We start from the raw sequence: 71,730 nt of genomic DNA on the forward strand, positions 1-71,730 counted from the left end.
CCGTCGATGTTATTATTGTGATATTATAACTTGATCAAGTTCGTGTAGTTTCCATAAACTGCGTTTATTTCTTTTTTCTTAAATTTTTTTTTTCCAGGCGCGCAGGCCATCGTATCTTTACGGACATTTCGTTTCAGCGTTTGCTTGATTGACTAATTATGACAAAATGACCAAGAATAGGGCAAGGTTTATATGTAATCAATAATATACAACTTTTCATTGAAAACCAAAACTTTTGAAGAGTTTAGTCAGAAGTGTGCATACAGCACACAGCGCTCTGTTAATAACCTACCGTGTGTTCGTTTGTAAAAAAATATATAAATAATAGGTCTACCGACCATGAGGTCCAAGAGTTTTAAATTACTGCTCTGTTATGAGTTATCTCGTTTCTTCTTCCGAGAAAGAGATTTAGCTACACTAGTCTATATATCATCTGTACATCTCTGCATGAATTTAAGACTTTAAGACAATTTGTCACACTAGTGAAAGTAAATCTCACAACATATCTAAAACAAGTCTGTTTCTTTTTTCTTCCATTGGATTTTCTTTCCCACCATATAATGAGCTTGTACCTAAGAATTTATATTATTAGTAAGGAATAAGCCTATAATAGCACATAAAACACACACACACACACACACACACACACACACACACACACACACACACACACACACACACACACACACACACACACACACACACATGTATATATATATATATATATATATATATATATATATATATATATATATATATATATATATATATATATCGCCATGACATTTTCTACATTAACGAAAGCAACACATTTTCGTTAGCAAACGTATTTATGTTGAGTTTGAGGCCAAACGTGTGTGAAGGGCTGGTGAAAAAAGCACTGGATTTGCTATTGGCTTTTCCCCCCTTTTTTTCCTTTTTTAAGCACTTAAAATAATGTCTACAAAGTAGACATTATCAGGCCTTTAATAGGACACTGTAACATTGTATTTATTTTATTCAAAACCAAGTTATAGAAATAATATATAATAATAATGGTCCTACTTATAGGTGTTTTTTTTGTCACGCATATCGTAGCAGCCGTCCAGAATCCTCTTATCTCCATATTTTAACTTTTTGGTTTTTTTTTTTTTCGTAAATTAAAATTACAGCGTCACACAAAAGCATCAAAAGTAGCAGATCTACAAGCTCGAAATGTGAGGCGTTTCGAGCTTGTAGATCTGATACTTTAAATGCTTTTGAATATGAATCCTGAAAAGTGGGACATATGAGGTTTCCACCCGACAGAGACGATATAATAGCTGCCATTATTATCATTATTATTATCATTATTATTATTATTATTATTATTATTATTATTATTATTATTAATAATAATGCGTAGGCCTATGCATTTTTTCCACGACCCACATTAGTGCATTAATAATAACGTAGCGTTATGACTGCCCCTATAATAGATCAATAGGCCCACTCATTGATGTCATTACATATTTATTAACGTTGCCACTTTTACGTTCGATTTTTCTCTTTATATATTAATAATGTTCCTGTTTCTGCACTGAGGTCAGAGGTCAGCCAATAATATCAAGGCCCTGTGCAAATCAAACTTGACCTTTTGATCGATTTTTGTTGTGTGCTGTTTTTCCCTTCTCTAGAGCAGCGTGTGTGGAGCACATGTCTAAAGTTACAATTTAATTACTTTTAAGATATTTTTAATACCAAATATTACGTAAGAAATAGGCACACATTGTGAAAGTATAGCCTCGCAGCGCGAGGCGTTGTGAGCTTGAATTGATTGGGCCTACAAAGGACCCCAACGGAAACAAGCCATAGTTCTTTCTTGGGTTTAAAATCCTCTTGAGGCGATTCTTACAAATGTTTTCTAAATCCTAAAAGTTTTTTTTTTTAAAAATCTTTTTAAAAAATCTAGATTTTTCAAAAATAGCAGATCTACAAGCTCATAGCGCCACTCGGTGCCGCGCTATGAGCTTGTATATCTGCTATTTTTGAATAGCTAAATAAATCTAAAGTGACACAGATGCGTTCCAGGTCTTAACAGACCTTGTATTGAACTGTAGCCTATATACTTCCCTGTGCTTGTCTTTGCAAACTGTTTATAAAGTCAATCAATCAAAATCAATCAATTGTACATCGGCTATTTTCACAATATTTATCTGTGGTGTGGAACCGAGTCAAACTAAATGTAATGCCTCAACTACAATTCCAAGGGCTTTTCAGGGTTGGGGGGTCGCCAGTTCAAAATATGATATGATTATTTTTGGGGGGTATAGGCTTGAAAAGTTTGGAACTCTTCCGCTAAAGTCGTAATAGATTTAATTAAATTGTTGATTCTGACTTGGTTTCATGTAGGTACTACTAGCCTTATCAATACTGTACGTTTCGGCCACTAATAGAATAGAAGAAGTAGCTATGGGGCTAAATAAGTCTCTATACACATTTGTGGAATAGACCTATCATCTATCCCAGGTTATTAAAAGACAACTATTGATTTGACCTCCAAAAAACTTTTCCCCAAATCTTTCCAACAATCTTCCAGCTCATTGGAGTGTGGCGTCCTCTACACAGAAAAACGCAGAGTTGTCCTGTACGAACCATTCGGTTCGCATTTTGTACACCCAGAGTTCAAATGATCACTGAGGATTTCACAAGTGCACACAGCCAGTGGTGGAAAGTAACTAAGTACTCCTACTTATACCATTTTGAGGTATTTTTTTACTTTACTGGAGTATTTCCAATTTTCAGTACTTTTCACATCTCAGAGGAAAATATTATACTTTTACTCCACAACAATTATTAGAAAACGTACTAGTTACTTTGTATTTAGATTATTACAAAACCTACATTAACCACTTCAGTCCTATAGCCTAACTTCAGCTATTTGAAAATAGCCAATCTACAAGCTTGTAGATCTAATATTGTCGACAGATTTGTATGCATCTTAGACATAATTATGATAACTTGTGAAACGGGACATTCTGCTTAATGAGTACTTTTACTTTTGGTACTTTATAAATATATTTTGATGCCAATACTTTTGTAGGCTACTTTTACTCAAAGTAAATTTTGACTATACCGGACTTTTACTTGTAACAGAGCGTTTCTACATTGCAGTATCGATACTTTTACTCAAGTAAAAAAAGTGAGTATTTTTTTTCCACCACTGCACACAGACAGAGCCCAAAGCGCGTCTAATCTCAACCACGGAGGCTCCCACGGTCGACCCCTCCCACTCTCTCCTCTCATAGGTCCGCTCCTATAAACAAAGAGCCCCCTTATTTATCCGTCGCGGCGGGCCATTGGCTGCCGCTCCCTGTCAGTCATGCGCCGCGCGCGCACGCCCCGCCTCCTCCGTATAAGAATCGGTGCTGAGCGGCGTTTTGGAGAAGCAGCGAGGAGACGCTTCTGTCTGGGAGCCGTTATAAATGTCTCTGTGCTGTTATAACCATGGTGCAAATCCCCGTCCAATGACTTCTTCTTCTCATCCGTGGATTTATTACCAAACGACCTAATTCTTCAACAAGAGGTTTTATTATTAATCTTTTTTTAAATAATAATAATAATTTAATTTTTTTTGTTTTGTGTTTTATTTTATTTATTTTGACATTTTTGAGCGGTGCGTAATGTGCGCAATTTGGAGCGTTGTTCCGTCGAGGTGTCATCGAAGAATTTAGGCTAAGAAGGGAGAACAACTATTTTTTTGTGGGGTGGGGGGGCATTAAATATTTGTATTATATTTTTGGTGGGGTAGGCATTAGCCTATAAATATGCGTCGCTGGGACCTGGTGCAGCGCGACCACCTCGAGACCCAGAAGAAGGCTTATGGAATATAGCCTGGTTTGTCACAACCTGCACGCCTCCTCCTCCTCCTCCTCCTCCTGCTGCGGCTCCTCCGGCGGCGGCGGCGGCGGCGGCTCCGCCAAGAGGAGAGTCCTGGTGCTCGGCACCATGCTGCTGCTGTGGGTCCTCATGCTCTACTCCTGCGTGGGACCCTGCTCCACGGTGCCCAGGAGCTTAGTGGCCGGGGCGGGAGGGGGCTCCCACCGGGGCAAGGAGAGCCTGGTGGCCGGGGGTATGGGGACCGTAGACCGGGGCCAGGAGGAGACGGCCGCTGAGGACATCAGGCAGGTGGGCAAGAGGACCGAGCACAGCCGCGGGGGTTTGGACCTCATGTCCAGGCTGCTGCCGCCGGCCAGCAAGCCTCAGACCTGGGTGGATATAGAGGGAGACTACGACGAGGCTCCGGTCCCGGTGCGGACCGCGGCCGGGTCCAGAGACTTGCTGGACAACGACGCGCTGGACACGGCGGACCGAGGGGGGGTCGTCACCGACGACGGTGTCTCGTGGGGGGACGAGGTTAGGGGTGTGAGGGGTCCCGCGGTGGAGCCCGGCGGCGCCATGTCGAGCTTCTCCAACGGCTCCGGGTCCAAGAAGCTGCCCCAGGCCATCATCATCGGGGTGAAGAAAGGAGGAACCCGGGCTCTGCTGGAGTTCCTGCGGGTTCACCCCGACATCAGGGCCGTGGGAGCGGAGCCGCACTTCTTCGATAGGAACCTGGACCTGGGACTGGAGTGGTATAGGTAAGAATATATACATATATATTATATATTAAAATAATGACATGACTGGAGTGGTATAGGCTACAGTGGTACATATTAAAATAATAACACATTAGTTGTTCTTTTAACTCTGAGAGTAGGCTATACAAAGTAACTCTGAGAGTGTAATAACACTGTTATTACATGTAATAACAGTGTTATAACTCTGTTTGAGTTATTTTAATTAAAAAATAACTCTGAGAGTGTACAAAATGTAACCAAATGGACCCGTGCGGTTACATTTTGTACACTCTCAGAGTTGCATTATATTTGGCTGTATTAATGTTTCACTTGCAATTGTGAAATTTCAGTGTCAAAAACCTTAAATTGTTTGGTGGGGGGAAAAGGCTGTTTTGTGGATCAAATGGATTCGTTCGCATTGATATCCTACTCCGTTAAGTGTTTACAATTATTCTTTATTTATTTATTTTTCCCCATTCGGTTTAATTCAGTAATTCATAATTTGGCTTTAAATGAACCGTATCACTCGGCACTTTCAAGGAAAACCACAAATCAATGAACGAATTAACTTTTTTTTGGCTATAATAGCCTATACTGTGGTCACAATGCATTATTGTGAAGTAAACCCCCTTTCAATTATTTGCACATGGACTTCATTAAAAAGCTGGACCCGAATGTCGACGTTTCTTCTGTTTAGTGTGTAAAGTTGACAAATTATCAGCAATAAAAAAAACAGCCACGTTAAATACAATCCTTTGATGTATTTAGTTTAACAGGGCCATGCTTATTAGAGCCAATATTTAATTATTTCTCTCCTGGAGTCCCAATTATAACGGCTTTTAATTCACTGCGATGTTTCAACTTCTTTTTAGAGTTGAGTGTTGACTGTTGCCTGCTGGAAATCACACTCTCACTACTTACGGGCTAATGCTTTAATCTTTAGGCCTATAACTATGTTATTATTATCTGTGTGTATGTTTGTGTTATGGCTTTATTTGCACTGGGTTTTGCCTTTCAAGTTTGTCCATGGCGTGTGTGTTGTGCCTGGGGCTAAATCATTCACAGGTCCTGTAGACAGACATAGGCTGATAGACAGATAGACAGACAGGCAGGCAGATAGACAGGCTTGCTTTCACTTTTTAAATATACTTTATTTGAAATTATTCAGGGTTTACAATACATTGGCATTTACATGACATAAGCAATTACATACAAAAATATAGCAAAAAGCATTTCAATACAAAAATATATATACAGTATTTTTTTTTTTTTTTTTACAGTGTCAATGAGTGCCATGGCTTCAGCTTTTTTTGTCTGGAGTGTTCTTTGTCTATTTAATTCAGTTTAAAAGTTGTTTAAAGTAAAGACCATGCACCTCTCCAGAGAGAGTGTATGAGGGCTTGCTTTCAGCGACGTGTACTGATCTCTATTGGACACAGAGCAACACTGCACGTTAACGGCTTGCCTTCAGGAATCAACGACGTTATTTCTTGTTTTTGTAAACTAACCCTATTAAAACAATGACATTAAATTATATCAGATGCTATTTTGTTTCATTTACACTAATTTCCCTAGATGATTATCATTATCTAATCGTAGGACCATGATATTCCAAATAGGCTTTTTCTTCAATCAAAGCACACGATCTAATGTTATAGGCTACACGCCATTCCACTATTAAACCAGCTTTCACTTGCGTGGACTCGTGCTGAAGCTGCAATTTGGAATCAGTGGTGGAAAAAGTACTCAAAAATTTTACTTAAGTAAAAGTATCAGTACTGTACTGTAGAAATAGCTTCTCAGTTACAAGTAAAAGTACCGGAATACAAAAGTATTGGCATCAAAATTCCCATTTCACAAGTTTTCAAATGTATAAAAAATATTTTGAAAATTGCAGATCTACAAGCTCAATGCATTGTGAGCTTGTATAGATCTGCTATTTTCAAATGGTCGAAATATATAGGGCTAAAGTGGTTAATGTATGTTTTGTGATAATAATTTAAATGTGCAAGTAATTAGTATCTAAAGCTGTCAAACAATTGCAGTGGAGTAAAAAGTACAATATTTGCCTGTGAGATGTAGTGGAGTAGAAGTGTATTGAAAATCGGAAATCCTCCAGTAAAGTAAAGTCAATGTTGTATTTAAGTACAGTTCTTGAGTAAATGTACTTAGTTACTTTACACCACTGGTCCTACTGGAAGGAGACCAGAGTTTATGAATAAAAGCTAACGTTTTAACATCATTTGTTTAGGGCTAAACTGTTTAAAGTTTAGACCGACCTGTTAAGATTAAGAACCAGCTGCTTAGACTGCTCTAAAATGTTTGTCCTAATTATGTGGAAACCGCTGACAATAATAGTAATGGTTCCAACAACAATAAACAACCTATAGGGTTTTTCTTTTTATGCCACAAAGGAAACTGTTGGAGGATTTGCCTTCTGTTTGTCACACTGGTCTATAAAAAGAGCTTAAGACCCACTCGAAGAATCAACAATGGTTAGAAGAACAAAAACTCTTAGCAAAACCATTTAACATCTTAAGAGGGCAGGTCAATTACCATCACCCTGGTCATTTACATCATCAAAAGAATGCTAATGTGATGAGTTGAAAGGCTAATGGTCTATAATGGCTACTGTATCCTCCTTTACAATCCACACACAACTCCTCCAGTTGCAAGGGAATAATCAGTGTATGGAAGGACTCAGATATTTTACTTAAAAAAGTAACAATACCGCAATGTAAAAATACTCTGTTTAACAAACACCTGTGTTAAAAATTTTACTTGAGTAAGAGTACAAAAGTATTGACATCAAAATATACTTTAAGTACCAAAGGAAAAATTACTAAAATGTTTGAAAATAGCAGATCTACAAGCTCACAACTTGTGATTTTGCAGATCGGCTATTTTCAAATAGCCTATATGTATAAAATAGGGCTAAAGTGGTTAATGTATGTTTTATAACATGAAAATTGGAAATACTTTAGTGAAGTAAAAGTACCTCAAAATTGTACTTAAGTACAGTACTTGAGTAAATGTACTTTGCAACACTGGGAATAATGTCTTCACAATGTCAAAGCACTGAACAGTTGTACAAACGTATTGCCTATAAGTTAAACCCTTGTTCTGGTTGTGTGCCATTTATTACAGATACACAGCACATGGTTAATGCATGTTAACTGGATGCCTATTTTTTTTTTTTAATTAGGGCTACTAGCTCCATGGGGATTGTATGTATTGTACAAAACTTGCACCCAAAGCGATCAAAGGAGTAGTTCACCCAAAACATTACTTATTTTCTATCAATTACACACCCCATGACGCCTTGAATTCATGGAGATTTTTTTGTTTTTGTTGCATTCATATAAGACAATAATTTGATGACCGACAGAGTCTCCGGTACTGACCGACGACGCGGTCGTCAAATGAATGGCTTAGGTATGCGTAAAAAAAAATCTCTCCATGAATTCAAGGCTTCATGGGGTGTGCAATTGATAGAAAATAAGTACTTTTTGGGTGAACTACTCCTTTAATTGATAGCCTATAGTCGTCGTCTTGTCGAATTTAACATTGGGGTTGATAAAGTTCCCTCTAGAAACGGTGCTGCAGACCTAATAGCTCATCTCATTCTGACAAGTTGATTTAAACAACTCCTTAGGACTCCGTGTCGGCCTGAATGAAGGGGATTTGCTGCAGTGTCTCTGAAGAGCCCTATAGGACCGTTAAATATGCAAGGCTCATGGAAGGGAAGGGAAGGGGGGCCCAGGCAGGAAAAAGTAGAGCAAAATGAAAGGAAAGCCGAATGGGAAAGAAAGAAGGCTGGAAGCTGGCAGCATTGAAAATAAAGACACTGTGGCGCTTATTCAGAGGTTTCAAGCCATGAGAGTCCATGAGCTTCTTTACTTTGATTACCAGCACGGATTTACTTGAGGTTCTTTTCTAGTCGGGAGTTTAAAGGACTGACTATAGTGTTTATCTGAAAAACCTGCGTGGTCAACTAATTCCATTCCAGTCTTATTGGAAACGATTGGGGGGAAAGTAGAGAGGGATTTAGGTCTATCTTCCACTTTGGCTGCATGTGGCAGTCGGTCACCATTTGTGAGCCATGGAGAGAAACTCATGACTCACCGAATTACATTTATCTGGAGCAATGCGATTCGGTTTGACTTTTTTATGGCGTGCACCTCTGTTCATTCTGAAAAGCAAGGCTCCAACATTTGCAATAGGAGTGTGCATTTTTTAGTGTAGTCACACGCACACACATACTGTACATGCATGCATACACACACACGTACGCGCACGCACACGCGCGCGCGCACGCACACACACACACACACACACGCACACACCTACACACGCACACACACACACACACACGCACATACCGAGGAGCCAGAATAATGCCACACAGCAAAATCCTGATTGTTAATTTAACTTCAAATCTGACCCCGAAATGATCCAGTTTTAACCTCAGACTCTAAATGAACACTCAGTATTTCACCAGTATGCATTTTAGTTACTATTCAGCCTAAGCTTAAGGATAATAGGCCCATTTTCTTTTCTTATTGTTGAGCAATTTTCCAAATGATTTTTGTCAGATGTGTTCTGCTCTGCAACACTATATCTAAACATGGGTGTTTATGCTGCATGCCAACAACAAAAAAAAAGAAAATCTTGTGTTTGTTTGTTTGGAATGAGTTTGAGGAATGAAAGTCTGTCACAGAATATACGTTCAGACAGTCGGTGGAAAACACAACGCTGAGAGAGGAATGTGTGCGTTTCAGTGGAACAGCTGGTGGAAGCACTCCCCACAGTGGAAGAAAGGACCTTCACAAAAAAGTGTTGTTGAAGCGGCACTCTGTAACCTTTTTCTAATGAATAAAATGTAATTTTGTCCAATCTGTATGGTAGAGTATGTTAATACAATATAACTTATATAATTGGGGCGGTTGTATTTTGTCTCCCTGCTCTTCTGTTGAGACATTTTAGATCGTGTCAAAGGTCATGTCTCACCTATAGACACAGGAGGATCTGACACGAATTTTGACCTGATGGTCAAGATTCACTTTATCCCCATCAGCAAGCAGGCAGGCTCTATTAGCACTTGCTTAGGAAACCGGGTTCGAATCCGGGGAAGGAGAAAGTTACATAGTGCGGCTTTCAAATTTATTTCGAAAACAGCCGATCTACAAGCTTGTAGATTGTCTGTTTTCGTCTATTTTTTGTTAGCTAGCTAGGCACCATCGTATGACTAAGGCCGGATAGAGAAAGATAGACAGAAACAGAGAGAGAGAGAGAGCAAGTTAAGCCTGGTACATAGTACCATCCATGCCAGGGAACAGTGTCCCTTGCCAAAAATATCTGATCTACAAAGTTCACAAAGCGTCACATCGTTGTGAACTTTGTAGATCAGCTATTTTTGGGGCTTTTACTGAGGAGTCTCAGCAGTTGGTTTTCGTCTATTTCCTTTGCTAAGACACCATGGTACGACTTGCTATAGTCCTCGGGTTGGTTAAGTGATTCTTCTCTTCGCTCCAGAGCTGGGAGGAGGAGGAGGATGGACGGTCAGGGTAGAGAGAGATTGCTAATCGTTGCTTCATTCATTCGGGGGTTGTTTATCTATCCAAAACTTTCCCAGTGGAGGGCTCTCTCTCTCTCTCTCTCTCTCTCTCTCTCTCTCTCTCTCTCTCTCTCTCTCTCTCTCTCTCTCTCTCCCCTCTAAAGATACTGGAGCCGGCTTGGGAGAGCCCGCTGGAATGTACCCGCTCCATCCAGACAGACTGTGTTACATGGCAGGAGGAGAGAGATTACACTGTGCCGGCTATCCAGGGACCTGTGTTTAAAAGGCATTGACATTATATTTGGTGGTGAGGGGTGGGAGAAGAATAAGAGCTTATTATGGTCGAGGGGGTCATTTATGGAGGTATTTGTTGGAGCGCTGGAGTGTGTGTGTGTGTGTGTGTGTGTGTGTGTGTGTGTGTGTGTGTGTGTGTGTGTGTGTGTGTGTGTGTGTGTGTGTGTGTGTGTGTGTGTGTGTGTGTGTGTGTGTGTGTGTTTGCAACAACCCACCTCTCCCATGTTTCTTCATTTCCATAAAGCCCTCCTCCTCCTCCTCCCCTCCCTATAATATGCCCACCCATCCACCCACCCACCCCTGCTCTGGCTAGCTTGCACCATCTTAACTGGCCTGGGTTGGCCTGGGTTGGCCTGGGTTGGGGATCCGGAAACCGGAGGAATCGGGAGAAACCAGATCCAACATTTGGAACCGTTTCAGGAACCCGTTTTTTTTTATCACACTGTCAGAGCTGGCATTGTTGTGCCATTTGTACACTCTCAGAGTTACAGACCTGTCAGGGTCCATTTGGAACCCCTTATAGAAATCGTTAAAGGGAACCGTTAAAAGGAATAGTTCACCCAAAACATGACACAGCAATTACACAGCCCATGAAGCCTTGAATTCATGGAGATTCTTTTGCGTTTGATGCATTCCTAAGCCAATCATTTGATGACCGGGTGTATTTCCGGTAGGAGACTCAAAGACACTCCTTCGAGTCTCTTACCGGATACGTTAGCATTTTTCTGCCGGTCATCAAATTATTGTCTTAGGAATGCGACAAAAACAAAAAAAAAATCCATGAATCCAAGTCTCCATGGAGTGAGTAATCGATAGAAAATAAGTTATGTTTTGGGTGAACTATCCCTTTTAAGGAATGGGACCGTTAAGAGGGAATCGCTAAGGAACCGGAATCGTTAAAATCCTATAGGATCCCATCCCTAGCCCCCCCTCCCCCCCTCATATCTATGGACACATAGCATTTAGCCTTGGAATCCCACCACCATGTTAAATGCATCCATAAAATCCGGGGGTATAAAGAATAAAAGGGGGAGATGGATAAACGAGATGGGAGATGGTGCAAGACTTATTGTCCTTCCTACTCTGTTACACTTTTTGACTGGTTTTTCTTTTTATTTGCTGCCAAAGACGAACATGATTCATAGCAGCAGGGCTTCCACCACGAAGAGGGTCTTTTGTATAATCTGGACTAGAGGAGGTATAGACATTGGTGAGGTCATGCATGCAACCGGGGAGAGAGTGTGTAGAGAAAGATAGACAGAAACGGAGGGAGAGAGAGCAAGTTATGCCTAACTCAGGGGTCTTCAACAGGGGGTCCGGGACACCACCCCCCCGTGTTACTACAAGGGGTCCGCCAAATCTTTGTGTGATAGGATCTTTTATTTGTATTACATTAACCGCTTCAACCCTAATAGCATCCCTTTTCTGAGGGGGAACATTAGCCGAAAATAGCAGATCTACAAGCTCACAACGCCTCGCGCTGTGCGGCGTTGTGAGCTTGTAGATCGTCTGTTATCAGCAAAGAGGTTTTTTTGGTGTAGAAGAGGGAGAAAAAATAGCGGACCAAATACGAGTTTTGAGGGTTTTAAGTGGTTAACTGTCTGAAAATACACATTAATATGAATCCAACACAACAGTCTATGAAGCTATCTATGAAATCTATGAAAAAGACCAAGAGGGTCTTTTGTATATCTGGACTAGAGGAGATAGACATTTCAGTGGTGAGGTCATGCATGAACCGCGGAGAGAGAGAGAGAGCGCGAGAGAGAGCGAGCTATGTTATGCCGAACGTATATGGCATCGTACAGCAGTGTCCCCTAGCCAAAAATATCCGATCAACAGAGCTCACAAGGCGTCAAACCTGTGACACCTTGTGAGCTTGTAGATTGGCTATTTTTGGGGTCCCTAACTGAGGGGTCTGCAGCAGTTGGTTACACAAGTGGTTCTCAACCTTTTCAGACCCCCCAGAATAATCATATTTGAACTGGGGTCCCCCCAAAATAATCATACTTGAGTTGAGGCATTACATTTAGTTTGACTCTGTTCCACTGATAAACATTGTGAAAATAGCCGATCCGCAAGCTCACAACGCCTGGCGTTGCGAGGCGTTGTGAGCTTGTTGATCAGCTATTCTCAAAAATGTAGCCTCTTTCTTATGTTATTTGACAATTTGACCAATGTTTGACCAGAAGACCCCTGCTGTGTGACTGTCTGATATGAAACAGAAATGGCGAGGTTCATTGCTCCTGGACTTTATATTGGCACCTGTTTTACCGGTGCAGAGGCAGTGCGGCAGGCCAGGCCAGGCAGGCATATCTGGCAGCATCCAGTGACTGGTTTTAATTATCCACTCAGCACACTTTACTTTCCAAGACACTACACATCCATTTTTGAGAATAAAAGAAAAGACCAGCATTCCTGTTGCTGTCGGGCAGAAAAACCTCTTATCTAACCTTTTTATGTTTGTTCTGAAATGTATGCCCTTCTTCGAGTGTGCTACAGTGTCACAAAAAAGTAGCAAAAATAGCAGATTTACAAGCTCAAAACTTATTGCGATGTGACGCACGTTTTGAGCTTGTAGATCGGCTATTTTTGAATCCTGAAAAGCAACAGTTTTGGACATATGAGGTTTTCAACCGACAGCAACGATTTCCAACTTCGTTGGCTGGTTGCTTGAGCTTCTCACTGCTCTATTCAAATAGATCTTTATCTTTGTGTTGAGCGAGCGCAAAATCGACAATGTTTCTTTCTTTTTGTAATAGTTTGCGGTGCCACAGTCTGTAAAGACGGCCAATATAATATCTCATTTCGGGAATTGAATTATTCATTTCGCGTCAACTCTTTTTTACTGTGAGTCTGAGACTCACTTAGTGGTCTCTGAGTAAACTTCAAACACGAGATGTAATTCTGTCGGAAAGGGGAAGGGGAGCATTTTTATTTACTAGCAACAACTCCTTATTGGCTGCAGTTTCCGTGTCATTCTGTCATTTTGTGGTTGTGTGCCGTCACTCCGTTCAGGTCCCACATGACCCTATTGACTATGAAGGGTCTTTGATATGTAATTACTGTGCTGTGGTTTCGCTGTCGTGTCGCGGGCTCTCTGCTCTTTAAGTGTGCTGTCAAGAGGCTAGGCAGTGGGACGCTGTCATAGCACTCCTCCCCTCCCTCCCAGAGAGTGGCTTTTTTACACCAGGCAAATTCCGAGTGTCCGTTTAACCTCCCGGAGACGGCGTTGCCATGTCTGCTTATTATGAGCGACTTTGATGGGGGCTTGTTTTGCTGTCAAGTTGCTTGTAAATATCGGTTTGATTGATTGATTGAATACTTTATTATATTAACATTTTTGCAAATAGTACAGTGGTACGATTATACAAATGATGCTAAAAGGATAACACAAAAAGCCCCTAAGGGCTTGTTTCCATTGTGGTCCTGTGCATTCAATTCATCAAGACATTTAAAGACCTACAATAGCATACAATAAATCATCAACACTGTAGCGATACACGTACATGTACGTTTATTGGTCGATGCGGGCTGTGTTTTTTTGGGCTTGTTTGTAAAGTGCTAGTTGCTTTTTTGGAATTGTTTGTTGTTTAAACAAACTTTTGAATTTTAATATGTATTTATCCACCACGGACTTCCATCTGAAAATATTTTGTGCCAGGGACCTCTGTACCAGATTTGAAAATAGTCGATGTAGGTTTAAAGTTCTCATGTGGCCTATTAGTCGCTTCTTTTGGGCTTGTTTTCATAGACCCGGTTGCTTATTTCTCTGTGCAAAATCTGGCATCACTGCTTTGAGAGTGTACAACTGGAACCAATTGGACCCGCAACTCACAGACTGTATACACTCTCTGAGATAAATTAACACTGAGGACAGGTTGGGATACATTTAACACTCAGCATTTTAAAAGTGTGGGTTAACAAGTTAACTTGGAACACATCGGGGAGACCCAACCGAACGCCAAACAGTAAAAAATCTGGAGTGTTCGTTTTAAATTAACACTCTGGCCCTGACTGAGCACAGATTATGACACTTTATTGGCAAGCAGAAACATCTTCATTATGCGGCGCTGCTGCTACAGAATGTCCTTCAAACATTAGACACTTTCAAATTGACATCTTACTAGCAGCATTATCGTCTCTGTCGGGTGGAAACCTCATATGTCCAAAACTGTTCACTTTTCACGATTCAAATTCAAAAGCATCAAAAGTAGCAGATCCGCAAGCTTGAAACGCGTCGCTTCGCGCCGCGTTTCGAGCCGCGTTTCGAGCTTGTAGATCTGCTACTTTTGATGCTTTTGTGTGACGTTGTAGTATGATCAAGTAGGGCGTTAATTTACGAAAAAACACAAGAAGTTAGAATATGGAGATAAGAGGTTTCTGCCCGACAGCAACGATATACTGTACACGAACATAGAGGACTTGCGTGTCGGGGAGTGTATGGTCTTATGTTTGTGGACTATTAGATGCTTTGTCTCTCGTGCATCACTTATTGCTTGATTGATTTACGATCGCACATATTTCAGAGATCATTCTATCAGCGTGTCTTTTCTCAAGAGTACGTCACTGACCAAAGTTCGTCGCACAAGCGTCCTCTCCTTTGTTTATCTGTTGATTAAACGTGAACGATTGCACATGGGATATCAGTGCCTTTTACGACCAAACTATTTGCCACTGTGGATTTAAGTTAATTATTATGTCAACAATTATGTAACGTAATGGGTTTATTGGCTTTGCATTAGGCAGACTTTGTTTCTCAGCCAGGCAGGCTTTCTATCGAGGCTTTTTCTGGTCCCTGTTTTTTTGCGAGTGGTTTGATGATCAAAGGTGAGGCTTCAGCTTCAACGCTAGGAGTATACCGTCTGTCTGTGCGACTCAAACGGCGCCATCCACCCTGAGCTGGGAGGGCTCTGCTGCCAACCTTTGTATCTAGCTTGTGATAAAGCGCCGTGGAGGTAAACAAACTTGAAAAGCGACATCAGCGAGAGAGAGAGAGAGAGAGAGAGAGAGAGGGGGCTGCGTATTAGCCCGAGCCCCCCACATCACACAACAAAAGGACAAGCAGGTCATTGTTGGGGAAAAGGGGGCGGGAGGGCGGGGAGGGGTTGTTCTCTCCTCCTGGGAAAATCCCGTTCCGCTATCAGGCAAGAGTCGAGATGCTTCCGGAAGTGTGCTTGAAAAGTGGTTATCTATTGGCAGGGTCTGCTCCCACCCCGGTAACTCCCCCCCCCCCTCTTCCTCCTCGGTGCCAGGCCTTCAGCCATAGAGTCAGACCTGTGGCCTTGACAGAGACAGTTCTGGATGGACGCTCGTCCCTTTATCTCCTCGCCACAGGAATGCTCCCCATTTCCACTATAGGTGACCCGTCCTCTCTCTGTCGCCACTGACCTCGTCCCTCCTTCCTTCCTTCCTGCCCCCCCCCCCCCCCCCCCAAAGGGAGAAAAGAAAACACCTCTCTACACATTGCAAGAACCCAACTAGCATCGTCCACATAGTATTGTTGGTACTGTTGACATTACATGGGCCTGATTTATAGCATGTTTTGCGCTCTGGTGTCGTGTGCCTTGTGTATCTTCAAGCCTGACGTTCCCCTTTGTGAGCTTGTAGATCCGCTGTTTCCGTTCAATGGGATTATATGCAGAAACGTAGAGTCTGTCAGGTAGAACAGTGGTTCTCGGTCCTTGAGGGGGTCCCCAGCTACATTTTTGATAGTTGACCAAATGGCACCTTAAAAGGTTTGTAACTCTCAGACTTATGGGGGCCAATGCATGCCCAAATGCATACCAAATGGGGCTGGGGTCCTTGAAATTAAAAGCTTTGAGAACCAACTGATGTTGAAATTGGGGAAGTAAAGAGAACGCTTGATCCATATAGATGTTTTTGGGGAAGCGCACGGCGCGGTGCTGCGCGGTGCGCAGGGCTGTGACAGGCTCAGCTGCACGAGCACCAAATCACTTTCATCTCCAATCATCACGCCATGGATGAGATGGATCACATCAGACAGACAGCATACATACACAAACCAACGTCACCGGGGCCTTGCCTGGGCCCCCTCGGGGGACGGGCCGGCCCCGGGTATTGATCGGTCAGGGCGGGGGAGGCCGGATTCAAAGGTAATGCGTAGAAAGAGATGGGTTGAGAGGGGCCGGCTGGGGTCAGCCCTCGTGTCTGCTAACTGACAGGGAAGTGTGTGCTGACCATCTGCGAAGCGAGAGGAGAGAAAGCTGCTTTCCAACCGACACGGGATCCCACGGGATTCATTCATAGGCCTTTTCCGCACAGGAAAAGGATCTCATGATGTTACAGCTTCATATACCCCGCCGTTACTGACTTAACCCATTAAGACCTGGAACGCATCTGTGTCACTTTAGATTTCTTTGGCTATTCAAAAATAGCAGATATACAAGCTCATAGCGCGGCACCGAGTGCCGCGCTACGAGCTTGTAGATCTGCTATTTTTGAAAGATCGTGAACATTTTTTTAAAAATATTTTTTCCCAAAAACTGTTAGGATTTAGAAAACATTTTTTGAATCGGCCTCAGGTCTTAAAGGGTTAAATATATATATATATATATATACCTGTGAGAGATGGCTTCCTTTTTTCAGGCTGTGGAATTTCGCCTTAGATATAACTCTAGGATATTATTTCTAAGCAAAACACTGCAACACGTGGTAGCTTTTTTTCCCTCGTATTTATGCTACGGTTCCAGAGAGAGATGAATTATTCTGGGACTCGTTCGATCACATACATAACTTTGGGGCCGGCTGTGTCTGTTTCCTGAGTCGCTCTTTGGCCTGGAACCTCCGCCTCTCCTCGGGGGACGGAGGAGCGCCCGACCGGCCAAGCGTACAGCTGACAGCAGGTTGACATCCTCTCCTCAAAGGCTCCTCGGCCGCAGTGGTCCACGCCAGTATGACCACAAAAAGAGGAGAAAACCGTTCCCCCCCCCATGTTGGCTAAACTTCCACCCAGCTCCCAAATGAGCAGTGGTGGAAAGTAACTAAGTACATTTACTTAAGTACTGTACTTAAGTACAATTTTGAGGTATTGGTACTTTACTTGAGTATTTCCAATTTCCAATACTTTTACTTCTACTCCACTACATCTCAGAGGCAAATATTGTACTTTTACTCCACTACATATACTTGAAAACTTTAGTTACTAGTTACTTTTCAGATATAAATTATGATATAATGAAACACACATTAACCACTTTAGCCCTATTTCATACCTAGGCTATTTGAAAATAGCAGATCTACAAGCTCACAACGCGTCGCATCGCGACGCGTTGTGAGCTTGTAGATCGGCTATTTTCAAATATTTAGTACTTTTACTTTTGGTACTTTAAGTACATTTTGATGCCAATACTTTTGTAGTTTTACTCAAGTACATTTTTAAATCTGGACTTTTAGTTGTAACAGAGTATTTTTATATTGCAGTATTGATACTTTTACTTAAGTAAAACATTTGAGTACTTTTTCCACCACTGCAAATGAGCAGATTATTTTCTTTGTGGTTGGGGTCTTACTATACCCCATTGGCAACCCCCCCCCCCCCCCATTACTCCCCCAAACCTCCGACCCCTTCCCCAAAATACCTCCTTTCATGAACCTCCTCTGTTTTCCATTCTCCAGCTGTGTTGCGCTTTCGCTCTGTTTTGGTCGTCGTCGTAAGAATAGTGTCACACATGCCGTGCTCGGCTCTCCCCCGGTCCCTATAGGCGGGGCCCCCGCTGCAGGCCTCAGTGACCACGAGTGGCCCCTCTTCTCAGAGGAGCCTTTGGTCAGCGGCACGAAAGGAAAGGAAGGAGAGAGAGAGAGGGGGCCCACGCTGCCTAAGCTGCATGGCATGGCCCCGGCCAAGAATAGGTGCAGAGGCCGGGGGTGGAGAGAGAGAGAGAGCTTTTATCCCCCAAATTACCACCGGCTAATTGTGAAAGAGGTGACCTGGGGAGAGGGGCGTGGCCGATAGAGGTCCGCTGAGCGCTGGCCACAGTGAGGAGAATGAGGCAGGAACCCCCTGCTGGGTGTGATGGATGGAGGGCCACGGGGCCATGACCAGTTCACACTGTCCTGCAGAAAAAAAGGCTATTCGGGCCAGACAGACACAGACACAGGCACACAAACACACACACACAAGTGCACATGCATGCGTGCGCACAATTGCCGATTAAGCCAGTGGTTCTCAACCTTTTCAGGCCACGACCCCCCCCCCCCCCCCCCCCAAAATAGTCATATTTGAACTGGGGACCCTTCACCTTGACAAGCTTGGAATTGTAGGAGTTGAGGCATTACATTTTAATTTTTTTAGGTATTAAAAAGGTATTCAATTATCACTTTACTGTCATCTGGGGACCCCCCGAAATCATGTGGGGATCCTCCTGGGGGTCCCGACCCACAGGTTGAGAACCACTGAATGAAACCACTGAAGACCTGATTTACAAGTGAAAGTAGCCAATCTACACGCTCTGCAGATGCCGCTGTGACGTGTTGTGAGCTTATTAAGCTATTTTCAAAAAAGTTCACACAAACACCCAAGCACGCACACATGAACACATAAACACACACACACACACACACACACACACACACGCATGCATGCACGCACGCACGCACGCACACAAAGTTTAGAAAACCCCAGACTTTATTGTTTGTGTTCATCTGCAGTCTGACGGGGTGAATCTCTATGTGTCTGCAACGCTGCTGTATTTCTTCATCTCCTCTTTTGAGAAATGGTTTATGTTTACCCACCAACCTCCCTGTCCCCCCTACCCTCCCCACCCCCCCCCCCTCACCCCCGCCCCCAAGGATGAAGTCAGCACAGCGCAAAGCAAGGCAGACAACAAAGAAAATGGCTCACAAAGGAGTCTTATAGGAACAACTTTCAAGGGAGGAAAGGAAGGAAAGAGGCTGTGACTGCAGATAGCGAGTGTATCTCATCTCTCCTCACTATATGAAGCCCCCCCTGTGTACATACCCTCCCCTCTGCGCTGCTTTTAAGACAATTAAAAGCAATATTCTGGACATTTGGAATGTGCATCAGAACAGAATAAGGCGTATATACTCCCCTCCAGAATTAATGGTCATCCTTTGGCTGATTATATAAACACCTCTTTAGCACATTTTAAAACACAAAGAAAACAGCCCCTGAAGATGATTAAGCGAAGCAAACGCTCCTATAATGGTTCATCATTAGTTGTGAATCTCGGGTCGTTCGGTTCCGTGGGGTTTCCCCGGCCACATTTCAAGGACCGAAGGGAGAGGCTGACTAATGGCTCGGTGCGGTGCATGGCGGAGAGCCTGAGCCGGGCATGGAAGGAAAGGCAGGAAAGGTGAAGGAGAAAGTGATGACAGTAAACCTGTAAAGCTTGACTTGTCCTTTAGGTATTAAGTCCCAGAGGTGGCCATTAGGGTGTCTGCCTCTGGGAGAGAGGGAGTGAAGGGTAAGGGAAAGAGACAGAGAGAAGAAGTGGAAAAATTGTGAGAAGATGGAGGGAAGAGAGAAGAGAGAGAGAGAGAGAGAGAGAGAGAAATAGGAGGGTCTCGGGAGGTTTCCATTAGTCCTGGCAGTAAAAAGAGCAAGAGCTCATTAGAAGCTGTGAGTGTGTCTGTGTGCAGCGTGGCTGTGAGACACTAGTCACTCACTCCACTAGAATCACTCCCACTGAGGAAGACTTCTCTCACAGGAACACAGAGAGAGAGAGAGACTTCAGCTAGCTCCTACACAACCCTGGCGAAACCTGCCCACGAAAATCCCAATTATTGTCCACTGTCTGGGGCTGGATGTGATGTCTTTCTGCTGTTATATTTATACTGTATATCTATAGCAAAGGCACAGCTGGAGAAGTGACACGGAGGCATCATTTCGAACAGCCAAGGCGACTCGTCTTAACCTGTCATGTTTAGGAAAACACCAGGCTTATAGTTCAATAAGTGTGTGTATAACCCAGGGCCCTTATTTCCCCATTGTGAATTCAGTGGAATTGTTTGAAGCCAACATGATGGGAGAGAGAGAGAGAGAGAGAGAGAGAGAGACACACAAAGAGAGAGACACAGAGAGAGAGAGAAAGAGAGAGAGAGAGAGGAGATGGCCGTCGGTAGTGTTGGAAGAGAAGGCATGTGGAAAAAAGGTAGAGAAAGTCATGGAAAATTCCAGGTGGAAGCATATGCTGCTACTTTTGCCCCTGAAGCACCTCAATCACGGCACCTCAATCGTGTGTAAAGATCATGTCCAAATAGTCTACGGCAGTGACGCTTTGTTTATATTAGCTTGAGAACTAGCCTGCCCTGTTCTACAATGATAAACTTGTTCTCCCGCAGCACTGGACACGGACAGAGAGAGAAAACACTTCCAGTCAGGACATCTGCTGCTATGGGGACAAGCCAGGGAGAGAGAGAAAAACCTGACTTTTTACGTTGTTGAATAGTTGTACGAAAAACAAACAGTCCCTGAAGTGTTCTGGCCCAGGGCTGACATAGTTAGTTGGCAGGGCCCATTTCTCAATCTCTTTTTCAAAAAGAGAGAAAAAAGAAAATCTGCTCCTTTCTCCTTTTCAATCATTTTTGTACTTTTGTACTTTTTCTTTTTGCCTTGTTCCCCATCACAAAATGACTTGTGTTCTTGGCAACAAAAGCTACCGCGGATCCTGTTCTCTCTCCGAAACCGCGGAGCCCGCTGATAGAGAGAGAGACAGTGGAGGGTGAAAAGAGAAAACATTTGTCATCACGCTCTCCCCTGGCTGTTCCATATAAAACCCCCCACTCACTCAACCCCCCCCCCCCCCGACTCAAATGAAATAAAGAAACCCTAGAACCGAGCTGCCTCTTCACGCCGTCTATTACGCATCGAGCGATAACTCACAGCAGGGATGGTTAACGGGCAATAACGGCAGGGGGCTCGTTGTGCTTAGCGGTAATTATCTTGTCTTCGTGTGCGCTCGCCCCGATACCATCACAGACACTATCCAGGGCCAGCGTCTGTACGAAAGCACGCCGTACAGTATCGCTCAGGGAATCGCCGCGACCGCATTACCCCCCCGTCCCCCCCTCGTCCCGCACTGAAACGAGCGGTTTGATCGTCACTGCCGGCGCAATTTAGCTAATTATACGTTAAGCCGGCGAGACAGGGCTGTCTTCTGGAATTTGTAAACCATTAACCTGCACTGCTAGAGCAAGCTATAGGGGGATGATGGATAACGGGGGAAAAGTCGCACAGGAAGATGGATTCCTGCTCGTATATATAGGGCTGCATGGCACGGCGAGGAAATCCCCCCCCCCCCCTCCCTTCATTCTCGCAGACACACTTTGTAGCTCACCTGCCTTCAAAAAAAGGTGCACAGGCAGTTACGGATGACAGCCAATTCAAACAGGATGCAAAGCAGCTCGCCGGCTGCCTTTGTGTGAGTGTGAGCGTGTTTGTATGTGTGTGTGTGCGTGCGCACGTACGCACGCACGTCTGGGGAGAGTGGGGGTGGTGACATGTATGTTCTTTCTCTAGTCTGTTTCATCTTTTATTCATCTCCGCTGTAGCTAGATCAAGGAGGCCAGGCGCCTCATGGCGCATGTCAAGTGTCAGTAAATCCGTCAGAATGGGCTGAGTCTGAGCCTGGGCGTGCGCCCGCACACACACACACACACACACGTGCACGCATGCACACACAATGCACACACAGACACAAAGTTGAGTGAAATCCCACAGCGCGAAGCGCACGCGCACCGTTTTCATCATGTATGCGCCGCATTGTTTACAGTAGGCTGTTTTTGTTGTTGGTTCCTATTGCGGTTGGTTGCTCTGCTGCGTTGCAGCTGTCAGCCCGCGGGCCTCACAGGGGGCTGCAATGCGTGTGAGGAGCCAGCATGCACCACCGCAGCTCCATGCAGCGCTGTGATGAGTGCAGGAATGCCTGGCCGCGAGGTCAGTCACCAAGCCCTATGGGCTAACACCTTCAACAAACAAACCCACAGCAAACACGGCCATTACTGGAGGATTACTAGCGCTAAACAAACGTTTGCAACGATATCGCCAGTGGGCAGATTTAAGCTAGGACTTCCTTTGTGTGTGCCGGGGTGGGTGCACGCGTTGCGTGTTGTGCGCACACACGCGCAAACGCATGCGTGTCTTTATGTGTGTTGGTGCCGTGTGGCATCGTGCGGCTGTCAGTGTTGCCAGGTTTTGCGAGAGAAATAAGCAACCATGTCTATGAAAACAAGCCCAAGTGGTTTAAACCTATACACGAATCCACGGAGCGCTGCCCTGGGCGCAGCCATTGCTGCGGTGTCAACGCTCCACGGACGCGACACCGCAGCAATGGCCGCCTATAAGGCAGCTACAGGCAGCGCGTCTGTGGATTCGTCTGTATGCAGTGGCTATTCGAGCTCACACTAATTTACAAGCTACGTTACAGAACAAACAAGCCCAAAGTCATGGCATGACCTGGCAACACTGGTCTTTATGTTTGTGGTGTGGCGTGGTGTAGCTTGCGAGCATGGCGAGTAGCTGGATCGCAAAACGGCGGGTGTCAGGTGACGCGGCCATTGTGTCGCGTGTCAGACAAAGCGTTGAGTCGTTGTGTTAAGTGTTACCAGACAGCAGAGATAGAGAAAGAAAACCTCTCTTAACCGAAAACCCCTGAAAGCCAGGGAGCCACAGAGGCACATAGGGAGGGAACAATGGAACAGGTACATTTCACCTACCCTGCTCTTTTATTTATAACTCTGTGGCATTGCTCCAGAGTTATCTGGCAACCAGTGATTCTCAACCCTTATATTTTCAAAGCCCCCCCAGTTTGATTTGTGTTAATCCACGGACCCCCATTTGATACAAATTACATTTCTGGGACCCCAGTCTACACTGTAAAATCCTCATGTAATATGGACCCAAAGCGTCCACCCTGGTTCCATGTATGCACTTGATGAGTACGGACCCATAAGGGTCTATTTGGTTCTATCAATCATTTAGCTGGGGACCCACTCAAAGGACCCCTGGGGGGGTTGTTCCCGGGACCCCCACTCTGAGTACCAGGGATCTAGTGATCCAGTCCAGTCCTTGGGCTGCACTCGACTCTCCCATCCCCCAGACCTCGGTGAAGTTGGCCGGAGGGGGGGGGGGGGGGGGGTAGGGGTGTATCTGGGGGTCTGTGGTCCTGCATGCTGCAGTAGCCTAAATAACGGCGTCGGTGTGTTTGTTGCCGTTGTCTCGTGACACTCAGCAGGCGAGGCCGTGCGTGACATTGTGCGGAGGCGGTCGGGTTTCTGAGTTGTTTGTTCTTGTGTTACTTTCGTTGTATCTGATGTTTCCCCTTGAAAACCACGCTGTGGGGCCCCGCGGGGCCCCTGAACCCAAAGGATGGAACCGTGACCACAACACCAAACCCCACTCTCTCTCTCTCTCTCTCTCTCTCTCTCTCTCTCCCTCTCCCTCCCTCCATCCCTCCCTCCTCTCTCTCTCTCTCTCTCTCTCTCTCTCTCTCTCTCTCTCTCTCTCTCTCTCTCTCTCTCTCTCTCTTTCTCTCTCTCTCTCTCTCTCTCTCTCCATTCTCTCTTTCCACTCGCTTTCACTCTCCATGTCCGTGTTCCTCTCTTTCTCTCTCCGCTCTCTTTTCTTTCTGACTCTTTTTCGATAACCCCTCTCCTCTCACTCACTCCCTCGCTCTCTCTCTTAACACACACACACACACACACACAACACACACACACACACACACACACGCACACGCACACGCACACACACACACAGAGAGAGAGAGTGAATTGTTGGATAAAAATGCACTCTGCGGGCTGGTTCCGGAGCTCCCAGTGTGTTTCCAGAGGGGTATGATGGATGGATGCCTCCTGTCGGACGGCTCCCACAGTAATTGTATGTTTTATGGAGGGGTCACTTCTTTCCCAGACTGCCCTCCAGACTCTGCCGCTGATGCTCGCCGATTAAATCTAGGGTCCATGAAGTGACATTTATCAAACAAATCCACCGGTTCTATAACTCAAAAACCCTGTTTTTTTTATGTCCACTCCCTCCCTATAACGACTTGCCTCCCTTCGACTTTCTTATCATAATTGCGGTGGAAGTAAAGCTTGGGGCATTTTATGTATTTATGTATTTCCTAGTAAGACGGAAATCATGGGTTTGCGTTAAAATATTTGGAGTTGCAGTCCAGTAACTATGCGGTTACGTTTTTTTTCCTGTTTGTGTTTCAAATGCTACTTTTATCCAGAGCAACGGCTGAAAACAAAAGACGTTGTATAAATCTCTTTCCCCGTACTTTGTATTAGTAACTGTGGGATTTGTAGCAGCAATATAAAACACCTTGTTTTGAAGTGAGACGTCATGATGATATTTGGCATAGATCTTGAGGTATGTCCATATGGCGCAGTCCCAGAATTCACCAGTATAGTAAAAAAATAGGGTAATCGTCATTCAAAATTGACCAATTGCAATTTACTTTTCGGGCAAGTGCCTCTGATTTGTGACCTTGGTGTCAACTCCTGCCCCGATATGGTCTTGAGTAGCCAGACAATCGGAGATCACTGGAGAGCTCAGATTGTCTCTGGCTATGCAAGACTATCCCCAATAATGTGTCAGGGAAAGGAACGATCTGTCCTTACTGAGAGCATCGGATGATACATGATGATATAGTGTGCTGTCTGTCTCAAGCAGGACAGCATTGGGGTCAAAGTCTGTGATACTAGGCCAGACCTACATTATTAATCCATGCAGCAGACAGACAGACAGACAGATAGACTCTTTGAAAAGAGGGGCTTCCACCCTCAGAGTTTCCAGTGACACCATTATTCAGGCGGAGGCTGTTAATGTGAAACCTCAGGCCTAAAGAAGAACCCAGGGCGGACGGACAGGTGACTCCGACGGTGGCTAATGGAGCCGTAGTATCATATAGGGTTCATCGCACTGCCAACATGAGTTATTTACTCACATGGAAGGCGCAAATGGTCGCAGGCGGACGCAACAAGGCACGTAGGGTATAGGGAGACTTAACCACTTAAACCCTATATGGTCCGGGGTCCCCCAGGGGTTTTACTTGACCCCCTTCCTTTCTTACCTCCACGCCACATCTTTTTTTGCCTGGAAAATAGCCGATCTACATGCTCGCAAAGCGCCACATTGCGACGCGTTGCATGTTCGCTTATTATGGCGTGTCCAGAAACTGGACACTATAGGGGTCTTATTGGCATGTAGGCTGATGTATTCAGGACTGCATTTACCATTGGGCCCCCGACTGGGGGTGTAGTGTAGTTTATAATTTTGTGGTAGGGGGGTCTCATCAATGACTCAAGCCCAGAGGCCTTCACAACCCTAAATCCGGCCCTGGATGTATTGACACGCGTAGCGGAACCCTCTATTGTTATTCTTTTGCACAACTACTGTATGTAGGCACATACATACTAGGTACAGTATATGTGTGTGCTAGCACACCAACGCGCACACACACATATATGTGCACACATGAACGTGCACTGACTGCACACTCACACACAAACACACACATACCCTTCGACTTCTGCAAGATCTCACTTTTAAGCAGAGATCCCTGGATCTTCTCAGTGTCAGGAAGCTCTAAGTGGTTCACATACCAGCACCTAGCATCCACTCCAGAGATACTTGGGAGCTGAGCGGAGAGAGCGGATGAGAGGCCTCTAGACTGGAGTTAAATGACTGACTGACTGTGTGGCAGAGAGCCTGTCCTCCCTCCTCTCTCCATATCAGCGGGGCTGAAGTGGCTTGTGTCATAAAGCATCCTTCTTTATTCTTTTTTTTTAATTTATAGCCCCGGCCATCGCTCTCTCTGTGCTTATACAGAACGTCACAGGCTCCAGGCTCGCTCCATGGGGTGTATTTCAAAACGTCTGGCTTCTGTTCTGTGTGTATGTCTCATCGCCGCTTAGAAATTACAACGTTGTAGAGTGTGTGTGTGTGTGTGTGTGTGTGTGTGTGTGTGTGTGTGCCTGTCTGCCTGCGTGCGTGTGTGTATGTGTTTGTGTTCCATACCGTTGCTATGCAGTCTTCTCTCCCCTACTGTGAGTGGAGCAGCTTTAGAGCGCTGTACTACGGAAGCCTTGAGGATTTTTTATTCATCAAGAGATTTATTTCCCGCTGTTGAGAATTCTAAATGTGTTTCCCTTAAAAAACAATCACGCAGAGCATCCTCCCTTCTGGAACATGTTTTGCATCATCCCTCTGGCCATAATGTGGTGCCTAGTATACGTGAAAAGAAAACTAAACTAAAACATACCCTCCATCTGCTAGAGATAAAGAATTCAAAACGCATGCATTTTTTGGGGGGGTATTGCCTCGACTAGAACGCCTTGATAACTTTAAACTCTTAAAACCTTAGGTAGGGGTCTGTACTTGGTCCCGTAATAACTAACTTGCTTTACACACTAACAGGCAAGGGATCAAATCTCTTATCCAGAGAGAGATTAATGGGTTTTTCCTTTTTGTTCTTTATAACTTTGACAAAAGATAACCGGGCAGTGACATTTTGTGTGTTGGATTAGCAAGCAAGCAAGTTTCGGGTTTCTTCAAGGTGATTTACATATTGGACTGAAATGAAGGGAATCCAATGCAGTTTCCATAAAATCACACAAACTACGGTATGCTTTAGAAAATGGTCTGCATTTGTCCATGGGCTATACATGCCACATATGGTCATTTAAGCCACAATCACTTTTAACAATTACGCTTGCTTGGAAATGGTTCACAACCAGTTCAACGCTTAACGCCTTCGAGGGTAACAAGCGGCTTTTAAGAGCCTTATCGGGCCAATAAGGAATAAAGATGTCCCTTTGTGTTTCACTCAAATGGCTTGTTGCAATCGACCACTTTGGTTCATGTGAACGAAGGGCTCGGGGTAAAAGAGACGCCTTTGAAAAAAAAAGAAAGGGAGTCTTTCACAGTGTGGCCCTTCTCGTTTCCTCCTCGTCGTCTCACTTGTGAAGTGTCACTTGGCAATAAGACCTCAAGGCCTTTCTGATTGCCTCGGGGTCGAGGACCGAATTTTTTAAAGATCAATAGCTACTTTAGGAACGGAAGAGATGACAGAGAGCGAGAGAGCATTTAGAGGCGGAAGTTTTTCACTTTGAGAAAGTGTCCCTAATAGAGCACAGGCAAACTCAGCACTTTTCGCGAGTGGAAGTGAATCCCTGTTTGGCGCTCGCTCTCTCTCCTCATAGATTCTGAGGTCCGGAAGCAATTGCCCAGGCGGTCGGTTGGCTTGTGGTTGGCTTTTATACTCAGACAGCTCAACGCGCTGCTGCTCGGTCTAAGAGCTGTTTATGTTTATGTTGAGACGGTGTCGCCTCCCCTGGGGGGTCCCCGACGTCACTACAGTGTCTTCAAGTCATAGAAACCAAACAACCTGCCAAGCCACGCCCTGTCCTATACTCTCCAATGGATACAAACTAACCCCACTCCATTTGCCTTGCACTCAAATGAGGCAACTTGAGGCACAACGTGTGCTTTGACATGCAAATGCTTTACACTAACAGGCAGGGATCAAATCGCATTGAGTCTCTTATCCAGAGAGAGAGACATGCACTAAATGGCTTTTTCCTTTTTGTTCTTGGAAAAACCGACCAGTGTTTTTTTTTGTGTTAGGAGCACAGAAACACAGAGGCAGCCTGTTATCATCACATCAAACGTGACAGGAGGGAGGTAGATGTGGCAGACAGAAATAACCCCCTTTCCTTCGGCTTGTGCCTTTATCTCCGATGGGGATGAGGGCCGTTTAAAAAAACGCCAGCCAAAGGGTCTCCCTCTCTGTTTGATGCCGAACATGTGACGGAGGAGGAGAGAGGGTTCTGCTTCGTGTCTTATCGCCGTTTTTGGCATGCCTTTCAACTTGGCAAATATCGTCTACTGTACATGAGCAAGCAGGGGGACGGGGAGGAGTGCAAGGGGAGGAGAAAAGAGAAAACAACAGCAAAGGTTTTATGTCTTGTAAAAGCAGATCTAATAACCAAACAGGCCAGGCTTTTATGCTCCGCAAGGAGAGTCAAAGACAACAACATGCTAATTAGGCCCCACGGCTGTCGGTAGGCTTGCAGCGTGCGTCAGCTGCACTCACCCATCTCTGATTTGTTTTGGGTGGTATAGGGCTATGGTATAGGGCTATGGCGCGAGCGAGGCTAGTAGCAGTGGTGTAAAGTAACTACGAATATTTACTCAAGTACTGTAGTTAAGTACAATTTTGAGGTATGCATTTACATTTACATTTCAGCCATTTGAAAACAGCCGATCTCCGAGCTCAATGCGATCTCCAAGCACAATGCGTCGCGATGCGACACATTGTGAGCTTGTAGATCTGCTATTTTCAAGAAATGTGAGTACTTTTTCCACCTCTGGCTAGCAGTTTGCATGGCGTCTCTCCCCTCGCCGCACGGCGAACAGACCCAGAACAGAGGAGGGCCTCGCAAAGTCCCGCCGGCCAAAATTCCCCGGCACACGTTCCACTTCAGAGCCCCTTCCCCCCCCACACCAAAAGGGCTCCTCAACTCTGAGGATGTTAGAAGTGTTTCCACTCAGACCCCCTCGATAACAACAGGCCCCCCCATGCACCCCCCACCCTCACCACTGTTGGCTCTCCACCCTGCCCCCCCCCACCCTTTTCCTTGTGCCCCTGACCGCATGCCCTGTTCAACCCCTCAGCGCCTAAAAGGACAATGGCTCACTTTGAAAAGAATGGCAGTGGCCAAAAAAGAGGAGCTCCACGGTGTCACACGGATTGGCCTGTTTGCTGACGGAACCTTTAAAAGCAGCACCTCATAAATCAAAAAAAGAGCATAATAGGCATTGTTCCTCCGAGAGCTACTTGTCCCGCTGAAGGAGCTGAAAAAAAAAACTCACTCCTCCCCTCCCTTCCCTTCCCTATTCTGTTTTCCCCTCTCATCCACCCTCTCTCTGCCTCTATGGGACTCTTCACTGAGTGAAGGGGGTGAAAGTCAAGAGGTTGAGGGTTCCTTTTTTTATGAGGGTTTGTTCCACTTCCTCTTGTGAATTTGGCGCGTTTTTTAGGGGTCCATCTCTCTCTCTCTCTCTCTCTCTCTCTCTCCTCTCTCCACTCAACCATATGTTTTACGCTCCTCCAACCCCTACCCAACATTTTTTGATTTCCAAGAAGGATTCCCTGAGCTGGGATCAGCATAATCTATCTCCGTGCACATTGTAAACTCGGGCCTCCTCCTCCTCATGCATTGTGATGTTGAAATCGGATTAGATGGGACGCCATTCGCCTTGTTCTGTTTGTTGGCTCTGGACGTTTTTTTTGTGTGTCAGAGCGAGGAATAACGGCTTGTGGGCAGCGACACAAGAATGGCTAATAGTGAGTAGTTTTAAGGCCAGCAGCGCCTCTGGTTTATAAATATTCCCTGAAGACAGTCGAGAGCGCCTTATAAACTGGTTAACCACTTCAATCAGGCGTCCCCAATTTGGGGCCCATGTCATTATAGGCGAACATTTTCAAAAATGGCTATTGAAAAATTACCAAATCGGCAATTTCTTTTTGTTGCTATTTTTGAAATAGGGCTTAAGGGCATAGAGACTGGATATAGAAGACATTTTGTTTGAAGATAACGTATTTTGCCGTCATATCTTCAGAAATGGTTTCGCCGGCTTTTGCGTAAAGATATGTCATGTGCACCGAGCCTGCAAGAACCTATCTCTTTTGATTTTCAATAGGCCGTTAATGAGCTCTCGGAAACCGCAGCCGCAGAAACCAACCCCCTCCCCTCCCTCTCTCCCTCCGTCCCGTTTGCCTCATTCAACCCTTGCTGACGTGTCAGCAATCAAGTAGATATTATCATAATTAGATCACTGGCGCTACATTAGGAGCTACACACAAATCTGCCAACAACATTTCCATAATCCATCTCCAGCTATTACCTGAAATCACCCTCCATATTGTAAAACCCCCTTCCCTCCTTCCCTCCCCCCCTCCCTCCTTCCTTCTCCATCCTCCACTCCGAAAATATACGTGTGCGCTGATGGAGAAGCCGCTGTGCTCCATGAATTAGCCATGAGTTGAGGGTGGACATGAACTAGATTTCAAACCCCAGCTTTTAGAGTTATTACTGGAGGAATGGCATGATGTGCCGGTGGACAGAATAGACAACGTGTTCTTTGCGCTCTTTAGCGGAAGCCGAAAGCAACTGCCACGTGTGTCTGTTCTGTCCATGTGGTCAAATGTCTCTTAAAGAGGGTTTTACTTATTTTCTATCATTTACTGTACACACCCCATGAAGCCTTGAATTCATGGATTTTTTTTTGTTTTTGTCGTTTTCCTAAGCCAATAATTTGATGACTGGGTGTAATTCCGGTAGGAGACACAAAGAGTCTCCTGTGTGTCTCCTACCGGATACATTAGCATCTTTTCGCCGGTAGTCAAATTATTGGCTTAGGAATGCGACAAAAAAAACAAAAAAATAATAATTTAAGGCTTCATGGGGTGTGCAATTGATAGAAAATAAGTAATGTTTTGGGTGAACTACTCCTTTAACATTGTAGGATCGGTGTCATTTTATTCTATTGTTTTGTTTTGACCATTGTCAGCATGTAAACGCTCTTCAGTGGGATTGCAGATGATGGGGGAGCAGTGCTTCCTCACAATGCTGCAGTAGCTTTGCTCCAGTATGAACAGAGGGGGGTACTCCAAGCAACAATGGGCTAACAGGGGTCTTATCTCTGCCAATGTGTTGTGCCCGATACACCGCTCTGCATGGGTTATCTCTACCCTGCCATTGTCCCACTGCCTGCCTGCCTGCCTGCCACGCATTAGCCGGCATAGTCGTGTACGTTTTGACATGTATTGGCGAACGCCATTTGCGGGCGGGGGGTTACTGCAACCGCACAAATCCCTGTAATCCCCCCCACCAGGTCAGAGTCGGAGCCGCTCACCTTTTCCCCCCCGGCCCGGCCTTGACGAGTAACACGCGTGATCCCGTTGCGTGGCTGCCGTTGCATCAGAGCGCTCGTTCCCCTTCAAACCTCGAAGCCTGGAGCCCGTCCAGACTCGTAGCAGGAGGAGGGAAAGGGGATCACGGTGTCACAGTGTCGCTCAAAAAACCCGCTTATCTCCCGCGCCCGTAATCCACTCTCCTATGATTGTCCGCCGCCATATACTCATGAAAGCCAAAACCCTGCTTTGGCAGCGGCGGAGCGCCGTTCGTTCTCTCTTCATTCAGAACGGGTTCCTCTCAAATGCCTCTTGATTATAGGGCTGCGTGTAAACGTATCTGTGTGACCCCACCGGCTGTACATCCCTGTCACTCCCCCACCCCCTCCCTCCCCCAACCTACTCCTGTCAGAAACAGATTGCATTTCCAAAAAGGAAAAAAAAGAAGAAAAGAAAAGTTCTTGGTCCCTGTCAAAGCTCTGCAGCTTGAACTTCTCCTTCCACTGGCAGCAGAACGATAGCTGACTCAGTGAAACTCAGATTAGGCCGTCCGTCGCTCTTGCTCCTAGCTTGCCTGGCCCCCTAAGTGGTTACGAGGCAGAGCGAGAGCACAAACGGGTAGATTTCGGAGGGGCTGAAGCCGCCCTGGCTACCCTGAGCCATTAGGGACCCAGACGAGTGCATCAGCGAAGTGAGGCCAGGCTCAGTGAGGTGGAAACCAGGGCATCAAGCCTGCGTTTTAGCTCATGGCCCCCTTATATTCACAGGCAATGACGGAACAGAACTGCTGTTAGGTATTCTTAACCCTTGAGACCTGAGGCCGATTCTATAACAAATGTCTTCTGAATCAGCGATTCTCAAACTTTTTTCGTAATTCTAAATTGTTCAACACTTTAAAGATTTTTCAAAAATGTTCAAAAATAGCAGATGTACAAGCTCGCAGCGCGGCACGAAGTGACGCGCTGTGAGCTTGTATATCTGCTATTTTATAACAGATTCATATATATATATAAAATGACCCAGCTTTAATGGGTTAATTCTGACTTTTACTCTTATAAGCTTCGGAAATAGCCGATCTACAAGCTCACACAACGTGTCACAGATGCGACGCGTTGTGAGCTTGTACATCTGCTATTTTCGGTACATAAACTAAGTATAAACTAGGCATTGATCGTCTCTATGAATCGCATTGAAGAATAAAACAAAAAGAATTACAGTGCAACACGGCGGACACTTAGAGAGAACCATCATGGCCTGAATAAGACGTGGTAGAAATGGAACCCTTTTAATTTCTAATACGGCTAACATTCACCATAGATCATGTATAGAAATCCCCCAGTAAAGTGTCTTCCGCTCTGTGCAGATTATGGAATGAATAATGAAGATATCTATACGGGCCGAGCGGGCCGGGAAGGGAGTGCTTTCTGCCTGGAGTGTATGTTTTTGCTTGAGTTGAGCGTGTGTGTTTACGTTGGAGAACTGCCTGCACTAATAGGTTTTTGAGCCCTGTAATAAGGCCAAGTAGTCAGCCTCTCGATGAGTCATTGATTACGCTCCCCCGTCCGATTGATTACATTATGCAAGGCGTACGCCAATGACACCACTTTTTTTTACCTAAGTAAAAGTATCGATACTGAAAGGTAGAAATACTCTGATACAAGTAAAAGTCCGGAATTCAACATTTGCTTGAGTAAAAGTATTGTTATCAAAATGTACTTAAAGTACCAAAAGTAGAAAGTACTCATCGTGCTTTTCAAATGTATACAAATCATTTGAAAATAGCCGATCAACTTAGATCTGCTACTTTCAAATGGCCAAAATATATATAGGGCTAATGCATGTTTTGTAATAATACTCAAAATCAAAAGTAACTTGTAACTAAAGTTTTAAAATAATTGTAGTTGAGTAAAAGTATAATATTTGTCTCTGAGATGTAGTGGAGAAGAAGTAAAAGTACTGAAACTTGGAAATACTCCAGTAAAGTAAAAATGCCTCAAAATTGTGCTTAAGTACAGTACTTGAGTAAATGTACTTAGTTACTTTCCACCACTGTGTGTATGTGTGTGTGTGTACATTTTATTGACCAGATTCCCCCTCTTCTCCTTCTCTTTGTCTCTTCAGGGAGCTGATGCCCAAGACCCTGGAGGGCCAGATCACCATGGAAAAGACCCCCAGCTACTTCGTGACCCGTGAGGCTCCGGCCCGCATCTCGGCCATGTCCCGGGACACCAAGGTGATCGTGGTGGTGCGGGACCCGGTGACGCGGGCCATCTCCGACTACACGCAGACGCTGTCCAAGAAGCCCGACATCCCCTCCTTCGAGAGCCTGACCTTCAAGAACAGGACCACGGGCCTCATCGACACGTCGTGGAGCGCCATCCAGATCGGCATCTACGCCAAGCACCTGGACAACTGGCTGCAGTACTTCCCCATGGAGCAGATCCTGTTCGTGAGCGGCGAGCGGCTGATCAGCGACCCCGCCGGAGAGCTGGGCCGCGTGCAGGACTTCCTGGGGCTCAAGAGGATCATCACGGACAAACACTTCTACTTCAACCAGACCAAGGGCTTCCCCTGCCTCAAGAAGGCCGAGGGCAGCAGCAAGCCCCACTGCCTGGGCAAGACCAAAGGGCGGACCCACCCCAACATTGACCCCGAGGTGGTGCAGCGCCTACGGGACTTCTACAGGCCCTTCAACATGAAGTTCTACCAGATGACGGGGCATAACTTTGGTTGGGACGATTGATTGACGCGGGGGGCGGGACGAGCCCCGATTAACGGACAAGTTTCATTCGTTTATGTCAAGGTTTTTTTTTTTGTCTTTCTGCAATTCAACGGCAAGATGTTGAGACATTGCTATATATATATATATATGTAAAATGTACAGAAATCTATTTTATAATAATTTATTTTTATTTCTAAGCAATTAATTCACTAAGCTGCCTAACCATATTTGTACATAACATCCGGCCCACATTTCCTTTGTTCTTTTTTTTTTTTTTTTTTACATTCCTCATTTTTTATTTTGCATCGTCTCTCGCTCTCTCTCTCTCCTCTCCTCTCCGTCCTGTAAAAAGAAACTCCAGTGGAGTTTGTTGTTGGTGCTCCATAATGCAGATAATCTGTGACGACTGAAGCAAAAGGAGAAGAAGGGTGAATAATGTAAAAGCAGCCGTTATTATTACGGGTACAGAGCGTTCTCAGAGCCTCAGAGGACACGTACACACACCCCACAGCCAGGAGTACATACAGTACTTGCCGTTGGATTCCCTACATTCATAATCACTGTGTTTCATCCTCCTTCACGTCCGCCCCGCTCTGAGCTCCACGTCTCCTCCTCCGCGTAGGTTTTTTTTAAAAAGCTCAACGCAGTCTATTCTTCCTCCTTGCCCTGGAGTTGGCCCCCTAAGCAGCTGATCTCATGTCCCTTTCCACTCAATAACAGGTAGATCAATAAGACCTAATTGATCCTCATTGTGTCACTCATGCTTAAAGTATACGGTGCCGCGGCCCCTTTCATTCGGCTGAGCTCCTGCTGCCCGCTCTAATGAATAGCCCATCCATCAAAGGTTAAATCCTATTCTAGGACTACCATAAGGTCCCATGTTAAAGCATTATGCTAATGGAGTTAAGGTAACCGGAGCCATCGATCGGGGCGTATACGCTCTCTTTACTGCCCATTAGAGGGGACCGTCGGCTCTCCAGCCAGATCCTGGTTCCGTGCGTGCGTGAGCACGTGGATCAGGGGGGGGTCACCCAAAGTCGCAATCAAATTTCCGGGAGATGGCACTTGATTTGTTTGAGGAGGCACAGAGATTGCATGCTTAATGTATACCGAAAACAGCCGATCTGCACGCTCACAACGGCGACGCGTCGCAACGCGTTGTGAGCTTGCAGATCGACTGTTTTCACTAAGTAGGCTATACTGCCCTCTAAAATCAAAGTGCAGTAACTACTGACTTACTTGTGTATCCCAAAGGTCAAATTAGCCTTCGTGATTTTGGGGGATAAACAATTACCTCAAGAACAGATATACAATTAGTGTAACATCACTTATAATAACCCATTTGGCTGACACTTTTAAACCCTTTTATCAGTTAAATGATGATTGGCGTAGTTACTGCACTTTGGGCTTTGTGGGCCAGTAATAGACCATGGGCTTCAGCGTGTGGCATGGGAGCAGAGAGGCCTATCTATCTGCAGAGCGTAAAAAAAAAGAGAGATAAGATGGGCAGTAAAGACAAGACAACCACGGCCCCGCTTCACTGAAACAACACACCATCAAACAGGAGTCCGCTGTAGGCCCCCCCTAGGTCTCAGATCGCAGACAGCAGATGAGATCAAAGCGTGCAGGAGAGGGTTCTTTTGTGCGGAGCTCTCGGCTTCACGGCAGGAAGGGCCTCGGGGCCTCAGGAGTTCTGAGGAGAACATGCACCGGTGTGTCATATCATCTCAGACGACCTCCATTATCAGAGGTTTGAAATGAGAAATCCATCCATGTTTTATCCATGGTCTATATAGTTTGCCTTATTCACCCCCGCTTTGGTCCCAACCAACGTATCTCATCCTCTCCATCAACTGTATACAGTATACTTGTTGCCAAAAAAACAACAATTTTTGGGGGTCACTGATATCATCATGTTTCATATAGCTTGAGTCAGCTTTTTTTTTGTTTTCTTTTCCTCGTTGCTTTTGTTGTTTTGTTTTGTTTGTCTTTGTACTTGAATTCTTGATATGCAAGAGGGAGAAAGAGAAGAGTGTAGTTATCATTCTTTGATGTACATCCCCCCCCAATCTCTTTGCAGCTGGCGGCACACGCCACATCAAAGGCAAAAGGCAGGTGGCCACGCTATGCTACGATACGCTATCTTATGCTACGCTACGCTATAAAGCTATGCAGTGCACGCTCATCGTGGTATAGCCACTGTGCAGATGCAGGGATTTCCTGGAAGGAGTTTTTATTATGGGCTTCCAGTAGCAAGGGCTCACTGTGTTGTGTACAGGCAGGGCCCAAAAACGTGAATGTACACATCTTTATCCTTGCACGAGAAAAATAAAATAAAAATCCCTCAAATCAATTTTCAGAGGAAAAAGTATCGTTGGCTTTCAGTTATAGAGAGAGAGGTTACTTTGATGGTACTTTGCTTTTTGAATTGACAGAAATAGGTTGTGCCTCTTTTCACTATCCACTTCCATCGTTCAGTCACTTACGTCTGGTCTGACTGCCTGGTTTTGCCTCAGACCAGTAAAGGCCAATACATACTCCTTTCCGACGTCTGAAAATCTTCCAGGTTCGGAAAGGCTTTCCGAGCTATAGTTCGGAGAGTCAGGACAGCCTGGAGGTGCACGGGTTTCTGAGGAAAAGTTCTAAGACTGCCTTTCCGAAGCTCGGAATGACGTCAATGTGTAATTATATCACCTCACCTTTCCGAAGAAAAGTTTGGCGGTTCGGAAGGAGTGTGAATTGCGCTTTTACATCGCAGCAGGGGAGATGGAGGCTTGTTGTCGTACTGTACTTCTTCTCTTGACTTGTCACCTTACACAATAGCTATTATTCTGCTCGGGAGGGATGGGGACAGTCCAGAATTTACATGGGAACTAAAGCCTTGAATGTCCCCTTCTCTCCTTATAGTGCAATGTTTGATAAAAAAGAAAAAAGCATTTATGATGGTCCCGAACCTCACTTACACAAGCTGTCACATTCTGTGGAAGGACAGTGGTTACAGTACATCTCTTGTGGTGTTCCCCCTGTAACTGCTAGAGTAATGCTTAATTTATGTTCCATCGCATGATGGTGTCACCCTACCGAAAATGTCCGACCTACAAGCTGACTACGCGTCGCATCTGCGTAGTCATAGTGAGCTTGTGGGTCGGCCATTTTTGACGCCCGACACCGTCATACGACGAGGTATGAATCAGGCTTATAATGCAATGGAATTCTGGTCAAGTTCATGTAAGTGAGGGGAAATACAACACTTGCACTCCATGGTTCCCATCCATCCATGCTGCTGCATCGGTTATGGTTGAGTTTTATTCAACCCCATTGTTTTGAGATCCACAAAACGTTAAGTGATGTTTGTCTTTACTTCCGCATATAATATGGTATTTAGACTTAGCAGATCTGTATGTATAAAGATGAAAACAAAAAATTCACACGTGTAAATCAAGTATTTTGTGGTATGATGTACATCAAAGGAATTAATTTTACACAATGCAAAAAACGGCAAAATGGAAACATGTTTCTAGAGGATTAAATACTGAATTCATTCATAATATTTCTTTGTATGAGGAAATAAATAAAAAAGTATATATTTTACCAAAAAAATTGTCATGCCCCGTTGACTTTTATTTCTCCTGAGGTTGGCTGTGGTTTCTCATTCAGGTCACTCTTTAACGTCACTCCATTTCCCAGGGTTTTACTAAAATGTGCTTCAAAGAATGAAAGCAGTTAAAGTTATTCAGCACTGTAGACAGCCATAGCTCCGCTGTGGCGTTCTGACGTCTTATGATTTGAATCAATGTTTCTTTTCTTGAGGTGCATTTTTTAAGTATGAGAACCGTTCTGGGAAGTTAACTCATAAAAGTGAGGGTCCGAGCCCCCACTCGTCCTCTGTGCAGTGGCCCCCGTAAAGGGGGAGGGGCAGTGCTTGGAAAAAGTACAACATTTTTTAAATGTAAAAGTACCAATACTGCAATGTAGAAACACTCTGTTACAAGGGAAAGTCTGGTAATCAAAATTAACTTGAGTAAAAGTACAAAAGTATTGTCATCAAAATATACTTTTAAAGTAAAATTTACCGTTTCACGTGGTATCATACAATATGTATAAAATGTATTCAAATCGTTTGAATTTAGCAGATCTACCAGTTCAGATCAACGTGTTGCATCGCGACTCGTTGTGAGCTTGTAGATCTGCTATTTTCAAATAGTTTAAATAGGGCTGAAGTGGTTATATATAATTGGAAATACTCCAGTAAAGTAAAAATTCTATATAATATAGAAAGTGTACTTAATGTACTTAGTTACTTTACACCACTGGCTGTGTGAGGGTCTGAGCCCATGCACTTGTCCTGAGTGTAGGGCCCCGTATAGGGGGAGGGGGGCCAGTCAATGATTCATAGCAGAGGGCCCCCAGAGCTGGAAAGACAGGGTCCTGGAACTCACCACATATACCAGGCTAAAATTGACCTACTTATTTTTTATTTCTTGAATGCCTGCCTTCAGTCAGTCCTTTGTGTCCATGTCACCAATTTCAGAATATTTAAAAAGTGCACTGAGTAGCATTTTGACGCTTGTCACTTGTAAAAAAATAAATAAAAAAAAGGATTTACAAGTGACATTGTTCCCATAACGGGGTGATGGCTGCGTCTTTCTAAGGGACAATTGTTTCCATAACTTGGAGGGACATCTGTGTGTTTCAACACCATTTCCATAAATTTGAAGGACACATCATATTATTGTCTCTGTCGGTTGGAAACCTCATATGTCCAAAAACGTACTTACTTAGTTACTTTTCAGGATTCAAATAAAAAAATAGCAAAAGTTGCAGATCTACAAGCTGGAAACGCGTCGCTCGTAGATCTGCAACATTTGATGCTTTTGTGTGACACTGAAGTATGATCAAGAAGGCTGTTGATTTACGAAAAAACGCAAAACGTTTAAATATGGAGATAATAGGTTTCTGCTCGACAACAACGATAGTACAATAGGCTCTATATTGGAAAGAAATTGGGCCTCTTCCTTACGTCCTTCACAGGTGTTGCCAATGATACTAATGAAGGCTCTGTTCCATTTAGTGTAGCACAATGGTTTTCAAACCTTTTAATTTCAAGTAACCGCCATAACTCTGAGAGTGTACAAATGGAACCAAATGGACCCGTAAGGTGACACACCTGTAAGGGGCCATTTGGAACCCCCTCAAGGAACCATGAGGGTACCTGGAACCACACTTTGAGACCCCACTTGTGTAGCAGAGTGTTTCTAGTGAGCCATATCAGCACCCTGACTCTGTTTGACCAGAATGGAACAGAGCCTTCATTAGTATCATTGGTAACACCTGTGAAGGAAGTAAGAGACCCAATTTCTTTCCAATATGGCTGCCGTGCATAGCCTATTGTATAGTGCTATGGTGATGCCTGTTGGAAACTAACCCGTTGTACGTTTAGTTGTCACAAAACTTTTGTACCATGTTGTCAGAGTGCTTAGTGCAGTACCCATAATCATAGTTGGAGGCCAGTCTATGATGTCAGTACTATAATGGCATCATATTGATGACATCAGGGATCTCCATAAATGGGCATAAAAAGGACACAGACAGACAGATAGATACGTCTCCATACATCTGGGAGTAAAATGGACAGATGCAGACATTTTTTGGATGTATCGATATTTCTGGACAACCACTGATCCGACTGACTTCCCACTCGGCTCTGCATTCCACCGAGTCCTCTGCGATACACATGTCAAGTTCGAAGTCGATCTGTCAGAGGTACACAGGCACACACACATACATATTTTTTTAAGCGAACATTTGTCAAATATGTTGTTCCAGGGACCTCCAGAAGCAAAGATATCAGTTACAAATGTTCGCTTAAAAAAACATATATATTCAAAGATTTGCACAAATTTGCACGATTATGCAAAAATAGCATATCTACAAGCTCGTAGCTCGTGAGCTTGTAGATCTGCTATTTTTTAATAGCCAAAGTATAAAATGGATATAGCTTGAACACACACACACACACACACACACACACACACACACACACACACACACACACACACACACACAGATTGCGTACAGATAGGTCATTTTATGATACCTTTCACGCTATTTTAAGGGGGAAAATCCTGCTCAGTTGAACAATTAAGTTAAAATGCCAAGAGTTGTTGCTATTCATTTTAAAAACTATATTATTGAAAATATCCGTAGGCCTACTCAGTTTCGGTGAGTAGATTTATTTTAGTACTTTAAAATAAATCACTCGATCTTGGTCATTAAAACCCTCACTTTTTTATGTGTCAGGTTAACTGAATGTTATTAGTGGGCCTGAGAGCCCAAGATTTCTAACCGCACCCCTGCCTCTGTGTGTGTGTGTGTGTGTGTGCGTGTGCGCGCGCGTTTGTGTGCTTTTTGCAGTTGCACGCGAGTATATAGTTGTGTGCGCACACACTTGAGTGTATGTGCATAATGTGTGTGTGTGTGTGTGTGTGTGTGTGTGTGTGTGTGTGTGTGTGTGTGTGTGTGTGTGTGTGTGTGTGTGTGTGTGTGTGTGTGTGTGTGTGTGTGTGTGTGTGTGTGTGTGTGTGTGTGTGTGTGTGTGCGCGCGCGCGTACAATTACCCTGGTACAGATTGGCCATCTGGAAATTCTGGAAAATGTTGGCAAACGAACGCTGGTCTACATTTTGTTCCACCGTCACTGACAAAATATCTCGTGTTGACAAATCATTTAAAAGCACTTGGTCCAGCGTGCTGCAGGTAGCATTAACCAGTGGCTGTTAATGATGCGTCTGGTTCTGAAAGTGATGTATGGACCCACGCACGCCGCATGACGCCACGTCTCTCCGTTCAGGGTCACGTCAACAGACAAGCCATCAAAACCTGGAACGGTTTCCTTCAGAAATACTCAAAGAAACTGAAAGGCAGCCTTGAGTTTTTGAAAAGAAAAATGACTCATTTCTGCCCTCGTTTAGCTTTATTTAAAGCTTTTAAAACGTCAGTAATGTGCACCTGAAACATGTGTTACGGTGAATGTCACAAGGTTACGCTGAAGGTCGACAGGATGTGCTCCCGCTGAGGTCTGAGGTCACTGTATAATCCACAGTGTTAATGTTTAGTGTAAACGTGGACTTATGAGGTAATATTAAAATATGATTTAACATTCACTAGATGAATGGATTGACTCCTAACTTAAAGGTAGGGCAAGTGATTTTCCATTGTTAACCCATTCAACATCCGGGAACGCATCTGTGTCATTTTAGATTTCTTTGGCTATTCAAAAATCGTGGAGAATTTGTGCAAATCTTTGAATATATATATTTTTAAAGCGAACATTTGTACCTTAAATCTTTGCGTCTGGGGGTCCCTGGAACTAAATATTTTACAAATGTCAAAGATTTGCAGAAATAGAATAAATCTAAAATAGCAGATCTACAAGCTCATAGCGCAGCACTTGGTGCCACGCTATGAGCTTGTAGATCTGCTATCTTTGAATAGCCAAAGAAATCTAAAATGACAGAGATGCGTTCCCGGAATTGAATGGGTTAAATTAAGTATTAAATAGTAATAAAATCCTCAGTGTTAATACTTAATTTGTAACTCTGACCATGCATGTACAAAATGTCATTTGGTCACATTTTGTACATTCTCAGAGTTAAATTAACACTGATGACTCACTGCAGTGTGTGTACGTACACTCAAGGACGATAGGAAGCACTTCAAAACTGTAAGCCACTCTTAGGTGGTCTGTGTTTAGCTCCCACTGGCTCACAAAATGATACCACTTGATGTGGGCTGATCTCCAAGGCCGTCGAGCAAGCTACAGTCTCTCTCTCTCTCTCTCTCTCTCTCTCTCTCTCTCTCTCTCTCTCTGCGGTTATGGAACTGGGGGGGCCGTTTGTGGTCGTAGGTGACCCAGAGCTGCGTGGGAGGTTTGGTTTAGCTAGCTTACTGGTGATGGTGGTGGGTCTGACTGACTGACTGATCGGAAATGCACCCCCTTCCTTCTCCCCCTTCGCCCCCTCCATCCCTCGCCCCCCCCTGTTAAAAGCGCCCAGTTGTTTTCCTCATTTCCTCTAATGAGATACACCTCCGTGGTGGTTTGGTTTAAATACAGGGGGGGCCTGTTGAAACACCTCTGTGCATTAACGTTAAACAGGGCCCCCCATTCACAACACATCCGAGGTGATGTGTTTACCAACCTGTCCGCTGGATGGAAACAGGGATGTTGTTGACGTTGAGTTATTATGGGTGACGTTTGTTTGTTTGTTGGTTGGTTCCTGGGGAGGTTTTTTTTCTGGTGGTGCTTGGTGCTCGGCACCAGCTGTGCACCTGGATCCCAGAGAATCCTCACACTGTGGTATATGGAACACCACAGTGGATGAGGCTGCCAGGGCACTGTGTCAGGCACCTGGAACTATGAGGTAAACAAACTGACAGTATATGGGAGCCAACCCACCGCACCACCACCTACGTAGATGCACTGCGTGCGTGACGGCTTAGCTAACGACACTGTTATAGCAGTGGTTCTCAACCAGCGGTCCGGGGACCACCAGTGGGCCTTGAGGAGATTCCAGGTGGTCCCCGTGCAGCTAGCCTCGATCTCCAGGCTTTTATTGTTTAGTTTTGCTAAAAAATAAAAGCCTGGCCCAGCGCGTCGGTGTACTCGGTATGAGGAAGTGTTTCATTTCCCAACCAACCAGAGTGCAGTGGGCGTCGCTCGTAATGTTGTGTTAACGGGGCGGGGGTTGACGGACAGATCGGTGAACCAATGGGATCAGGCGCAATCTCTCGCCGGCTCTATACACCCGCCCCTCTATACACGAAATCAGGAGCGTTGGGGCAGCCTACCATGCAGCTAAATGATGGAGAGTTGGTAACCAAATGGACCCTTATAGATCTTTAACTCTTGAGAGGGTGAAATGAAACCAAATGGACCCTTACGGGTCCATTTGGTTTCATTTCACGCTCTCAAGAGTAAAATTATTGTTAAACATCTGCATTAATTACTTAAATACAAGAAGTCTACACAATAGAGAATGTAGAACAGTTATTTTGATCAATGTTGGCCTGTTATCTCTCCTATGGTACCAACATCAATACAGCATGGAACTGTGGACAAAATCTTAATCCAACGATAACAAAATATTCTAGGTTTTGGGTCTGGCTGAGAGGCTTAATCTCATCAAATGGTGGTTCCGTGGCTCAAATGCTGAATAAATAATGGACCTTGATATGGAAAAGGTTGAAAATCACTGCTGTGGAGCTCAAGACCCTGATGTTAGACAGGACAGTGTGGAGGGCAGCGATTCAGGAGTCCCGAGTTGGTGTTGTGCCTATAGACCACACTCTCACATTTCACAACTGTCTGGATCTGTATTTCTGTATCTTATTTTGTAGTGTGTTCTTGTGTTTTTTTTGTATCTTATTTTGTAGTGGTGTTTCCTGTCTACCCTTGTTGTTGTTGTTGTTGTGGCCTGTCTTGTATCATCCACCTTGTGATTATAGTTCATGTTGGACACCTGTGTCCTGTAACTCCTGTTAGCTCCAGATCCTGTGTTGATTGTCCTTCAGCTGTGTGTAGGTAATTTGCCTTCTTTTTACACCGGTCAGTTTCTGTTGGTGTTTTAGATCATCTGCTCATGTTATGTGTCCAGCACAGGCGTTGTCGTGAGCTTGTAGATCTGCTATTTTTTTGGCTTAAGTTCTACTCAGAATAGGGATGCTAGGTTTCAAGTGGTTAATGTAAAAAGAAAATCATATCACACAAAGATTTGGCGGACTCCCTGTAGTAACTCTGAGGACCCCCTGTTGAAGACCCCTGACTTATACAATTGGGATGGTTGTATTTTTGTATTTGTGGTCTCCCTGCTCTTCTATTGAGACATTTAGATCGTGTCAAAGGTCATGTCTCACCTAGACACAGGATCTGACACGAATTGTGACCTGATGGTCAAGATTCAATTTATCCCCTGAGCAAGCAGGCAGGCTCTATTAGCTCAATGGTAAAAATGTCAGCACTTTCGCAGGTCGGGGTAGAAGAGGCCGGGGTAGAAGAGGAAAGTTACATAGTGCGGCTTTAAAGGTTCTATGACATTCATTTTCACTTTTTTTTATTTTTTATGTTTTTTTGGGGGTTTTAATGACCTCAATTACACCCAAAAAATCTGAACTTTGAACATTCAGTGGATTTTCTGTGGTCTGGGGTTTTCTGAATAATTAGGCTGAAAAGTAATCTGAGCTTGGCCCTTCGGCAGTGAGGTCACAGCCGATTAATCCCGCCCACTCTCCTCCTCGCCCCTCCCCTCCCCTGTCCTTTCCTTTGGGGGGGGGCGGAGCAGAGGCGATGATTGACCAAAATCCTTCACCAGCGACACCCGCAGGCAAAGATTTCTTTTTTCATTGCAGTTGAAAAGGCTTTATAAATGTGAGAGAAAAACACCTGCCATGGATCAATGGAGTGGAATTTTTTGTTAAAACTTTCTATACACGTTTGAAGGACCATGACAAATACTTTTAATGTGTGGTAAAACTGAACGTCATGAAACCTTTAACCCCCGAGAGTGTACAAATAGAACCAAATGTACACGCTGGATTGAACTCGGTGGATTTTACTGTGTAATTTGAAGGCACACGGCTTTAAATAGAAGTACCGAAGGTACAGTACTAGTACACCGGCTTTGTATTGTATATTTCTTTGTTTTCTTCGATCTAGATTCCCAGAATAAAAATTAACCCTGTTTTTGTTTTTCCTCTCTTCTTTTCTTTTGGCCTGCGTGGGTTCTGGTAAGGAAAGTAAACATTATAAAAAAATATGATAATATTTTATTGCCGGGTTATATGTGGTAGATATCCAGTGCTGGAAAGTAAATAAGTACATTTACTCAAGTACTGTACTCGAGTACAATTTTGAGGTATTTGTACTTTACTAATAATAATACTAATAATACTAATAATAATAGCCCAGATTTATGTAGCAGATTTATGTACCCAAAGTCACTTCACATAAAGAAAAGAAAAGTTTACTGGAGTATTTCCAATAATTATAATAATTTTCAATAATTTGACTCTACTCCACTACTCCACTACATATCAGAGGCAAATATTGTACTTTTACTCCACTATAATTATTTGAAAACTTTATTTACTAGTTAATTTGCAGACTTTTATTATTATTACAAAACCACTTCAGACCTATACATACCGGTATATACTTTAGCAATTTGAAAATAGCCGATCTACAAGCGCAAAGGATTTTTATGCATTTGAAAACTTGTGAAATGGGACCATCTGCATAATGACTACTTTTACTTTTGGTACTTTAAGCATAATTTTGATGCCACTTTTGCCGATTTTTATATCGAACTTGTACTTGTAACAGACTATTTCAACAATAGGGTACTTTTGCTTAAGGAGTAGTTCACCCAAATTACGGTAGGAGACACAAAGAGTCTCCTTTGTTTCTCCTACCGGATACATTAGGGGGTCTTATTATTATATTGGCTTAGGATTGCGACAAAAACAAACAAATCTCCATGAATTCAATGCTTCATGGGGTGTGTACGTAATTGATAGGAAATAAGTTATTTTTTGGGTGAACTACTCCCTACTTTAGGTGAACTACTCCCTACTTTAAGTAAAACATTGTGAGTACTTCTTCCATCACTGTAGATAATGTTCCACGAACATAATCCTTGTGGCATATTCAGTCAGCAGGTTATTAACATTAAAACATTTTTTTCAGTTGCCGTTTCACCTAATGTGCCGACTGAGATGGACTGAGATAATTAGCTCAGGTAATGTTTTTCCAAGCGGCGGGCCCTAGAGGGATGCTATGGTGGAATGAGTGGAAAACAGGCCACACATCTCCCAGGAGGCTGCTTTATGTATGCCAACATGCTGGCTGACTTTCCACATGGGAATGGTGAGTCATACACGTCCCACAAGAAAACCATACGCAACAATGCCTGTCGAGCGCTGGACTTGCGTATTAGCACACGCGTTATTATGAATTCTACCAACGTTATGGAATAGACCCGCCTTTCCTGTGTCTGATTGGCTCCCTGGCAGGCATAGTTTTACTGAGGTTAGGGTTAGGGTTAAGGTTAGGTTTAGGCATAGTTGCAAAAACAAGTACTGTCAATCACAGCGACTACTGGCCAATCACAGCGGGTCTCCCTAGAAACGCGATGGTATCCATAAGCACGCATAGCACACTGGTCCGGGTCAAATGGACCCTTACGGGTCTGTAACTGAGAGCGTACAAATGGAACCGAACCGAGGATTTTACCGTGTAGATTGGTGTCCCAGAGATTTAAAATAAAGGTATCAAATGGGGGTCTTGTGGCCTAATGCATATCACACTGAGGGGTCTTGTAAAATTGAAAAGGTTGAGAATCACTTTGTGTAGCAGAGAGACCACGGCTTAGCCGTGATGGCTGAAGATTTTGATAGCAACACAGTAGAACTGCAACTACACAGCTGCAAGCACACACTAAACTAATAGTGTTGAATAGAACTAAAAGTGGTATTTGGTGCATGATCATAGGACCTTGTTTTGTACTATAGCATCTTTGTCAAATGGTACCATATAGACCCATTACATGCCTAAATTAATCTGACGAACCAGTACTCACATGAATCTATATTCTTTTGCAGTGGTTCTCAAAGTGGGGTCCGGGGCCCACTGGTGGGCCATGGGGATGTTGGGGTTGGGATTTGTCACGCGTTTGAGGTATGACAGGCTTCTGTGCCCGACCCGTCCAAACGACAGGCCGTACCTAAGGGAGGCATGCAGCCCACGATGACAATAACACATCATCTGACCTTGTAGATCTGCTATTTTCAAAACAAATTGGATAATTTGGGGGGAAAATCATTATCTCACCTAATATAATGACATGCCCCAAAAATAGTGCGCGCCAGGTTGAAAGTGGTTAATCACCACAAATCGTTTCCTCCAAAAGATGGCCAACTTGGCTGGCAGCCCACCCGGCCCCCCGAAAGCCTGTCAAGCCTCCCGTGTGCGTCTGCGTCTGTCTGCGGTGTCCATGAACAGGTTAATCGGGTTAGTCAGGAGTTAATGCAGGTGGCGAGGATTCAGGGAGAGAACCGGCTGGCTGGCGGCTCGCCAACACAACATACTCCACTTCAACCTGCCAAAGCGGGGCTTTTTATTCCCCCCCTCCATCTCTTTTTCCCCTCCTCCCTCCTCCCTCCCTCCCTCCCTCCTACTCACCACATCCTGTTTGTCTTCCTCTGTGGTGTGTCTTTCACCGCGCTCCCCTCTCTCTCCAGCTGAGCAATTATCCAGATCCAGACTTGTAAGCGCTCAGTGATGGTTTTTGATGAGGCGCTGACTAGCAGCGTGTCTCTACCTGGGGGAGGGGGGGGGGTGTGTGGGGGGGGACTGCCTGGAACCGCAGGGGGTTATTCCTCGCCCCAAGAGGGGAAAGACACGGCGCTCTGCTTCAGTGCATGTCGATAGCCCAACGTACGTCTGAGCCGCGTCATGCCGCCCTGCGATAAATAAGCACGCTTTGTTTGTTAGCGCAATGCATTTTCCGAAGATGCTGAAGGGCATGACAGGTCGTGCGTCTGTATTGGCTTATGTTTTCCTATTGGCATACAGCATGAATACACACAAATTAAGAACGTGTTCAGCCCCACCAGTATCGTTCTGTAGAGGTTCTCTACTGCAGTGGTTCTCAAAGTGGGGCCAAAGGACCCCTAAGGGTACTTGAAGGGGTTCCAGAGGGTCCCTAGAAGAATTTGAAACTATTTAAACACTTATGCCCTGTTTTATCTTTTGGCTATTCGAAAATAGCCATTAAAAAAACTCACAACACGTCACATCACGAGTGTGTGTCTGTGTGTGTTACGAGTAGTGTTACTGATGATGATACTGACATGATACTGACCATGTCAGTATCATGTCAGTATCATGGTCAGTATCATGATCAGTATCATGTCAGTATCATGGTCAGTATCATGTCAGTATCATGGTCAGTATCATGGTCAGTTATGGCCTAATCTGAGTTCCCAGAAGTTTTCGCCAGCTCGGCGAGGAACTTCTGGGCCAGAGCCCTGGTATTTGTGGGCGGGATGTAACTTACGCTCAGAATCTGAGCGGACACGACTCTTACCGGTCTGAGAGCTGTGCAACTCGTCTAAAAAGTCAGACGAGAGGCAAACAGCAGTACACAACAATGGCGGCCGCAATTTCTCAAGGGGAAATTGCTTCCCGTTGATCCTATTTAGATGCAACACCCAGTGCATGTGGATCCCGCCCCCTTTTCTTCATTGGCTGTTGATTTGAATCACAACGCAGTGGCCGCGCCCCTGCTGTCCAAGCTCCGACGCAATGCCTTCCAGACTAGTTATGGCCAGTATCATGGTCAGTATCATGTCAGTATCATGGTCAGTATCATGGTCAGTATCATGGTCAGTATCATGTCAGTATCATGTCAGTATCATGTCAGTATCATGGTCAGTATCATGGTCAGTATCATGGTCAGTATCATGGTCAGTATCATGTCAGTATCATGTCAGTATCATGGTCAGTATCATGGTCAGTATCATGGTCAGTATCATGTCAGCATCATGTCAGTATCATGTCAGTATCATGGTCAGTATCATGGTCAGTTATGGCGAGTATCATGGTCAGTATCATGGTCAGTATCATGTCAGTATCATGGTCAGTATCATGTCAATATCATGGTCAGTATCATGGTCAGTTATGGTCAGTATTATGGTCAGTATCATGGTCAGTTATGGTCAGTATCATGGTCAGTATCATGTCAGTATCATATCAGTCATGGTCAGTATCATGGTCAGTATCATGTTTGGTATAACGAGTAGTGTTCACAGTGTATGCCAGCCCATTCTTTGACTTATCTCTGCATGGTCTTGTGACTGTGAGATCATTCTCTCTTTATATCATGCACACTATCCTCTGTCCCGTTCTCTGATGCCCACCCTCCCCCCAACCCTCAACCCCTCCCTTCCCAACAACACCCCCTCTTTCTTCCAGCATCTCTCTACACCCCTCGACCTTACAATCGACGGCTCATGGCTGGGTGGCTGTGTGTCGTACGCTTGATCCTATTAGCTTCAAGCGGCTGCAGAGCAATCATGCAACGCCCAAACAGGCTTGTCGCAACGGCTCGGAAACACGTCCGCGGGGCTCTCGGGTGGGTGGGCTGGTCGTCAATAATTTAGAGACGCTGCCCCGCTCTCCGTTTACAGCAGGACTATGGAAGCACTCTGCTGATGCAGAGGGACATGATGGCTCGGTGAGAAGGCTTCACAGTTCACACGCAATGATGTCCCCCTGCGGTTCTGCACTGGAACCTAATGTAATATGCAATGAGTAGAATTTGAGAACGTACATTTATCATATTCTAGCAATTAGTTAGAGTAGCTGCAGAATCACTTTAATTATGTTTACAGGATCGGCTGGTGTTCACCAAAAACCGAACAATGTGACAATTTAATTGACATGTTCAAATAACATAACCTCATATGCTCAAAACGCGTTGGTTCGTGTCGCGTTTCGAGCTTGGGGACTGCAGTCGTCGCCTCACAGCTAAAAGGTCCTGGGTTCGATTCCCGCCGGGGGCGCTGGGGGCGTGTTCTCTCCTCCGCGTCATACGTGCCCATACCCTAGGTGGGGTTGGCGAAAGGGCCTTTCTGTGTGGAGTTTGCATGTTCTCCCCGTGTTCCCTAGGGTAGGTACCCTCACAAAAAACATGCAGTAATCTTGGTCTACTACACATTTTAATCATGAAATATTGTGTAACTTTCATCTCCTTGGCCCTCTACTGTAGTTTGGTTCTCAACTTATTCACACCTGGCCCAACAATGGATAAGTAAGTCCTCCCTCGTCTCCTCAGCCCTTGTCGTCCCATTAACTCTGGTCTCTGGCTGACAGAGACGGGACGTGCAGGGACACGCCGTGTCCCTCCAGACACATGGCCAGAGGAAACGCTCAGATTGGGAGGAAGTCTAATCATAGCTGCACAAGAAAACTGAGATTAGCTGACACACACCTGAAGAGAGAGAGAGAGAGAGAGAGAGAGGCCATCGTATCAAGTTTTTTAGCTCTGCTCGGAACAACAGTCGATCATTACGCCTCACCTGTGTCGCCTTTATCCGACCGCAAGTCTCGACTCGTTCCTTTTCCAAAGCCCATATGAAGACAGGAAGGTATATACGGTACTTGATTCAGAATGTATAGAAAGTTTGATGGTCGGGTTGCAATGAGCCACTGATAAAGCCATAATAGTACTCAAAACAATGAATTAGACCTACTGTATAATTTTGAAATGGTATACTGTGCAATTATATTTTTTGCTGTATTGTGGATTCCCTGATTAGGCAGTTTCAACGTGGCATCCCTGTTTTGGCCATGTCATTATAGGTGAGAGAAAAGAAGATGTATTTGAATAAAAAAAACAGGCCTTTACGTATAGTGGTGAAAGGCGCATGATAATTGTTTTGGCTCAGGCTTCTGTGCATATTTTTTTATTTTATTTCATATGTAGGCATTTACCTAATCATCAGTCCTATTATTTCACAAGCACTGCTGTTTGTATAAATGCAGGCTCAGGTTTGCCCCGTAGCTGACACTACAGTATAGTGTGAGGGGGGATAGATAGTCTTATATATCAGGGTAAATCGTACCGCTCTGGTCGACTCCAGATGGATGGGTCTCTATTTACAAGCAAATCCAGGAAGCGAGGAACGAAACCGCCTCACACAGCTGCCTATCACATGGTGACCGAGGTGTGTGTGCGCGTGTGTGTGTGTGTGTGTATGTGTGGGGGGGTGGGGGGGTTCTCAACCTTTTCAGGCTGCGACCCCCCAAAAGAATCATATTTAAACTGGGGACCCCCCACCCTGACAAGCACTTGGAATTGTAGGAGTTGAGGCATATTATATTTAGTTTGACTCGATTCCACTAATAAATATTGTGAAAATAGCAGATCTACAAGCTCACAACGCCTCGCATTGCGAGGCGTTGTGAGCTTGTAGATCTGCTATTTTCACAATGTTTGCCTATTATTGACTATTTGGCCAATGTTTGAGCAGTTTTTATAGTATAGTGTGTTGATTACTTTTGATACAGTAATGGTCTTTTTTTTGTTTTTGTTTTTTTTGTTTTTTTTTATGTTTATTTGTTTCAAATCTTTTTTTATTGTGAAGCACAGGGTTATATTATACATTGTTCATACATATGGATTGCTTCCTTTTTTTTTTAAAACAAAAACCAACAGACATACACACAAAACCGAGTAACATGGTCTTTTTTAAGGTATTAAAAAAGTCTTAAAAGTCCATAAATTGTCAATTCACTGTCATCTGAGGACCCCCACCCAAAATCACGTGGGGCTGACCCACATGTTGAGAACCCCATGCTGTACATAAGGATAGGGTAGATGGCAGGTGGGCTTCGCCGAAAAATAAAGACAACACTTGACACGATCGGAAAAGGAAACCCGAGTTCGAGAGGCTAGACGGCCAGGGAGGGGGAAGTTGGCTCTCGAACACGCTGTGGGTGTGTACTAAGGCCCCCGGCTTTGGCCCTGGTGTTGATGCACCTGCACCAGAGTGCTGCCCCTCTGTTTGCCTGTGATCCGGGGAGGGATGTTGAGTGGTGTTTATTGTGTGCGCGGTTTGTATTTTGGGTTTGTGGGTTTGAGCGCTGCATACTGCAGTCCACATCCAGTCTGGTGGTTTCAGGAGGATGTGCGTGTCGGTTATGTTTGCTGTGTGTCGTTTTTTTTATCCCATTAAGACTGGGAAGTGGGAACGCATCTGTGTCCCTTTAAATTTCTTTGGGCTTTTAAAAAATAACAGATATACAAGCTCATAGCACGGCACCGAGTGCCGTGCTATGAGCTTGTAGATCTGCTATTTTTGAAAAAAAAAAGAGTTGTGCAAATCTTTTAATATATATACCTTTTTAATGCAACTCTTTGCTCCTGGGGGTCCCTGGAACAAAATATTTTCAGATGGGGGTCCGCTGGGCCAAAATACATATAATTTTGGGGGTCCTTGACATGAAAAAGTTTAAGGACCACTGATATATATATAGCAACATATGTACAAAAATAAATAAAAAAATATTAGGATTTAGAAGACATTTGTAGAATCCCCCCAGAAGAAAAGATTTGAGTTTAAAATGTTATATCACGATTTTTCAAAAATATGAGCTTGTAGATCTGCTATTTTTGAATATCCAAAGAAATAAAAAAAATGACACAGATGCGTTGCCGGTCTTAATGGGTTATTTACAAAAGTGCAGGCCATACGCAATGCAGCGTTGGGGCGAATGGATACCATATGTGTTTACGTGTGAATGCAGTGTGTGTATGCGGATCCACGTTTATATTTATACATACACATAACATGCAGATGTGTACACACACACACACATACATGTGCTTTCATACGCACCATAGCCTGTGTGGCTTCATGCGTTTATACTTTATAAATATATGCTACGCCCCAGCGGTATGTACTTTAATATGCATACTTTGTACGCGTGTGTGTGTGTGTGTGTGTGTGTGTGTGTGTGTGTGTGTGTGTGTGTGTGTGTGTGTGTGTGTGTGTGTGTGTGTGTGTGTGTGTGTGTGTGTGTGTGTGTGTGTGTGTGTGTGTGTGTGTGTGTGTGTGTGTGGGCGGTACACGTTGTTCCTGCAGTGAACCGTGAGTGGATTTCTCGGTGGTACTGATGGATTAAATGAAGCAAAGTACAGCTCTTGGACAGGAAACAGGGGTCTATAGGTGTGGACTGTATACTGTACTATCGCTGCTATACAGACAGGAGGAGATCATCTTCACTTCCTGAGAGGAGACTGAAGCCTGGTGTGTCTGTACTTCATCGTATGGCGTGGTCGCGTGCCGAAAATAGCTTGAATTACAAGCTCACAACGTGTGATGCGACATGTTGTGAGCTTGTAGATCACAACATGTCGTGGTGGAAGAAGTAGCCTACTCACATTTTTTACTTAAATAAAAGTATCAATACTACAATGCAGAAATACTCTGTTACAAGTACAAGTCTGGTATTCAGAATTTACTTCAGTAAAAGTACAAAAGTAATTGGCATCAAAATGTACTTAAAGTGCCAAAAGTTTTAAGTACTCATTATGCGGAAATCTTCCATTTTATGTTTGCAAAATGTATAAAATCATTTTAAAATAGCAGATCTACAAACTCACAACCCGAGGCGTTGTGAGCTTGTAGATCGTCTATTTTCAAATATCCTAAGTCTATATACTGTAGGGCTGAAGTGGTTAATTTATGTTTTGTAATAATATCTAAAATCTACAAAGTAACTAGTAACTAAAGTTGTCCAATAATTGTAGTAAAAGTACTATATGTGCCTCTGAGACGTAGTGGAGTAGAAGTAAAAGTATTGAAAATTGGATAAATAAAGCAAAAATACCCACAATTTTTACTGAAGTACAGTACTTGAGTACATGTAGTACACGTACTTAGTTACTTTACACCACTGCAACACTGTCGTACGATAGAGTATGAATGAATCAAAACGGTCAACTAAACTTAAGCATGGACTATTAGGAGAGACTTGTCCCCGATTCGGAACCATCCAAAAATCTATATATCCAAATTAAAGTGAGGGGCTTATACTGTTACTTATACTATAATGTTCTCGCAGAAGAACAGACAGCTAGTGTTGCATACTATCTCCCTTACCATGTTCTCATTCTAATCCTCCTCTTTTGTTTGGCACTGCACTCACTACAGCGGTACAGAGTTTGACCTCCATTGTGTTTACATCTAGATGGATAGACAGGTCTTTATTGATCCGCGGAATTCACTTCTCAACGGCAGCTACAGCAGTAAGAGTAGTTACACACAGAGCAGATACCGAAATGAATTGCAACAAGATATGAATAATGATAAAGATACCAAAAAAGGGTCAGCAGATAGCACCACCCTGGGACTAGGAAAGAAGTGCTACAGAACAAAAGTTGCCTGACCCTCTGCACTTGGACTATACTGTTTATGTAAATATATACAGATATACAGTCAAATACAGTATATAGTATTGTTAAAAAGATGGATGTCAGAACAGCAAAGGAAAACAGTCAACACCCTTGAATAGTGTTTGTCAACGGGGGCGTGCAGCCCCCCAGGGGGTGTACAGAGAAGTTTGGTGGGGGGCGCTGGGTGGAGGGGTGTTGGTTAGTTAGTTTAATATATTATAGTTTAAGTGCACATTTTCTTCATTTCATCCTAGACTTTTTGTCATTAACTCTGCAGTCAAATGAGGCGTGGTTGGTTCCTGAATTGCACAAATGTTTTTTTGGGGGGGATGATGATGGAAGATTGGCTAGATTTGTACCTGTTGAATGAGATTTGTACAGGTGGAAGCATGTCTAGAAAGGCTACTGAATTCATTTATACTCCATCATACGATGGTGTTGCTTGCCGAAAAGAACACATCTACAAGCCAACAACTTGTCACAATGTGACGCGTTGTTGGCTTGTAGATGTGACCTCTGACAGGGATACTGACCATGATACTGTCATGTCAGTATCATGGTCAGTATAATTGGCATGTATCATGTTAGTATTATAAATTATATAAGGTACCAATATCCAGGTAAGAGACCTGGATATTGGATAGAAGGCACTGGCCCAAAAAATGGTTGAGAACCTACTGCCCTAGACCAAGTTCAAAAGCAGCAGAGTTCTGGCCATGAGTGAGAGACATTAGTCTGACTGAGGACTGAGAGGAACATCCGTCTGCCTCGCCTCCCCATCGCCACGGTGCCTCACGCCCTCTGGCAAGATCATAATAATATTGTATAGTTTGTGATGCTCAAGGTTATTTCTAATCTTGTATGTGAGTATAGTCTGTGAATAGAGAAAATAAACATCTCTGACATTTCTCCTCATGATGCAGCCCGGCTTCAGAATTGGTTTGTATTTTTAAAAAAAACCCTGAACACTATGAGAACATGGGGGAATGGAAAAAATTACATATAGCCTAATAAGTCTGACCATACACAATACTATCAATACTTAATGTGTGTTAGGGGTACTAGCCCATACCCGGTCGGCCGGTCGGTCGACCCAAGACGGACACCAAGACGGACGGTACTCCAATTATATAGTAGGATGTCTGCTCGTGTGTGTGGGTGCGCATTTGTGCGCACACACGTGTGTGTGTGAGTAAACAGGTTCCTATGTACAGTGCAGTACAGTACATGAGTGTTTATATGGAAACATCACTTGTGGGTGCCAGTTTGAATGTGTCCGCACTCATCTGACGGGGACCCCCCGTGGGGAGGGAGGGTGTGGACGAGACAGTACGTGTGTGTGTGTGTGTGTGAATGCCTGTGTGTGTGGGGAATGCCTTTGTTTTTTGTGTGTGTCTGTGTGCATGCATGCGTGTGCTGCACACATACACGTGTGTGCTGTGTGTCTGTCTTTTGATGACCGCGCCAGCCCCTCCCTCCCCTGCTGGGAGACACTTAAATTTGGTCAGACACCCAGAGACTGATGGTCATCAATAATGCAGATGGCGCAGAGATCCGGCAGACCTCGCTATCGGGAGGGGAGGGGAGGGGGGAGGAGGGGGAGGGGGACATTACATTACATTACATTACATTACATTACAGTCATTTAGCAGACGCTTTTATCCAAAGCGACTTACAATAAGTGTATTCAACATAGGTAGGGAACGAAAACTACTAATCACCAGAAGTCTTTAGTGCATTATCTGCAAAAACAAGCAACCAAGAGTATACCTAGCGCTAAGGTAAAAGTGCAATATATCAGCTACCTATTTCCTTAAACAGATGAGACAAAATAGCTAAATCAAATGAGCATGAGCTAAAACAAATAAGTGAATCGACTAAACAAGATCCAATAAACAATCCAATAATCCAATAAACAATACAGCAATAGAAAACAAGCGTTCGTACAACTAGTTAACAACAAGTAGGTCAGGCAGAGAGGAAGGGTAGTGTTTCCTGAAGAGGTGAGTTTTCAGCCTGCGGCGAAATATGGGCAGTGACTCTGCTGTCCTAACATCAGTGGGAAGTTCATTCCACCACTGTGGGGCCAGAACAGAAAAGAGTCGTGACCGTGTGGATCGGCCAGAAGGACCCTTGAGTGACGAGGCAATCAGTCGCCCCGAGGTGGCAGACCGAAGTGGTCGGGCAGGGGTGTAGGCATCGACCATAGCCCGGAGGTAGGAAGGAGCTGTTCCTTTCACTGCCCTATAGGCTAGCACCAGGGTTTTGAACTGGATGCGAGCCGCTACGGGGAGCCAGTGTAGAGAGCGGAGAAGGATGGTTGTGTGGGAGAACTTGGGGCGGTTGAACACCAGACGAGCCGCAGCTTTCTGAACAAGCTCCAGGGGTTTGATGGCAGATGCCGGAGCACCAGCAAGGAGGGAGTTGCAGTAGTCCAGGCGGGAGATGACGAGAGCCTGGATGAGCACCTGGGCTGCCTTCTCCGTGAGGAAGGGGCGAATCCTCCTGATGTTGTAGAGCAGGAATCTGCAGGACCTCGTCACTGATGCGATGTTTGCCGAGAACGTCAGTTGATCGTCCAGGGTCACACCCAGATTCTTTGCAGTCCGAGTTGAGGTCACCACAGCATTATCAATGGTGATGGCCATGTCTCGGTGCGGACAGCCCTTCCCCGGGAGGAACATCAGCTCGGTCTTGTCCAGGTTGAGCTTCAGGTGGTTTGTCGACATCCACTCCGAGATGTCAGCCAGACAAGCAGCAATGCGTGTCTCCACCTGGGTATCAGAGGGGGGGAATGAGAGGATTAGCTGGGTGTCATCGGCATAGCAGTGGTAGGAAAAGCCATGGGAGTGGATGACAGCACCCAGAGATGTAGTGTAGAGAGAGAAAAGAAGAGGACCCAGAACCGAGCCTTGGGGAACCCCAGTTGTGAGCCTGTGTGGTTCTGACACAGACCCTCTCAGCATCACCTGGTAGGAGCGACCCGTCAGGTAGGATGCAAACAGGGAGAGTGCAGAGCCTGAGACACCCATCCCCTCGAGGGTGGAGAGGAGGATCTGATGGTTCACAATTGGCCCGTCGTCTCCCCACACTGGAAGCCCCCCCCCTGTCTCTGCAGACGGATGGCTTCAATTTCCTGTCTGATGAGGGGCACACGCGCACACACACGCACACGCGCACACACACACACACACACACACACACACACACACACACACACACACACACACACACACACACACACACACACACACACACACACACACACACACACATGCACACATGCACACACACACAAATCTCCTCCACCATCAGTGAGTGCGGCCCCAGACCCTCATGCTGCGTTCACACACAGGCAGCTACAAAAGAAACAAAGCTACACAGCATACAGTACTCGCAGCTTTGAATCTTTGTATCTGAAGTTGAAACCGGCTTAACTTTTTTGTAGCTTTGTAGCTGTTTGTAGCTTTTTGTAGCGGCTACAAACGTCGGACGTATCTTTGTATCTTCATGTCGCTGGCTTACATTGAAAATGAATGGTAGCCTGTAGCTTTGTCGCTGCCAGTGTGAACGCAGCATCAGCCCATGAGCCGCTCTTGAAGCAGAGAAAAATTGCCGACCTGTGAGCTCACAACTCGCCGCGTCCGCGACGCGTTGTGAGCTTACAGGTCGGCTATTTTTGGCCCGCGTGACACCATGGCAATTTAGGCTCCATCATCCTGTATATAATGTGTGATTATGAACATTACTCGAGGCTCCGGGGCTGACCCTCCCTCAGCCCTGGGTGTGTGTGTGAAGCCGCTAGAAATGGGTCTCCGTAATGGTTAAAACATTCACTTACAGATGAGGCCATTGCTCATGCTTAGTCAATGGGGGGCCTGGCCCAGCTGTTGGCATGATAATGTGTATGAGGGAGAGGGAGGCGTGTGTGTGTGTGTGCGCTCTTGTATTACTATCTATGCAAGATGTTCTCTCAAGGATATTAACCCATTAAGACCTGAGAAGGTTCTAGAAATATCTTCTAAATCCTAAACATTTTTTGAAAAAAAAAAACTTTTTTTTTTCCCTCGATTTTTCAAAAATAGCAGATCTACAAGCTCGTAGCGCGGCACTCGGTGCCGCGCTATGGGCTTGTATATCTGCTATTTTTGAATAGCCTAAGAAATCGAAAGTGACACAGATGCGTTCCAGGTATCAATGGGTTAAAAACCAGACAATTGTAAGTTATGGAGGACATTTTCTGGTCCCCTTGAGAGAAAGGGTCGACTCATTTTCATGGGTAGGAAAGATTTTAGAACTGAGATCAGGTCGGGGTCAGGGTTTGCATATAGGCGTTTAGGATTAGCCTTAAAAATGCAAAAGCAAAATGGCATTTTAAATCAAAAACAAAAGTACGTTTGATGTCCCCACATGGACATCAAAAGTACGTTTGATGACTTTCAAGTGTTTTCACTATTTGTGACTCAAAACAATGGTTTTGAGACACAATGGGGCCACGGTAATCTTTCATATTATGGAAGTACAGAATTTAAGCTTTCATTTGATGTATCATTCATTGAAATTGGAAAATATTTGAAGAAGATTTGAAACCAGAAAACCCAAAGCGCCCTGCAAACATTCCTCTGTTTTTAACAGCTCTAGGGCCCAGAAAATGGGTGTGAAAATGGGAGTGACAATGGTAGTTAACTCCACCCCTAGCCACGCCCTTGAAATGAAAATAATCATAATTGATCTGGAGACCTCCCACCCTGACAAGTGCTTGGAATTGTAGTAGTTGAGGCATTACATTTTGTTTGACTCGATTCCACTAATAAATATTGTGAAAATAACAAATCTACAAGCGTCGCAAGGCGTTGTGATCTTGTAGATCTGTAGATCTGCTATTTTCACTAGTTTGGGTCCCGGGCAAAATGTCTAATTTCTCTTTTGGGTCTTGATCTAAAAAGTTTGGGAACCACTGGTGTGCATACGCCATTACATGACGACTCAACTCTCCGTGATACTCATGCAGTATATTGTCAAACGTATATAAAAGCCTCTTCTGATTCACGTCTTTGAAGGAGGTGTAAAGGAACCATTGCCTCAAGACACAAATGAATGTTTGAACCGCATGCTTCAAAAAAAGAGATTAAAAAAGAAAAAAGAAAACGTGTCTGCTGAACTGTTCGTGACTCTCTTTCCATCAGAAGCTGATGCAGTGGCTCAGGAGGTAGAGTAGTGGTCGTCTGGGAATACAGAAGGTTTCCGGTTCGATACCCGGCTCCTCCTATAGCTCCGTGTGATGACATGCCCTTGAGCAAAGGGCATGAGCAAAGGGCACACTGAGAACCTCTTATCTGCTCCTGATGAGCAGGTCTTTGGTGCCTAGCATGCTTTTCCTCTGCCGTCTGTGTGTGAATGTGTGTCTGAAGCACTTAAGATACACAAGGCACGATATAAAAGCAATATAAAACCATTTAATCTGTGACATAGGCCTGTTTGAAGAAAGGTTTGTTCGTTTGGAGATCTGCAGAAGGTTCTGTCACAAAGCGCTTAGAGAGAGTGTGTGTGTGTGTGTGTGTGTGTGTGTGTGTGTGTGTGTGTGTGTGTGCGTGTGCGTGTGTGTGTGTGTGTGCGTGCGTGTGGGGGGGGGAAGTTGACATTTTTATTAAAAAAACAAACAGTACTGGGTTTGGTGATGTTCTATATTGTCTGAATCAGCTTTGTTTGGGTTAATTTATGTGCTAAAAGAGTGACTTTGAGAGCTGTTTTACCGTACAATGTAAGTCAATGAGGAGCATATTTTGAATTATCAATTTCTAATCAATGGAGCAATTATTTTGTATTTCTTGCTCACCTTTGGAGTTACATCATGGCAAGGTAACTACACAACCCAAACCTCTACCAAAGTGGTCTTACCCTTTAAGGCAGAGAAAGTAAGAAAGACGTTGTGTTGTCTGGCTGTCTGGTTGGCGGTGGTGGAGGAGAGAATGTGACAACACTGTCCATATTTCAGCACATCATTTATTTAAATCTAATGGTCATCAATCAACATGAGAGCTGTAGGTCTACCTTCTGTGTGGAAGAGGAGAGAGAGAGAAAGAGAAAAAAGAAAAGACATGGAAACGTTTGGCCGTCAGACCGTAGGGATTCTTCCTTTGAGGTTTCTAAGCTGTACCCCTGTGGTTAATTTATCATACACCAGTCAAATCCGTAGTGTTCATTTAACTCAGAAGAAGTGTATCTAATGCAACCAAATGGATCCTTGCAGGTCTAGTTTCTTACTTTCAAAGTTAAATGAACACTGAGGTTTTTGACTGTGTGTGTGTGTGTGTGTGTGTGTGTGTGTGTGTGTGTGTGTGTGTGTGTGTGTGTGTGTGTGTGTGTGTGTGTGTGTGTGTGTGTGTGTGTGTGTGTGTGTGTGATATAGTGCTATTACCTAACCGTAACCACTGTCTCTTCCTGGAGGAAAACAGGGCTGCATTTCATCCTAGTTTAGGTGATGTCAGAGACAGAGAGAGAGAGTAGGAGGGGGGGAGGACTTCAATAACAGTGCTCTCAATGTGTTGTCATGTCCGCTTATTATAAGCGACTTTGGGCTTGTTTTTCTGTAAAGTTGTTTGTAAATATTGGGGGATGTGGTTTTTTGGGCTTGTTTTTAAGGCGTAGTTATTTGGGCTTGCTTCCAAAAAAAAATGAATTATTGTTTATGTGAAGCTTTTTTCAAATATATTCCAAATATTTAACTTTCTGGTTAATGCAAAACATCTTCAAGATATTTTTAGAAAATAGCAGGGGTACACAACGCGTCGCGAACGTGATGCGTTGTGAGCTGTAGATCTGCTATTTTCAAATAGCCAATGTACATAGGTTTAAAGTGCTCATGTGGCCTAATAGTCACTTCTTTTGGACTTGTTTTTATAGACCTGGTTGCTCTCACAAAAACAGTGCTCTCAAATACATGGCCACCATGCTCCCATAGTCTGGAAACCATCTCTGTCCCATTTCCTCCATGCATCCTCTCCTCTCCTCTCCTCTCCTCTCCTCTCCTCTCCTCTCCTCTCCTCTCCTCTCCTCTCCTCTCCTCTCCCCAATCAGGGCCCCTTATGATGATGAGGGGGGGGGGCCGCCCAGAGCCCTGTTTGAGGTGGCTTTGGTTGGTGGTTGGGTGATGCCGTCGCTTTGCATGGTGGAAACTCCTATAAGTCTGGTGCCTCCATGCCTTCCCAGGGCTTGGCATGGAAACAACATGTAGGCCCACTGCAGTTTGAGGGTTCCCCCCTCCACCTATGTACCGCCGAAGGGCTCCAGCAGACGTGGTAGTGGGTGGGGTGTGTGTGTGTGTGTGTGTGTGTGTGTGTGTGTGTGTGTGTGTGTGTGTGTGTGTGTGTGTGTGTGTGTGTGTGTGTGTGTGTGTGTGTGTGTGTGTGTGTGTGTGTGCGTTTGCGTGCATGCATGCGCGTGCTGCACACATACACGTGTGCTGTGTGTGTGTGCTCATCAGTGGTGGAAAAAGTACTCACATTTTGTGAAAGTGAAAGTATCAATAGTGCAATATATAAATACTCTGTTACAAGTAAAAGTCTTGAATTCAAAATGTACTTGAGTAAAAGTACAAAAGTATATCGGCATCAAAAGTAAAACTACTCATTGTGCAGAATGTCCCAAGTTCAAAATGTACAAAAAATATTTGTGAACTTGTAGATCTGCTATTTTCAACGAAGCGTTTTGTAATAATAATCCAAATCTACAAAGTAATTAGTAACTAAAGTTTTCATTTAATTGTAGTGGAGTAAAAGTACAATATCTGCCTCTGAGATGTAATGGAGTAGAAGTAAAAGTACTGAAAATTGGAAACTACAAATACCTCAAAATAGTACTTAAGTACAGTACTTAAGTAAATGTACTCAGTTACTTTACACCACTGGTGTGTAATGTGTGTGTGGCGGGACAGCGGGGCAAAGGGGGGGGGGGCAAAGAATAGAGACGTCTGTCCGTGGGGCTGAGGCAATTTTTCCTGCATACATACATACATACACCCCCCCGTCCCCCCCCCTCCTCTCTTTTAATGACTATTACATCAATTGGCTGTACGGGGCGGCAGTTGTTTGAACGTCACTTACAGTTTTAAGGTCAGTGCATTAGTGTAATAAATTTATTCATAGCCTCCTCCTCAGCTCCGGGGGGCTTCGGGCCGGCCCGTCCTCTTTAATAAGCCGCCGACATCTGTCTGCGGAGATTGCCCACCGAGCATCATCTCCCCGCAAATGGGGGGCAGAGACCCCTCACGCGTGTGTGTGTGTGTGTGTGTGTGTGTGTGTGTGTGTTTTGTGGGTGTGTGACTGCATGTTTGTCATCATCGATCCCCCCCCTCCCCTCCCCCAGATGGTGCACACACACACACACACACACACACACACACACACACACACACACACACACACACACACACACACACACACACGAGACACATGGTAATATTTGGCGACGTGCCATATTGGACACACTATAAATGGTAAGGTAAGAAATGAGCACATTACAGCTCAAGTCGTTGGACAGCTTCCTGGCCTTAACCCACTACAGACCTGAGGCCCATTCTACATTTAAATCAGTAAGTTCTCAAACTTTTTTTGTGCCAAGGGACCCCCAAATTGATATGTATTTGGCCGCGGACCCCCCCATCTGAACATGTTTTGTGCCAGGGAGTAGGGACCCCCTGAAGAGAAGATTTGTGTTAAAAAAAAAAGGAAAATGATTCAACATTTTTCAAACAATTTCAAGATAAAAAATAAATAATAAAATAGCAGATGCTGTACAAGCTTGCAGCGCGGCACGGAAGTGACGTGCTGTGAGCTTGTAGATCTGCTATTTTTGAGAACCACTGTTCTAAACGACTGTCCCAAAACCTATATGTTTTCTGAAAAACGTATGCTGCTATGTATAGCTAAAATCTAAAATAACACTACAGATGCTTTCCCGGTTTTAATGGGGTATAAGCCGAGTTACAGTATACTTAATCGCACGCCGGTGTCATGTGCCGAAAATAGCAGATCTATAAGCTCACAATGCACCTCAAAATCCGTAATCGTGCAACTTTCCCGGCCTTATACCTGGTATATAGTGTCCACAGCTTGACAATGTGTGCACATTGTGACCGTGGTATTGAATACTAATGCTATAACCTCTCACTCACCCTCCCCTGCTTTTTTTTTGCTCCGGCAGGCACATATGTAACATGTCATCAACAAGTCATAATGTAACACGCTATCACCTTATTACATGGTACATTTTCTCTCCCCCTCTCTCGTTCGTCCCACCCCCACCCCACCCACCTAACAGCTCCATGGATTGGATTCACATTTGCATTGGAAGCAGAGGGTTTGTGAGAGAGCTTATGGAGCCATACAGCAGGGGTTCTCAACATGTGTACATGATTCTTTTTTTTTGGGGGGGGGGGGGGGGTCCTCACATGACATTGAAGTGACAATTTATGGACTTTTAAGAAACATTAAAAACACTGAATTATTTAGCTGATTACAATATAAAACTTCAAATAAAAAAATACATCTGCTTATCTAAACATCTAATAACCTAAAACACAAATCTAAAATCCACTATCCTTTAACTACCTGCCAAACACGAATATAACCGTTGTTTAAAAATTCACCCGTTTACCGCCAACAACGGTTAAATCCTTTTTTCTTTTTTTTTCAATTTATCCACACAGAACCAGAGATATCGCGATCCAAAGATTTCTAGCTCCATTCACTCCTTGGTTAACTTATTACTTTAAAATCCTGTATCTCGGCTCCTGTGTACTTTTTACCATGTTATTTTGGGTGAAACATGCTATTTTCAACTGGCTGCAATTATGGAACGGATTACCGCAATCAGATTATTTTTTTCCACGATTCTATGAGACTCCTGTGTGTGTGTAATGAGGGGATCACCGTGAGGACGGTGATCACGGAAAATATTTTGTGACTACTTAAAAAATGGTTAAAAAAGGTTAAAAAATGCTGGCAGTGGGGGAATAAAAAAATAAAAAAACCTCTGGCGGGGAATGTGTTAAGAGTCTGCACATGTATGGGATTGGTGATGTCTAGTATCTCAGTTCGGCATATTGGAATGCCCAGTGTGTTCACATTCTCCTTCCTGGGCCAATTTCTGAAGTTGGACTTACACAGCTTGCAAAGTCCAGACACAGTTGAGTGCGCCTCTCTGCTAGGGTGCACAATGTAAGGGTGCGGAGAGAGCCTCTGTGTGTCCCGAGTACCTGCGGCCAAGCATGATTTTTGCAAGCCCCGTTTCTGAACTCTTTCCAGTCTTATAGTCTGGCCGTCAGTCAAGGAACTGTGCCAGACTGGGACCGCATGCATACTCCAGCACCGGACGGACGCACGTACTGTAGCCTGTGTAGATCGAAACCAATTCAGGATCTTGGACCCCACATTTCTTCAGGCAACATATAGGACAAAAAAGCTTTCTATTGGCTGAGGTCAACATATCCACCTGGCTGTCCTATTTCAAGTTTCATCTTGAGTGGTGACCCCCAGAACCTTTACTATGTCACAGACTTCTAGTATGTTCTGGTCAAAGGGAGAGTGTCGGCAGGGCCGGTTTTTGTCTCATGCCAGTGACATGTACAACTTAGCATTTTGTTGGTATTCCCAAAGAAATTTCCTTCAAAGAAATCTAAAAATGTTAAAACATATTATGACCTGCTTTCCATCAAGAACCAACCAGAGAGAAGACTCCTTCTCTCTGCTCGGCTCAGACACGTCGCTCGTCAGTCCACTGGAAAGGAGTCGAAAGATCGTTTGGGAAAAGAAACGACTTCTCGCAAACCGCCACGATTTCCGTCCAACAAAAGCACGGAGCAGCGTATGCCGTATGGCCTACTGTTTATAACTGGGGAGAGAAGCAGTCACGTTCTATTGCTAGAATTAAAACGCCCTTTCCCCATGCAAGTTAAACTGGCAGAACATGTCAATGACCACACCGTTACTAACACTGTAATGCCTATTAAAAGGAATCACAATATGGTTGAGTTCCAACCAAGAACCTGCTCCCTCACACCTTGCCAGAGAAGCTGTAGTAACAGGCCAACAGCGCAACACTTCGGAATAGCTTTTTCCTAGACTTTTCAGGTGGAGAAATTTGGTGTCTAGGTTGGGACCCAAACGTATAAAACTACAGTATGAATGAAGCACCCTATTTAAAAAAGAATAGTGAAACAAGCTCTCGACACGTTGCATTGCATCACGTTACGAGCGCTCTGAAGTCACAGTTCCGTGGCACCAGCCACATTATTTTATATTTCTTTTAAGAGGGACTACTACCATTTTAATGCCCCGCTGTAAACGAGTCCTTGCACATGATGGCCTCGGAAAAGACGGCCTAACGCGAAAACGACAATGACTTTGCAAGGACGGACTTGTAAAGGACATAGCGAATGGAAGTCTCCACGTCATTTATCGGCCGATAAAAGCGAACATGCCGACCGCCAACTGACATAACGGCTGTCGTTCGGTCGTCGTCCTTCCGGCGGTGGCGGGACGCAAAAGGTGAAGGAGAGGTCGGAGAAAAAGGGCTCTGAAACTCTTCCGTTTATAGAGGTGTCAGAGGGTTGGACGGTTATACCTGCAAAGAAAAAAGAAGTCCTGCTGTAAAAGGACGGAAGGGAGGAGCGGGCACGTCAGATACGTGTTGCCATCCATATTTTACGGCCCGCCACACAGAAGAGGTTTACAGGGGTGTTGAAGCTGATTTATGTTTTAGTTGCACGTCGATGTCATGCAGAAAAAATAGCAGATTTACAAGCTCAGAACGCGTCACAGCGTGACGCGTTCTGAGCTTGTAGATCGGCGATTTTTTCACCGCGCGACACCGACGCGCAACTGAAGCATATCTGAGGCTTTAGTGGTGTATGGTGTGGGAGAAGGGTGGTGTTTTGAAGGGGAGCCTGTTGGAATGGTGTGAGAAGTGTTTAAGCCCGCAATTTCAGCACGAAAGAGAGAGAGAGGGAGAGATGAAGAGACGGAAATATGAAAAGAGACGTTTCTATACAGAAAGGGGGGGGAGGCATGAGAGATGAGGCAGGGAGAGAGAGAGAGAGAGAGAGAAACCCATTTCCCCTCTCTCGCTGCCATATTCCGTCCATTAGCATGAGTGCTGCTCTCCACACTGTGGTTATACCGCTTCTCTTCGGGTTGACTTAACCCCCCGATTCTATAGCTATACGCCTGAGTGGGGCCACGGCAAAGGATGGAAGGAGGTGTATACTATAGGGGAGGTTTAGGGTTGGGGGTGGGGGGGGGGGGGGTTTCTGTGTGGGGTATATAGACGAAGAGGCGGCAAACAGCGGCGGTGTTTGGGTGGGTGGGTTGTGTGGTAATTAGAAACATTCCCATCCCGGGGTTATCTATCCATCTCCCCTGCCAGCCCCTTGCTTTGATACCAGCGAGTTTCACAGAGAGAAATTGCCCCTACACCCAATTAAACCTCTCTCTCTCTCTCTCTCTCTCTCTCTCTCTCTCTCTCTCTCTCTCTGATAAGAAGGCTATTAATGCTGCCACGGAGGCCGGCCCTCGACCCGGCTGACGAACGTCCGTTGATGAGCATTGAAAGTTTATCGACCCCTCCTCCCTCCTTCTTTCTGGGCACGAAGGGGAGAGAATTAGCTGATATATACGGTGGAGAGGGAAAGCCATGCGTTCCGGGGGCCGCCTTATCGACAGATTGCTCGCTAAAGCCATCAAGTGAATTTTAATGGAAAAGAGAAGGATTGTTTCCCAACCTCCTTAATCGTATGAAAATAGCCGCGGGGCGAATAATATGCAGGAGAACCGCCGTAAATTATAACAAGCCCCGCGTGTTGTGGAGTCCTAATGATGGCGTAGCGTACAGAATGGTCGGTTTGAGGCATGGTGGTGGAGCCTTCCCCTCCAGGAGAGGATGGGTTCTTTTTCCAAGCGTGTCCCTCGGAGCTAGACTCCATATTTGCTTTAAATGATGGCTGATTTCTCTGTCTGCCATGGGGGGGGGCGGTTGAGGGGGGAACGCAAATGCCTGTTTGAATGTACAGATGTGGTTCTGCATGTATGCATGTATGTATGCATACATGCACACACACACACGCACACGCACACACACACGCACACGTGCGCGCACACACACGTACTGGATTAGCATATACAGTACAGTACATTTGTATTACGTTTTATGTTTTAGTTTGAGTACATAAGTGGCTCTACCGACACTGTGGACTCCATGCATATAAACCATGTTGCTAAGCGCTAATAATAGCTACAGGAGTGACCCAAAAAACCTGTGTCATGACATGCATTGATCACATAGACTTTCCATCCTAAAGCTTTCATTTTATTCAAAACCGAGAGACTCTGGGTGAATTTTGACGATTATATTCCAACTTTTCAACAGCAGAGCTCTGAGCCGCAGAAAGACGATGACTCCCCTTTTTTTTTATCCACGCTGCAAAAAAAAAAGGGCCTTAAGATACTTGAACGTACGAGAGATTTGACGATCTACTTGCAAGTCATGGAAACCAGATGGCCTCCATTTCCCAGGCAGTACAAAATGAATCAATGCACCCACTGTTGTTGCGTTTGATTTTCATTTGCATATTATTAGTTTTAAGTTCTTTTTCTTCTTTTTCTTTCTCCCCAATATGCACCGACAATATGTGCATGTACTGTAAGCTGAGAAGTAGACGGAGGGACGGACGGAGGGACGGACGGAGGGACGGACGGAGGGACGGACGGAGGGACGGACAGAAGGACGGACGGATCGATGGGTGGCAGTGGTGGAAAAAGTACTCACATTTCTTACTTAAGTAAAAGTATCAATGCTGCAATGTAGAAATACTCTGTTACAAGTAAAAGTCCGGAATAAAAAAAATACTTGAGTAAAAGCACAAAAGTATTGGTATAAAAATTTACTTAAAGTACCAAAAGTAGAAAGTGCTCATTATACAGAAAGTTTTCAAATGTAAAAAAGGTATAAAAAATCTATTGAAAATAGCAAATCTACAAGCTCACAATGCGTCGCATCTCAAAATATTTTATTCCAAGGAATCTAAAATTACAGTTTTAATGTGTACATATGGCAGCGACGTTGATGTACGGCCCCAGTGGCCAATGCAACATCTATTTATGTCTATATGGGCTGTTACACCATGTAGTCCTGTACTGTACTTCCTGTAGCCTACTTAGATACATTCAGAAGTAGTTCTTTTCCAGGCTTTTATCTCCTCACAAGATGGAGATAAAACTGGGAACAAGGCTATTGTATCGATCCCGAAGGAAATTCCAGATATATGCAGACAGAAAGGCATCACAGCGTGGAGCTAGCTGCCGCTTTGATAACGTCAAACTCCTGAAACTCTGCCTGTGCTGAAACCTGATATCCTGCTCTATACTCAGCCACACGCCGGTGTCTCACACCACAACGTACCAGACCTACAAGCTCACAATGTGTCGTGTGGATGCAACGTGTTGTAACAGCTTATAGGTCATGTGTCTTCAACAGGGGGGTCCGGGACCCCTAGGGCAGTGGTTCTCAAACGTTTTGATGAGATCTACTGAAGTACACACAGAAAAATAAAGGTGCCAACTTCAACCAAAATCGGTTCTTCAGAGTGATGCCATAGAAGAACCATTTTTGGTTCCAGAAAGAACCTTTCAGACCATTTATTTGAATGGTTCTATAAAGAACCCAAACCCCTTAAACCGTATGAACTCCATCAACCGGCTGAAATGAAAATAGCAGATCTACAAGCTCACAACGTGTTGCGGCGCGATGCGTTGTGAGCTTGTAAATCTGCTATTTTCGATGACTGTCTGCCTATTAAGACATGGTTTAAGAGTTCAAAAGCTCCTCAAAGAACTTTGACAAAAAAAAGGTTCTCTAGAACTAGATGAGGAACATGAAGAACCATTCACTAGATCAAATGGTTCTTTAGTAGTTGATGGTTCTTTGTGGAACAATATAGCCTTTTAAAGAACCATTTAAGAACCATTATTTTTCAGTTTGTACCGCAAAACAGGTGCTTGGAGGGAGGCGAGAAGACAGTGTTATCTCACTCCATCAGTATGATGATGCAACCACACTCGGCCGCAGAGAGGGAGAGAGAGAGAGAGAGAGAGCATGACAGGGACAGCTAGCTCCCGGCGCCTTGCTGAGCTTGATTTCCACGGGGAGCCCCATCAGCACTGAAACACTCTCACTCAACAACTGTTCACCACGACGACGAGGCACGTTATACTCATGGGTTCAGTCAGTGTCTCCTTCAGTGTCTCAGCTCCTCTCCGGCCCCGGTGGTGCTGAGGAGAACAAAATGTGTCCAAATGTAGCTCCTCAAATACAGCCCTATGGCACGACAAGAGGCCTGTGGGATGTCAGTCAATCATGTACAATGCTCTCTCTCTCTCTCTCTCTCTCTCTCTCTCTCTCTCTCTCTCTCTCTCTCTCTCTCCCTCTCTCTCTCTCTCTCAGTCTCTCTCTCTCTCTCTCTCTCTCTCTCCCTCTCTCTCTCTCTCTCAGTCTCTCTCTCTCTCTCTCTCTCTCTCTCTCTCTCTCTCTCTCTCTCTCTCTCTCTCTCTCTCTCTCTCTCTCTCTCTCTCTCTCATCTCTCTATCTCAGTGGTCTCTGCCTGGCTCTCTATTTCTGCCTGTGTGTGTGTGTGTGCGCACACAACAACATGCTTGTGTTTATATGTGTGTGTGTGTGTGTGTGTGTGTGTGTGTGTGTGTGTGTGTGTGTGTGTGTGTGTGTGTGTGTGTGTGTGTGTGTGTGTGTGTGTGTGTGTGTGTGTGTGTGTGTGTGTGTGTGTGTGTGTGTGTGTGTGTGCTCGCGCGCGAGCAAGGAAACGATAGCCTGGAAACCAGACCAATCTGCCATTGCAAAAAATATATAATTTCCCTCTGCAGATTTGGTCTGGCACCACTTAGTTGTGATTGGATTTCACTCCCTACGAAGTAGTGAGGGACCAATCAGGGCCCAGTATGCAAATATGGGGCGGGGTTTATCACCAGAGCCCCTTGGAAATGCATGTTCCTCCCCACAGAGATTCCAGACTAATATCTACGCAGTGATATTATAGTCTGGCCATGCCAGGCTAAAGGAACGAGGCTATAGTCTCCCTTGCAGAATGTAGCTTTTGCTAACGGAGCGTGGCTGCTCGGGCAAAGCACGGCCACTTCTGAAAAGAAACATGGAGAGAGAGAGAGAGAGAGAGAGAGAGAGAGAGAGAGAGAGAAGGAGAGGGAGAGAGATTGAGAGAGGGGAGAGAGGTCTCAACCGTACTCTTGCGGATGAAAATTTTATGATGCTAAATCTAGACAGACTTTTAGTGTCAGTCAGGATTACGGCAGCAGCCCGAATGCTCATGCATTATTGAGGCTGCATGAGGAGAGATCCTCCACGGTGCCTGCATGCTGCTGCACAGAGAGAGAGAGAGAGAGAGAGGGAGAGAGAGAGAGGCATGCTGCTGCAGAGAGAGGGAGAGAGAGAGAGAGAGAGGGAGAGAGAGAGAGAGAGGGAGAGAGAGAGAGAGAGGGACACAGACCAGGGGCAGGCTGGAGGTAAATAGATAAATAGAATACATAAGTGAACACAGTTGGATGCAAAGCCGCCGGATTGCACCTTGGGAGGGGGTGGGATTGTTGGGTATTAACTCATTTAGACCGGGTAAGGATCCGTGTCATTTTTAGATTTATCTGGCTATTCAAAAATAGCAGATCTACAAGCTCATAGGCGGAGTTTGTGAGCTTGTCGATTTTTTGAAAAATCGTGAAAATGCGTTCAAATCTTTGAATAGATATATATTTTTAAAGCAAACATTTGTAACTCAAATCTTTGCTTCTTGGGATTCTACAAATGTCCTCTAAATCCTACAGTTTTTTGAAAAACGTACGTGTGGGTGTAAAACTTTTTCATGTCAAGGACCCCCAAAATTATATGTATTTGGCAGTGGACCCCCATCTCAAAATATATAGTTCCAGGGACCCCCGTGAAGCAAAGATTTCAGTTAAAATGTTTCGCTTTAAAAATACACATATTCAAAGATTTGCACACATTTTCACGATTTTTCAAAAAAATTGCAGATCTACAAGCTCATAGCGCGGCACTCGGTGCCGCGCTATGAGCTTGTATATCTGCTATTTTTGAATAGCCAAAGAAATGAAAAAATGCCTGGTCTTAATGGGTTAAGCTTCAGTCGTCTCGAGGACGTGAACCCCTATTTGTCTGGTTGAGTTTGGGTTCAGAAACTAGACTTTATATCAGATGATAACGCGATGAACATGTTAAATGAGGCTAACGGGTTACAGCAGGCTGAGCTAACTAAGGGATTTCTGCTCAGAATGTGTTGTCTCAGCACAGCGCTGGTATTTGGATGTCAGCTGTGTGGAGAAACCATGGTAAATTATGCAGTGTTATTTCAACTCTGACTGAGAATGTATAAATGAACTGTATTAATATTACTATTAACTTTACGTTTAATTGTACTTTTGTATGCAGAACACAGACTGTGACCCCAGTTAACATGGCTTATTATTAGCCCCATCTGTGACCTCGCCCTTCACTGGGTCACATGGCGTTTGCCATCCAGGACTGCATGGCGAATGGGCATGTTTTTGACTTATTTTCCAACGTTGTATATTG

The 71,730-nt window shown here is 44.6% G+C and overlaps 1 protein-coding gene across 1 annotated transcript; it reads left to right on the forward strand.

Annotated features, from left to right (window-relative positions):
- Positions 1-3,424: 3,424 nt before the first annotated feature.
- On the forward strand, positions 3,425-35,259 carry hs3st3b1b (heparan sulfate (glucosamine) 3-O-sulfotransferase 3B1b). Its single transcript, XM_080455328.1, has 2 exons — positions 3,425-4,598; positions 33,453-35,259. The coding sequence occupies exons 1-2, from the start codon at positions 3,841-3,843 to the stop codon at positions 34,072-34,074; spliced, it is 1,380 nt and encodes a 459-aa protein (XP_080311454.1). The 5' UTR covers positions 3,425-3,840; the 3' UTR covers positions 34,075-35,259.
- The last annotated feature ends 36,471 nt before the right edge of the window (positions 35,260-71,730 follow it).

This window comes from Gymnoscopelus braueri (assembly GCF_963280865.1).
Source record: "Gymnoscopelus braueri genome assembly, chromosome: 17".
Taxonomy (NCBI): domain Eukaryota; kingdom Metazoa; phylum Chordata; class Actinopteri; order Myctophiformes; family Myctophidae; genus Gymnoscopelus; species Gymnoscopelus braueri.

Coding starts and splice junctions, on each gene's coding strand:
- hs3st3b1b (XM_080455328.1), top strand. CDS start 3,841: ATGGAATATAGCCTGGTTTGTCACAACCTGCACGCCTCCTCCTCCTCC. Junction 4,599..33,452: donor CTGGGACTGGAGTGGTATAG/GTAAGAATATAT, acceptor TTGTCTCTTCAG/GGAGCTGATGCCCAAGACCC.